The 57,550-nt window shown below is 32.3% G+C and overlaps 4 protein-coding genes and 3 pseudogenes across 6 annotated transcripts in view; 4 read left to right on the top strand and 3 right to left on the bottom strand.

The window, feature by feature from the left end:
- Positions 1 to 3,366: 3,366 nt before the first annotated feature.
- On the bottom strand, positions 3,367 to 4,583 carry LOC146942346 (ethylene-responsive transcription factor ERF017 pseudogene; annotated as a pseudogene).
- A 6,340-nt stretch (positions 4,584 to 10,923) lies between these two features.
- Positions 10,924 to 11,912, bottom strand: LOC146942347 (ethylene-responsive transcription factor ERF017 pseudogene; annotated as a pseudogene).
- A 4,359-nt stretch (positions 11,913 to 16,271) lies between these two features.
- LOC146942348 (Ubiquitin carboxyl-terminal hydrolase family protein) lies at positions 16,272 to 20,320 on the top strand. Of its 2 annotated transcripts, none has more exons than XM_085756309.1 (3): positions 16,272 to 16,511; positions 16,869 to 16,933; positions 18,564 to 20,320. In XM_085756309.1, the coding sequence occupies exon 3, from the start codon at positions 18,839 to 18,841 to the stop codon at positions 20,132 to 20,134; it is 1,296 nt and encodes a 431-aa protein (XP_085612435.1). In that variant the 5' UTR covers positions 16,272 to 16,511; positions 16,869 to 16,933; positions 18,564 to 18,838; the 3' UTR covers positions 20,135 to 20,320. The 2 variants fall into 2 exon arrangements, with proteins under 2 accessions (XP_085612435.1, XP_085612436.1); XM_085756310.1 differs by having other exon boundaries at positions 16,272 to 16,408.
- Positions 20,321 to 27,964: 7,644 nt separating this feature from the next.
- On the top strand, positions 27,965 to 31,456 carry KCS10 (3-ketoacyl-CoA synthase 10). Its single transcript, XM_085756319.1, has 3 exons — positions 27,965 to 28,436; positions 29,141 to 29,769; positions 30,659 to 31,456. The coding sequence occupies exons 1-3, from the start codon at positions 28,023 to 28,025 to the stop codon at positions 31,227 to 31,229; spliced, it is 1,614 nt and encodes a 537-aa protein (XP_085612445.1). The 5' UTR covers positions 27,965 to 28,022; the 3' UTR covers positions 31,230 to 31,456.
- Positions 31,457 to 34,800: 3,344 nt separating this feature from the next.
- LOC146942350 (uncharacterized) lies at positions 34,801 to 40,575 on the top strand. Its single transcript, XM_085756320.1, has 2 exons — positions 34,801 to 35,001; positions 39,992 to 40,575. Exons 1-2 carry the CDS (start codon positions 34,881 to 34,883, stop codon positions 40,399 to 40,401), a joined length of 531 nt encoding a protein of 176 aa, XP_085612446.1. The 5' UTR covers positions 34,801 to 34,880; the 3' UTR covers positions 40,402 to 40,575.
- Positions 40,576 to 42,170: 1,595 nt separating this feature from the next.
- LOC146942351 (hydroxyproline-rich glycoprotein family protein) lies at positions 42,171 to 48,372 on the bottom strand. Its single transcript, XM_085756321.1, has 2 exons — positions 43,985 to 48,372; positions 42,171 to 42,491 (listed from the first exon to the last, which is right to left on the bottom strand). Exons 1-2 carry the CDS (start codon positions 45,067 to 45,069, stop codon positions 42,443 to 42,445), a joined length of 1,134 nt encoding a protein of 377 aa, XP_085612447.1. The 5' UTR covers positions 45,070 to 48,372; the 3' UTR covers positions 42,171 to 42,442.
- A 3,997-nt stretch (positions 48,373 to 52,369) lies between these two features.
- The window catches only part of LOC146942352 (uncharacterized), a 5,795-nt pseudogene continuing 614 nt past the window's right edge, over positions 52,370 to 57,550 (top strand). The window contains exons 1-2 of the transcript XR_015032658.1: positions 52,370 to 57,453; positions 57,546 to 57,550. The exon at positions 57,546 to 57,550 is cut by the window's right edge and continues 614 nt beyond it. The product of XR_015032658.1 is annotated as an uncharacterized LOC146942352 (transcript). The remainder of the gene's footprint in view (positions 57,454 to 57,545) is intronic.

A 57,550-nucleotide genomic window follows, 5' to 3' on the forward strand; every position in this document is an offset into this window, starting at 1 on the left:
TTCCTTCCGAACACCAATAATGCACTTATTTGTTGAACGACATATTAATCCAATTTCGAGTTGATAATTAATTAGTTCCGAGTTTATATGACATACATAATTAATTTGCTTATCTTAATCATCCTCTGCTATACTGTTTTGATCTTTTATGACATGAATGTGTTGGTGTTTTCTCTAATCATAGTGTCAATTTGTAGTTCGGTATAAAGACTTCCATCTCAACGTATACCACTACTACTTAATTTGCAATAACTTATTAGACTTAGATCTTGTTAAATACTACTACTAGTAAGTCATCCTTTCTTGGTCAACGTTAATGGAAACTACTACGTAAACGCAAAGAAATGAACAGCTCTACTCTCCCCCTTCTCATGTTTGACCGTTGAATATATTGAAAACATTAAGGTCAAACTCAAATCAAACAAGGAACAAGTACTCCCTCCGTTTCAAAATGAGCGTCGCTTTAGCCAAAAAAAATTGTTTCAAAATGAGTGTCGCTTTCAGTTTCCAATGCAATAATAACTTTTTCTTTTCAATTGTACCCTCCAATTAATACTCTGCACACTACTTCCAAAGTATTACTTTTAAAACTAACCAATAGTTAATAAGGATAATTTGGTAAAATAACCATTCTCTTTCTCTTAATCATTGCATTTCTTAATATGTGTGTAAACACCTAAAACGACACTCATTTTGAAACGGAGGGAGTAAAACACAAAGCAGATGACGACCCTTAGAATTGATTCTAAGTGTTTTCTGTTTTTTATCGTTTACTCAATTACTCCATCGTTTCACACGTGTCCCCAGGGCTGTCCCTATGAAAGTAGAGTCTCGGCTCTCATAGTAAAAATAGACCCCTGATAGAAAAAACGCACAACTTTTTTAAAAGATTAATCTTCTATTTAAATTGAAAGTAACAATTGTATAATGATTATTAGCCACCGAAATCAAAATTAGCAATTATTTTTACTAAAGACATGTTTTTTAACTTAGAAATAGAAACATGAAACGTGATTTTTTACTTAGAAATTCAAACATGAAACATGTTTATTTTTATTTTTTGAGTGAGGATGGGGATATTGAGCAATAATTTTTTTTCTTGAGGCCCATCACTTTGGGAGGCTCAGCTCGGTTGAGCTCTTTGCACTCCCCAAAGAACGGCCCTGCGTGTCCCTCATATTCTTTTTCTTAAGGAATGTGTCCCCGTTAATTTTTTTAAAGGCGACTCCATTATTTTTAAAATAAAAGTTAAATAAGAGTATGATTTTTATCCTTTAGTCATCAATTTATCTAGGAAAATGTTAACTTGTGCCCTTAAGACATAAGTTAATGAGTCAAATGTAGAAACTTTTTATTGGAATTCGTGCATTAAATTTAATTTTTTAACTTTTAATTAATTGAATGCACAAATCTTGAAGGAATATTTCTTTTTTGAAGAAGCTAAATTAGCTCACTTAAATTGACACCGGAGATAATCAAACTTAAGACCTCGAGGAGGAGCACACTCCCAGGTCCCAAGCCAATACCAGCAGGACAACCCAAGTGGATTCTTGAAGGAATATTTCTAATTTTGGGTTGTTTAACATGTGCTCTTAGAGCACAAATTAACATGACCCATTTATCTATTATTTGTAAGAAGTGTGATACTATTTCTTCAACATTTGAGACAAGGTGGCATTTCACATGGGAAGCATGATTCCTTTCCCACCATGGGAAAGGTGAATTGTGACATTTGATATATTAATAAAAATACTCAATGGTTAAGATTCTTCACTTGCAACCTATTATTTACTTTTTGTTTTTAACAATTGCACAAAAATTGTGACCCCACATAACAAAGGTTTAACAATATTTTATTTTATGGTTAGGGTTTTAGGATTTTTTTTTTTAGTTTGATATTTTTTGGCAAAATTTGATTTTAATTTCATTAATTTTAAAAGATACATCCAAGGGTCAATATCATGCCAAGTGGCACTACAATTAATCTGACTTAACTCTCTACACTTCATTCACCAACGATTCCACCTTCTTCCTTCAAGAAAAGAAACGATTCGACCTTCTTCTCCAATAACACACCACCGTGACCACCATCCTCCTTTCGTGCAAGCATTAATGCAACCACCATATTCTCTTCCAAAATTTTGATTGCTTTCCAAACTCCTTCCTCATCTACTTTCAAATGCCTTCCGCATCCTCCTCTCCCGCAACGCTAAACGCCGCCACCACCATCTCACCGTAAATTATATCTTCTCTCTCCACCTCTCCGCCGGCGACAGATTCAGATTGTGTTGTCTCAGTTACGGATCTGATTTAACTTTGGTTATCAGGATCTGATTTTACAATAAATCCAATCAATTCAAGATTAATTACGAGAAAGAAAACGAAGACTGGTTTTCAAGATTAATTGCTGTAAAAATTAATTGAATTGAAACTCTCTGATGTTCAATCTGACATGTAAAAACACCATATTTTTAACAGATTGGACATATTCAATCCTCATGAATTTAAAGATTTGCGCAGAACATGTGACTAATTAATTGAAGCTCTCTGATGTTCGCTCATGTGGTTGAAGACGAAAAAGAAATGATTGATTTTTGTTTTGCTGTACTAAATTAGACAATTTTGGTGGTGTGGATAGTACTGTTTTTTAAATAGAGGTGTAGTTCACAGTTTAATATAATAAGTCAGTAATGTTTTTTGTCTGAACTACAAAACCAAACAAAGCCAAATGCAACCTGTTAAACTGGCGGTTGTAGGTAAAAAAACTATCTTTCCCATGGTGGGAAAGGATTAGCCTTTCCCATGTGAAATGGCACCTGGAGACAACCTTCGAGATTCTTTTTAGAATAAAAATAATAAAGGACAAGATAAAAAGTAAGAGTTCAATGAGGGTACAAGAGAAAGTTGTTCTAACGGTTGTTTCATAACAGTGGTATTGATATTATTTCTCTTTTCGACTTACGAGACAAACAAATTTTTGATTAAACTATGTTGGCTTAACCACGTGGTCTCCATGTGGTAAATAAGTCAGCAACTATATTATTCTTTAAAAATAAATATGTCAGCAACTATATTACTTTTTTTATAGATATTTTTTATATTACTTAAAATAATGTATTTAATCTCAATAAAATTATTTATTAGATCATTAAATCAACATATATTTTTTCATGTTTTTCTCCAAACATGTTTAAGTTCAACCATAAAAAATATTCCAAAATTTAATTTTTAGTTTTAGATTTTTGTTACTTTTATCTTGAGTTTTATCATTTAACTAATTTATATTTAGTACATCTCATAGTAAAAAAAAATTACAAATTTCATAGAGAGGAAATTTTATAATGTTTTAAAAACGCATACAAAAAATCAATCAAGAATGTAGGTTTACTTAACAACAAAAACTAAAAGGACCATGCTATATATAGCGAAGTAAAGAATCGCAAACACATAAAGAATGAAATACAACCATTAAATTATTCTCCATTTGACTAAATGCTCACACCAAAGAAAACTGAATAGATTTTCACTTGCTCACACCAAAGAAAACTGAATAGATTTTCACACTAGAGGAAATCCATTATTCCCGCTAGTTGGCAAGTCCTGTTTAATCAACATAACATAAAGAGATCGCATAATAAAATACCCGGTCATTTGCTATATATTTATGAGAAATATGTGATTGTGGTTTGAGATTGAGCAAACCAGCCATTCTTATTAATGTTATTAATTTAGAAATTACAAACAACCAGCCTAGAGGCATAATAATCCATGCATGTTTGGTATTTTTTTGCAAAACACGTGTAATTTTGACAAACTCATTGTCACGCTTAAAAGTTCCAGTTCCAAAGGAATGGTTGATGGGAAAAAGGGTCGACATTATCATCATCATCATCATCATCATGTTCTTCAATAAGTGGTGGTGCAATGGAATACATTAACTCACCCGAATACAGCTTTTCTAAGTCAGAATAGAAACCACCAACATTTTCAGACCCAACAAAGTTAGCATCATGAGTATTTGAACCATCCAACATGTTCAAAAATGTCCAATCAATCGTGCTACCATTATCATGCATAGTAGTAGAAGATGAAGAGCCACTAATTTCCGTCACGTTTTTGGATTGAACATTACCATTATTATTGTTATTATTATCAATAATTGGTGGGTTTTTGTTAGCAAAATTTGCAGCAACCTCTCGAATTTGTTGAGGTGTAAGTGAATTGTTAGAAAGTGCATTGATATCCAAATTGAAAGGTGTATCAGGAAAATTGAAACTTGCATGACGACCACGAAGACAATAAAGTGCAGCATCAAATGCTTTAGCTGCTTTCTCAGCTGAATCATATGATCCTAACCATATTCTTTCACGACTATTTGGTAGCCTTATTTCAGATACCCATTTTCCCCACTTTCTCAATCTCACTCCTTTGTACTTCTTCTTCTTCTTATCATTTCCACCACTTGAATTAGTAGCAGATGATGATAAGGTTTTTATTTGATCAGTAGTAATTTGATTATCCATGTGTAGTATAGTAGTTACATTCATATATATAATAAGTTTATTTTGGCTAGCTAATTTCAATTAATGTTGGAGATGCCTTATATTGTATGTATTGTGCTTGCTTATATATATACATAGATACCTATCGATGATGGCTCTTGTATGTGAATAAATTGTATTTTGATTTTGAATGAAGGTCTTGGCTCTAAACGTGTTGATCAAATAGAGCGTAAAAAGAGCGTGGAGTAGCAAATGGACTTGTGCTCCTAGTTAGAGTTAGAATAGGCACACTATATAAAAAAAAAAAAAAAAAGTGAGAATAGGCACCATATTTTGAAAGCTATCTTTATCTTTTGAACATCTTTTTATTGGTTTAAGTCAATCGATTTGAAAATAGAACATTAAACTTTAATGGATAATCAAATAAAAGAGTCACTTCCGTAGAGTGTTCAAAAGTGAATGTTGCTTACATTTCTCTTTATACTTTTTTTGAAGTAAATTTTAATGGTTTTTTCTACCTTATATCTTCTTTGAATTGGAGGTAATTTACCCTTATAAAAAATGTCATTTTTATTATTTTATTTTTATTCTTACAATCAATTACCATTTTTATCTTAAGAACATCAAATTTTTCATCTTCTTCATTCAGCATATGGTCTCCATCTTATTCGTTTCATAATTGAATCTTACTTGTCATTGAGGGCAAATTACCTCTGGTTTTCACGTAGGCCTCACCAATATGATTTTTTCTTATAATTAGTTATCATTTTCATGTTAATAACATCAAACTTATTCATCTTCTTCATTAATTCAACATATGATATCAATTTCCTTGATTTTAGAATAGAATCATACATATCATCAGGGGTAAATTACCCAATTCATCAAGGTAATGTAGATCACACCAATTTAAATAGTCAATCTACAAGTTATAAAAAGATTTTTTTTTTCATATATGATCAGCATAATTAAATAAATATTCATAATGTTATTATTCATAAAATTAAAAATTTGCTAACATTTTTTCCTTCATTTTATTTTTTTTTGCTAACATTTTAAGTTTATATGTCTACATTCTATTTTTATATACTTAAATGTATTATTATAAATTAGAACAGAAGTATGTTTTTATATGATTTTTTTAAAGGTTTTTATATACATATATGATCTTCTTTTTTAGAAGGATCATATATAATCTTATTTTCTAAAATGTTATTTTAAATATAAAAAATGAAGTTTTATTTCATTGGTCTATTAACTCGTTAGCCTAATTAAACATATGTTATATTACCTATTTAAATACATTCATATAAGATATGGATCTAATTAATAGACTAACATGTCATAAAGAATTTTAAAAAAGTCAGATTTATGTTTAAAAATACGTCTATATTCGGCTTTATGTTGGACTGAGGACGTGAATTTTTCGACCAAGTCAAACTTAGACTTGTAAAGTAATTAGTTCGGTCTAACTTATTCCCACACATACTTGTAAAGTCTCAGACACAGATGTGTATTTAATAAGACGACGTGAGAGGACCAACTCTGGTACTCCTTTGACAATATCAATCACATTTGATCATTTAGTTATTGTGGTTAGAATGAATGAGTAAATTTTTTACAAATAGATATTTTTTTTTTGTCTTTGTGCTTATTTAAAATAAGTGAAATGATATTTATATAACAACCATTTAGTGGCAATCTTTTGACAACTTTCTCTCACATATTCACGTTACTATTATATTATTCTCTCTCTATTTCTTCTGACCAATAAAAAAAGAGAAAAAGAAAATTGTCATACAAGATGTCACAAATGGTTTTACAAATATCACTAATATAGAGCACGTGGGGAAATGTTTTTGATGGACGATGTTGACAACAAATTGATAATACAAGTCAGGTGCGTCCCGTCCCACTCTTTGCGTGCATATCCATTTTTGTTCTTTTCCACTTGCTAGGGTAATTGACAAAAAATACTTTATTTGAATCAAATCAATCCAACCAGTTATATAGGTCGTAGGATAATCAGATTTTTTTTTTTTTTGAAGAAAGGTCGTAGGATAATCAGATGTTATGAATTTAATTCAATCATAAAACTTAATTTGAGATCATGAGTTGAGCTCATCTTCCCACTCAAATATTGGTTGCAATTTTTTTAATTTTAATTTTAATTTTTATGGATCTTGCAGAATACATGTTACAAAATATCCATTTCCTAAAAAAGAAATGTTGTAAAATATCCCTAAAAATATAGCGTTTTTAGTCTAACGTGGTTTATTTTTTGTCAAACAAATCTTCTTATATATAAAAGTTAACCCGGGTGATTATTTTAGCCCTAATTTTAACCTAAAACCTAAGCTAACTTTTACTGTATTACCCCTGACCTATTTTGAGACCTCATACAATCTTCTTATATATAAAAGTTAATCCGGGTGATTATTTTAGCTCTAATTTTAACCTAAAACCTAAGCTAACTTTTACTGTATTACCCCTGACCTATTTTGAGACCCCATACATCTTATATATAAAAGTTAACCCGAATGATTATTTTAGCCCTAATTTTAACCTAAAACCTAAGCTAACTTTTACTGTATTACCGCTGACCTATTTTGAGACCCCATACAATCTTCTTATATATAAAAGTTAACCCGGTGATTATTTTAGCTCTAATTTTAACCTAAAACCTAAGCTAACTTTTACTGTATTACCCCTGACCTATTTTGAGACCCCATACAATCTTCTTATATATAAAAGTTAACCCGGGTGATTATTTTAGCCCTAATTTTAACCTAAAACCTAAGCTAACTTTTACTGTATTACCCCTGACCTACTTTGAGACCCCATACATCTTCTTATATAAGAGAACGTGGTGAAAGAGAAGGAGAAGGATAGGAAGGTCAAAGAAGCTAAAATTGAGGAATCTGTTGATGCTGATCAAGAACACCGTTCATCCAAGCAAGAGGTTGAAAATAATGGTATAAATTTGATAACTTGGATTCATTCATTTGTGGTATTTCTCTGCTTCATTGTTCTTGAATTTATTGTATCATAATTTGATTGTTTTGAACTGAAATTCAGCATATTTTGCATTCTTATTAAAAATGATTAGAATCACCATAGAATTGGTACCAAGTTGAATAGGAATAAACACCAAGTTTTTAAGAGTTCTGCAATTGTATGTGGCCGATTTGCTGGTACCAAGTTGAATAGCAATAAACACCAAGTTTTTAAGAGTTCTGCAATTATTTGTGGCTGATTTGCGTTGCCGCTACTTTCAATATCAAATACCAATTTTTGATGATGACTTGAGTAACAGACCTTTTGATATACATGTTGTATAAGCTGATTGAATTTCCCAACCACGTTTTTCAATCTATTACTCCTTACTCCTCTGCTTCTTCCCTAACTGCCGTAACTGCACTCTTTTTTTTTGGGATCTATATCGTACCATCACAGGAAAATTGCCGGCAAGTGGAAACGAAAGATAGTTGTGCGCAAAATTTGTGAAGCTGCACAGATCAAGTTGGGTGCTCTGATGGTTTGGCCGAAAAACAAAGTGACAACAACTAATCCACACACCCACAAAAACACAAAATCAGCCGATCCTAACAAAAGCACGACTCTGCTACACAGAAACAGCAGCAAAAATGCTGTCAAAACAGAAAAAATGCAGACAGAAAAATCCCAGCCAGCAAAACGGTTGCAAAACTTGCATTGATATAACTTGCTTCTATTACGACATATAAGATAAAGTGTAATCATTGTTCACCTGTGGTATAACAGAACTCTCTTTTGAAGGAATTGGTCTCAACTTGCTCCAATCAAAGAGGATATGACGTGTTCAAACATCTTAGTTAGGAGCGTTTTTGTCTCTCTATTTTTACTCAAATGCGGAAATGATCCCCCATTCAAAGATACGCACTTTTAGTCGTTCTTAAAGATTTTTAAACTTAAAAAATGGTACGACTTATATGTGAACTATCTTTTATTTTGGAATAATATGTTTTTTTTTACAAGTATTAAAAACAGACGAATTGGTGTCTTTTTAGTCGGTAAGACCCGTGCGGAGCACGGGTCGATGGTCTAGTAAACTTAATTTTTGAGATATTTGATAAATTCACAACTTTATTTTCTGAATTTATTTAAGATAATGATATCTTAAAAATAGAAACTATAGGAAATCAAAACTATAAAAAAATCCTTATTCACAACAACATTAATTGAGATGATCCTTAAAAAAAACATTAATTGAGATGATATATGCATTTATATAATTTATTTTTTGAACTCAATTTTTTAATAGTTTTAAGAAAAATGCTAACAAGTGTCATTAGACATTGTTTAAGGATACAAACGTGTAGTTATGACTTTTACCCGTGTTTGTCTTGTATTTTTAAGACAAATTTTTTCATATGAGTTCTTTAAACAATAGACACCTTTTTTTAAGAAATACACTTAAGACACTTGTTAGCAACTTTAATATAGGTTTACATCATTACATAATGTTTTGACAAATTTTACATCATCTTAAATTCAAAAAACCAAACAATTCTCACGAAATCTAAGCTCAGATTTTCAGAAAGTCAGAGGAGGTAATAGTAGATTGGTCTTTTGTTGACTCATCTTATTTATGATCACAGCAACCTTCCACACGTACTCCAATCGAATAATATACTCCCTCCGTTTCAAAATGAGTGTCGCTTTAGCCAATTGCACACATATTAAGGAATTGAATAAAGTAGTCAAATGTCATAGCAATTTTACCAAATTATCCTAATCAACTATTAGTTTGTTTTTTATTAAAGAAAGAATAATACATTGGAAGTAGTGTAACATAATATTAATTGAAGGGTACAATTGAAAAGAAAAAGTTATTATTGCATTGGAAACTGAAAGCGACATTCATTTTGAAACAAATTTTTTTAGCTAAAGCTACACTCATTTTGAAACGGAGGGAGTAACAATTAGTAGTAGCATATAATAGTATTTGCATTTGATATGTGGTTGATCATTGCATTTTTTTTAAGGGGATTGAGATCATTGCTATTATAAAATGATTAGTGGATGTGAATATCTTATTTTAGGGCACTCAGTTGACTTTGTATGAAAGAGTGTTTATATTTATTATAGAGAAATGCCAATTTTATCTCTTACTCTCTCCGTTTCAAAATGAGTGTTGCTTTAGCCAAAAAAATTTGTTTCAAAATGAATGTCACTTTCAGTTTCCAATGCAATAATAACTTTTTCTTTTCAATTGTACCCTCCAATTAATACTCAGCACACTACTTTCAAAGTATTACTTTTAAAACTAACCAATAGTTAATGATGATAATTTGGTAAAATAATCATTCTCTTTCTTTTAATCATTGCATTTCTTAATATGCATGTAAACACCTAAAACGACACTCATTTTGAAACGGAGGGAATAATTTTTTTAAAGAATCTCTTAATTTAATTTATTTTAAAAATTTAGTTTGATCTCTTAACTTTAAATTCAGTTAATTTGGTCTCATAACTTATCTTAAACGTTCAGTTTGATCCTTTAATTTAAACCCGATCAATTTGATCCCTTACTTAGTGTAAGTTAAACAACTTGTTTCCTCAATTTGTTTCTTAAAAAAAAAAAAAACTTGATCCCTTAACTTATGAAAATATAAGTGTAAACTAACAAACTCGACCCCACTATATATGCAGATACTCTCAAATATATAGCTAGGATCTTAATATTATGAATATTTAAAAAATATTCCTGATTCTATGAACCGACCTATTAGAAGGGTATGTTTAATATGGACTTCTAAAAAATAAACAAAAGGTGGACCTTTGTATTTTTGATAAAAAAATAAATTGTATAATAATAAAAAATTGAGAACCAAAATAATAATTTATTAAAATTTACTAAAAATATAAGGGTATCCCGATTCTAATTTCATGTATACTATTTGTTTTTTTGGATAGTCTTTATATTGATTTGCAGAGCGACTTTTACGGTGAAGAAATGTCTTATTTGATATAATTTCTCTTTATTAGAAAGTTCATAATATTATTATTAATTCTTTACGACTGAGATGGTGGCTCAATTGGTATCGGTCTAGCAAAAATATACATGAAAAACGAATATCAATGCTTCAAAACTCAATTTGTCTATTTCTTTTTTGTTAAATCAACACAAATTAGGATTTGTCTCGTCTATAATAAAGAACGTGGGGAAGACGGTAAACTTGTTAAAGTTGAGAGTGTTATAGTTTGTTTTTAGTGATTTTGAGATATACTTGAAGTAGCTAGCTATAGTAAACTCAACTAAACATATGGTTCAAAATGATCATCAACAATAATAATACAAACATTTATTACAAAATGGAAAAGCATAGGTGCATATTCTAGTTGGTAGGTTGTGCTTATGAATGGAAAGAGATAGATGTAGCAAAGAAAGAAACTGGGTCACTTGCAATATTTATGGTGTGTATACATGTATATATATTATTTGACCAACCAGTCCTTGATATTGTTATTGATAACAACCATATACAATACGGTAGCAAAAAACAAATACCAATCAAAGAGAGGCTGTACGTAATAAATATAGTTAAAAGTAAAATTTAGCAAAAGTATGAGCTAGCTTAGTATATATGATCAAGAAAGAATATTCAGAAGTTCCAGTTCCAAAGGAATGATTGATGAGAAAAAGGATCGTCATTATCATCATCATATTCTTCAACTGGTGGTGGAATGGAATACATTAACTCACCCGAATGCATCTTCTCTAGGTCAGAGTACAATAGACCATAATCAGACCCAGCAGCAAAATTAGCATCATGTGTACTTGAAGTTGAACCATCCAACATGTTCAAAAATGTCCAATCAATTGTGCTCCCATTATCGTACATAGTAGTAGAAGAAGATGAAGAGCCACTAATTTCCGTCACCATATTGATATTGGATTGAACATTACCATTAATATTGTTATTATTATTATTATCAATAATTGGTGGATTTTTGTTAGCAAAATTTGCAGCAACCTCTCGAATTTGTTGTGGTGTAAGTGAATTGTTAGAAAATGCATTGATATCCAAATTGAAAGGTGTATCAGGGAAATTAAAAGTTGCATGAGGACCACGAAGACAATAAAGTGCAGCATCAAATGCTTTAGCTGCTTTCTCAGCTGAATCATAGGATCCTAACCATATTCTTTCACGACTATTTGGTAGCCTTATTTCAGACACCCATTTTCCCCACTTTCTAAATCTCACTCCTTTGTACTTCTTCTCGTTCTTATTATCATTATTTCCACTTGAGGTAGAAGTTGATGATGGGGTTTTAATTTGACCAGTGGCGACATGATGATCCATATTGTGTAGTATAGTAGCTAGTTACATTCATATAATAATAAAGTGGTTGAATTAATATTGGAGAATTCATTGTGTTGTGCTTGCTTATAAATGATGATGGCTCGTGTGTGTGAATAATAACTTGGATTTTGAATTGAATGAAGGTCTTAGCTCTAAACGTGTTGATCGAAATGAGCGTAAAAAGAGTGTGCAGTAGCAAATGGACTTATCCTTCTAAAGTCGCAGGGCAGGGTGGTGCATTTAGTAAGAGGACGCGGTAGGTCCTACTTTTTTTACTCCTCCACCAATGTTTCACATTTATTATTCCTTTCACATACTCCATCCGTCCCGGAATATCTGAGTCAGTTTGGTTTTTCACACAGATTAAGAAAAATGTATAATAAAGGGAAAAGTGGAATATATTGAATTGAGAATGATAAAAGTAGTATTAATTAGAGTTATATTGTATTGGGAATGATGAAAGTTGTATTGAAAATTGAACTGACTCAGTTATTTTGGGACACTTTTTTTTAGTAAATGGGTCAGATATTTCAATATTTTATCATTTTTATTATTTCAATTATTAATTAATAAATTCATAAATCTTATTAAAGTAGGAGTAAGGCACAACAATATGAACAATATTATACAATATAAAAAAATTACTATAATATTATTTTCTAAAAACATTTTGATGCATACACAATAATACTTAATACACTTATAAACATATCGTAAATTGTACTACAATTTAAGTGATAAAAGATATTATTTCACAGCTAGGCTCTTTGAAACCAAAAAAAAAAATAAAGAACTAAAAACTAATACTACTAATAATTTTATTAAATTATACTTATGAAATATTAATGTATTTAATATTGTTATAAATATAAAGTATGATTTTATGTCCAAAAAATTGAAAATTAATAATTTTTTTGTTAGAAAGATGATATTTTGGCAGAAGTGGAATATAATGATTTAAAACTAATAGATATAGTATAGATTAATATAGTTGGAAAAATAATTAATATTAAATTAAAAACTGAAAAAGATTTTTATTTTGTGACAATATTTTTACATGTATATATAATATGATATTTGTCGTGGAACAGAATGAGTAATGTTTTTTTACAAAAGTCTTCTCTTTGTTTGTCTCTCTATGATGGTTTAACATAAAATATAGAGCACGTGGGGAAAATTGGTTGTAGGATGATGTTGACAACCAATACATAACATCGTGGGTGACTCTCATGGGTGGACCACAAAGCTAAGGTACGTCAATGACCCAAACTGTCCTTGTCTCTAAGAGAGTTCACTAAAATAACAACTCTTTCTGGGCACACCCATTATCTCTACAATAGCAATCTCAATGTCAATGGGGGCTACATCCATTTTTGTTCTTTTCCATAGGTTATGATCATTACCAAAACTGAAAATTCTTTATTTGAATCAATTCAACGAGTTATATAGGATAGTTTATGAGTTGAGCCCAGTCTTACAACTCAAATGTTCCTTATAGAATGTTTGCAAAAATGGTTTTGAACTTATTTCTCTTACCAATATGAAGTCTCTCTCTCGCTAGTTTATAGCGTATAAGCTCATATTATTAAAGAATTTTCGCTAGATTAACCCTAGTAAGAAAAAGGAAACCAAATGTCTCATTGCCGATTCAAAGATTGATCTCATAGCTGATTAAAATGGTCTATGTTGTGGAGATACCTTGGTGCGTTCATTGAAGGTCAAAGATCCTAATTATGGTGAGTTAGAAAAAAAAAGACTAATATGTCCTAATTGGTCTCCCTTAGAGATTGTTTTGAATGTTACACAATTATCAGGAAATAAATTAAGTTTTTACTTTTAAAACCATTTTTTAAGAAAAGTATAAACATAGGATCCATTCACTATGTGAAAATATTTTTTATTTTTGTTTTCTAAAATTTCTGTTAGTTTTGTTGGTTCACATTTTATAAGAGATTTATAAAGTGATTCGTTGTGATGAAAAGAAGATAAAATATTAGCTAAAGATGGTGCAATTCAGAATATAATGAAAATAATTCTTTTAAAGTTTTCAATAATGCAAAAAGTTTCCCTCAAAAAAAAAAATAATGCAAATCAATATATATATTTTTTAACTAAAAAAATGCAAAATAATTGTTTATTTAAGGTGTTTTTTGTTATCAATTAAAACTAGCTCAACAAGCACAAAATACCGAAATTGATAGGTCGACACCGTGATCGGGGTTCAAACCCCTATTTCACCACTTGTGTGTAAGCTTCCAATGATAATTGTCATTTTGTCTATCTACGAAAAGAAAACTAAGACAAAATTATGGGGAAAATTATTTTCAAAAAGTAAACAAACTCTTCAGGATTTGTTTGAGTTTGGAGAGGAGGGGAGAACTTTGAAGGTTATGAAGTATAGGGAAAAACTGAGAAATCTTTCACATATTCTGAAAGAGTGTTTTATTAGAGAATGATAAATTAATGTTTATTATTAATATATATTTAATTTTAAGATTATTATAACAACATATATTAAATTTGTAGAATTCATATAAACAATCTTAAACCCTAAAAAAATCTTCCTCCAATACAATTTTTGAGATACTAAGTCTTCTGTATCATGAAGAAAAATGAACCACCAAGACCATTCTCTCTAAAAGTTTTCTACTTCTTCCACTTTTTTCTTCCTTTTTTCCAAAGCCATCCGCTTCATTCACATCCAAACTCGCAAACAAAGTCTTACAGACCAACCTATGAACGAAAACCCGGTCAAAGATGTGGCTCACATGTCATCTAGATGTACTTTCGATTTTCAAATCAATTTCATACATGTTTTGCAACTTTGACTAGAATACAACAACAACAACAACATTGACGACAATACGTTCTTTCATAAAATGAATCTCACTAAATGTGGTCGATTACATGAATCAAATTACATCAATAAGTATAATCATAAACTATATTTCGATTCAACTCATTAATATATTGATTCTTCTTAATAGTTTTTCTTATATATATTTTTTTAGATTTCCTTTACCTTTAATGATCTCATTATCCTCATCTAATATATTCTTTGTATTATTATAGAATAATAAGAATATACAGGTCCTTTCTTTATTATCCTCCATCTAACGACACTCACATTAACATTATCTTTTCAACACTATATATTTTGAAAGACTTTCAAATTACGTTTTGAAAATATATCTGACATAAAATGAAGAGTTATATATGAATTTCAACATATTTTAATTTATCTTTACTACTTACATCACTATTTATTTTTTCTTTTGACAAACTTTACATGATTGTCTTAAAAAGCTTTGTCTAAAGTCAGAAGTAAAATAGCTTTGCAATATACACAAATGTGTTTTTATCATTGTACTAATAAATCTTCTCATATCTCATTTGATATAAATATGAGATTTATTGATTTAATTGCAAAAATAAACTTATGCATAATACAAAATTTATCCCCCATAAAATTAGTTTATCATAAAACAAATATCATTGCAAAACAAAACAATTCTTATACTAGTTTTTCAACAAGTCAGAGGAGCTATATAGTATAGATTGGCCTTTTGTTGACTCACTTTATATATGGTCACAACAATTTTCCACACGTACTCAGCTAGAGTAATAAAAATATCAATTGTACTCCTTCAATTTCACAAGAGTGATCGGTTTAATAAAAAAAAAATGTTTTATAATGAATGACATTTTTAATATAACAATATTTTTTCTTTCAATTTTTCACTCTAATTAATATTACGGGCTCTCTCCAATCTTATTTATAAAAATAAAATGAATTAAATTTGGTGGCATGTAATATATAAGCAAAAGTCATCAAATTCAGCTCTAGCATCATTGATTCTAATTATACTGATTCATTTCTCACATGTTTCAATTCTTAAATTTTGGAAGCATGGATTGTATGATGTAATTCCTGAACTTCTTAGTTTTTTTTAGTATATCTTGCATTAGACAGACTTATTTTGTTTCTAATATATTTTTCTTAGTTTTTTCAGTGAGTGCATGCAAAATTTTTCTTAGTTTTTTCAGTGAGTGCATGCAAATTTAGTAAGATGTTTATTGTAGTACAAATGATTAAAAAAATTATATGAAGTTTTATAAAAACTAAGAGCATTTACAATGGAACTCATTGTTTGAATGCTCACTACAACAATTATAATATAATACACCACTTTTATATGCCTTCAAAAAATCCGTTCCTAACATGACAATGACAACGCAATTTTAATTGGTAGTGTTAGTTTTTTTTTTTTTTTGACACAATTAGTAGTCTTATTGTTTTCAATATTATAACAATAACATTTAAACAATATAGTTTTATTTCACCGAAAAAAGAAAAAGTTTTTTTAATACTATTTAATTAATTTAACTTTTATAGCTTTATAGAACTATTTTTCACTTCAGATATCTCTCTCTCTTCGAATCAATTTTCTCAGAAGCGCTTTGTCCCAAAATCGCTTCATGACATAGCTTCATCATCTTCATCTCAATCACTCTCACATCTTCATCTCAATCGCTCTTCTTCACAATCCCTTCATCGTAATTGTTCTGATCAAATTCTTCATCGCAATCTCATTCCGTTCCAATCGCTGAGTTAGAATTTGGATTTTTTTTTTTGGGTTAATTCTTCTGATTTGATGAGGTATTTTAATGTTTAAGTTAAGCTGATGTGATAATAAATCTGATTCATACATTGATATTTCTAGGTTTATTTGATTTGATTTTAAGTTGATTATTAATTTTGCTCAAGAAATTGACATTTTCTAGGTTAAGTTGATTCTGATTTGATGTAATTGCCATTTTCTAGGTTAAGTTGATTCTGATTTGATTTTAAGTTGATTTTAAATTGATGTGATTTGATGCAATTAAAATTTTCTTTCTTTCTCTGCTTTTTTTGTTGATTAGTAGAACATGATATGAAATGAGAATAAGAATTGTGATATTTAAGTTTGGCTGAATGAAAATGAAAGTTCTGAACTGACTTTGATTTTTCGTGTAGAATCTCTTGCGCTTCAGATTTCTCTGTCGAACATTTGGATCGACTCCGCATCTCTCGGGAATCAGGTTTGTTCACTCTCTTGTGTTTATTAAGTTTCCCATGTTAGTGCATTTGATTAGTTTGGTTACTCTAGAAAAGTTATATTCAATAGCTAGATATATATAACTGATACTTAAGTGATACTTGATCAGCTCCAATTTCTCCAACTCAACACATTAAGAAAGAAAATGATTAAATGAGATCCAACAATAATTTTATTCTAAAAAAAAAAAAAAAAAAAAAATTTCCCCATCACAAAAGTCAAAACACCTTTTGTCAAAAAAAAGTCAAAACACCTACCCTCCAACAAGGAAATCATCGAAAAATTGACTTCGTACCCCGTTCATACATATACCCGCAAAGTATATTAACTACCAAAAAACACCATTTATTTATTTTTAAAAAGTAAAAAAAAATTCTTCCACAAAATACCTACCAAGGAAAGATCTGAAAAACAACATTTAAGCTTGTGTAAATTTCTGAGAAAATTTTCAAATTTAAAACAGTTTGTTTGAATATTCAAACTGAAAGTAAACTTCAATTTTCTCCGATCCACATGAACTGCATTCAATTCACAAGTGCAAGGTAAACCATGTATTGTTCTAATTGAGCAACAATACTTTATTTTTTACTCTCTTCCAAACCAACTCTCGTCTTCTTCTTCTTCTTCAACAATGTGGCGTAGAGATTTCTTAGATACAAACTCATATAAATTCCCATAAAATGGAGTGTTGCTATAATGCTATATCCATTATGCGCTTTTCTTAAATGATGCTTGAATCTTCTTGATTTGCAACCTTGAATCTTCTTGTGAGTTTCACTATGCTATGGCCTATTTGGTATATAATGGAAGACGGACCTTCACGTGACCACCTTTTTCACTACTGCCTTTGTATTTCACGTCTCTCATAATGTATTAGCAGTGGGCATGGTTCTGTTCAGGATGAAAACTGAACCGTTTGTAAAATTTAAAATAACTGAACTGAACCGAACAATTTACATTTCGAACTGAATCGAATTGTTTCAAATTAAACCGAACTGTTCTAAAACGAACCAAACTGTTGTTATTGGTACCGTTGAAAAAAATATAAAAAAAAAACAAACGAAATTAAATTTTAATTACTGAACTGAACCAAATTATTACCGAACTGTTTCGAATCAAACCGAACTGTTTCAGAATTGTTATTAATGGTTCAATTTTTTTTTTTTTGGTTTAGTTGGGTTCAATTTATGAGTTTGGTTCAGTTTTTTGGTTTTTTTTCACCCTATTATACATCATGTATGTGTGCGCATGCTCACAAACAACACAACATCACGATGTCTCCTTTAATTTATTCACACACTCTTGCTCTAAAATATCTAAGTTAAATTTAATTGGATCAAAACGAGGATTTCACATCTCATATTGTTGTCACGTTACTCACATTGTATAAAGTGAAATTAAGGTCTAAACTTTCTAAATCAAATATTCACGTGGAAATGTTTGGAAAATGTTGAATATAGAGGACATATCACTTAATGATTTTTATACTTAATGATATATATGTGTGGGGATTGCTAACTTAGACCAACAAGCAAAAGTGCACATTTTCGTTTGGACAAAAATATCCAATTATCATTATTATATACAACTAATATATATCTATATATATGCAGGAATATGTTTGAAAAATGTTTCAAATTGCAATTAACTGCCGCCGGATGTATTTTAGTATTTTGGGACGTTAAAGAGTAATTTTAGAGGAGTGGAAGAACCCAGCCCGATCATGTTATATCTGGGCTCACTTTAGAAGTATTTGGGCTTAGCAAACAGATTCAAACTCTTTTATTGACGAAAATACCCTCAACCTCATAAACCCTGAACCAGGTCAACAACGTCACTGTTCAACAACAACAACACAAATGTATAAACCAAAACCTTCACAAATTCAATGCGGTTTGGATTCATAGCAATCGATTCATGGCGAAAAAATTGCTGTTATTCGCATTGGGAACGATGGATGACAACAAGTAAACGAGTACAAGATCGAAGCAAGAAGAAAAGGGTTCACGAACTCGAAGCAGCAACAGAGAAATGGAAGATAACATCAAAAATCGTTTTTTTAATTGAACTTCTCGAACAAGAACCAGAAATGGTTATTCCAGTTCGATCTCTTTCACATTATCGTAAACAAATCAACCTTCCAAAACCTCACAGAATCTCTGATTTTCTTCGCAAAACCCCTAAACTTTTTGAGCTCTATAAGGATCGTAACGGGGTGTTATGGTGTGGTTTGACGCAAAAAGCTGAAGTTTTGATGGAAGAACACAAAAGGGTCATTGAAGAAAATGAAGATAAAGCTGCTGAATATGTTACTAGGTTGCTTATGATGTCGGTTGATAAACGTGTTCAGTTGGATAAAATTGCGCATTTTCGAAGAGATTTTGGTTTGCCAATGGATTTTAGAACTCATTGGGTGCATAAGTATCCTCAACTTTTTCGTGTGGTGAAGCCTTCTCTTGACGATGTTGAGTTTTTGGAGCTTGTTTCTTGGAATTCTGAATGGGCCATCACAGAGATTGAGAAGAAGAATAAGACGATTGTGGAAGGGGTAACTGAAACCGAACACACCCCGGGTTTGCTTTCGCTACCATTTCCTTTGAAATTTCCTGTAAATTTTAAAAGGGTGCATAGTTATTATGGTGAAAAGATAAAAATGTTTCAGGAGAGGACTTATTTGTCTCCTTATGCTGATGCAAAGGGTTTGAAACCTGGTTCTTTAGAATTCGATAAGAGGGCTGTTGCTGTTATGCATGAATTGCTTAGTTTTACAGTTGAGAAGAGGTTGGTGACAGATCACCTAACTCACTTCCGTTGGGAGTTAGTTATGCCTCAGAAGTTGATGAGGCTTTTGCTTAAACATTGTGGTATTTTTTATGTTTCTGAGAGGGGGAAGAGGTTTAGTGTGTTTTTAACAGAAGCTTATGATGGTTCGGAGCTTATTGAGAAATCTCCTTTGTTTTTATGGAGGGAGAAGCTTCTTAGTCTTGTTGGCTATAGAGGAAGGAAGAAGAAGTTTGAGGCGGATAGTGATAGTGATGAGGAAGGCGGTGATGGTTTGCGTTTGCTTCAGAGTGATTCTGATGTGGAGGACTTGGATGTGGAGCTTGAGCAACAGGATACCTTGGAGTACAAGGATCCTTTACTCGAGGACGATTCTGAGATGGATGTTAGAGGGATTTCATGAGTGTGTCAAAATTTTATAACTTATTGAGGAGGAGGTTTGTCATATTTCAATTCAAACTTCAGTTACCTCAAGAACATGCAATTTAATACTTCATTGTAAGTCAATTTTGTATTGCTTTGTATCAAACTTGATCTCTTTTATGCACGAAAAAATGTATACTAAATAAAGGTTGTTTTTGTACCTGCATGCATTGTTGTTAATTAATGGCTATGGTAGGAGGGAAAAAAATATTTTCAGACATTTGGGCATAGGAAAACCAAGACAACATGGTTTTTTCATGTTCAGCTGAAGAGTAAATATGCAGTGAAACATTTGGGAGAACAATTAAATGCATCTTTTATAACAAAACATGATTAATTCTAGGCTCTAATATTACTAAAGAGGATCGATAAACTTGGTAGTCGTACCTGGTTCTATCTTTACCCAGTTAAGATGACTGTATTATCAACATAAACCAGTGTGATATGCAGGACATCTTTGGACCTCGATCCACAGCTCTAAAAAAACCTCATGGTTACACGCTCTATTCGATCTCTGCCATCGATTTGAGATTGGTCGGTTCACATTACACCTTCACTAAATTATTAATAAACAATCTCAACCATTGATTCAAGATCGGATGGCTGAAATCAACAACAGCGGCACGCGGTAACTGCGGAGGGTGTATTGGATTAGGATTTTAATGGACAATTTTTGTTTAAAAAAATCTTGAGGATTTTAAAAGACTTTGTAGGATTTTGATGACTTTGATGATTTTAAAAGACTATTAAGGATTTCAATGGATTTAATCCATAAGATTTTAAAGGATTTGAAATGATTTTATGGATTTCAAGAGATTTCAACAGATTTTATGAATTTTAAGAAATAATTGAAAAAAATAGGCTTAAATAGGTCTTTTGTCCCTGCAAATATAGACAATTTGAATCTTCGTCCCTGAATTAATTCTTCCAACCTGCCACTGCAAAATTTAACCATTTGATTTTTGGTCCTAATTAGGTTTTTTTGCTGAGGTGGGTTGTCATTAGTGACATGGTGCCCATGTGGCAAGTGATGATTGGGTGAGGTGGTTGGCTTAAATAGGTCTTTCGTCCTTGCAAATACATGTCATTTGAATTTTCGTCCTTGAAGTTACTAATCAGATGTAATTAGGACCATTTTTCAAATGATTAATATTTGCAATGGCAAAATGGATGGGTTAGTAACTTCATGGACGAAAATTCAAATGACCTATATTTGCAGGGATGAAAGACCTATTTAGGCAAAAAAAAAAAAAATATCATAACACACTCTCTTTCACAAAATCTCAATAAAGACTCTTTTATTTATTTTACTTTATTTTTTTACGGGAGAGTTAGAGAGAGAGAGAGAGAGAGGGAGAGGGAGAGAGAGAAGGAAGGAGAGAGAGAGAGAGAGAGAGAGAGAGAGAGAGAGAGAGAGAGAGAGAGAGAGAGAGAGAGAGAGAGAGAGAGAGAGAGAGAGAGAGAGAGAGAAGGGAGGAGAGAGGGAGAGATAGTAAAATCTTAAAAGAAAAAAACAATCCTAAGAAATCTCAGGTTTTCATGAAAGACTTTTTCATCCTAAAATTTCATTAGAAAATCCCACAAAATCCATCAAAATCTGATTTATTAAACAATCCTTCAAAATTAGAATGATTTTGAATACCACTAGACTTTTTTTCAGTGGTTAAGAGTCTTGATTGAATACCACAAGACTTTTTTTAAATGACAAAGAATCTTGATTGAATAACACAAGACTTTTTTTAAATTGGAAAGAGTCTTAATTGAATACCATAAGACTTTTTCATGATAAAAAAGTCTTTTAAAATCCTTTAGAATCATGATCCAATACACCCTCCGCGTGTAATCTGAATCTGATATCTTTCATCTTTTCCCGTGAAGGAATTGGTTGAAAGTGCATTAATCATTAGTTTAGTTTACTGCACTGGTTGATTTCATATAATTTTTTTTTTGAGTCGTGATGTTCAGAAGATTTGATGTACGCAGCCCCTGTGAGGTGTTTTATGCATCATGTGATTTTTGTGATTTAATGTGATTGTTTTGAATTCAGTTATACAACTTGTCTCTTATTTTTTTTAGCTCATGTGTTTAGTTTAGGTTTCTGCGGTACTCAACACAATTTGTATTTTGTTGGTTGTTTATAATGAAACTGCATCATAGATCCTGTCCTAATTAAGGATCCTTAATCCTTAGCCCTTCATCTTAAAGCTCTCAATGTTTTTAACCTTCAATTGCCTTTAGGTATTCTTAGGAGACAATCATAGATTTAAGGGGAAACTGCACTCACCTTGAGGTTTCATTGAATATCACACACACCCCTTCTAGTTTGAAATTCAAAACTCACATCCGCTGGGTTAACACTGTTAGTCAAATAACTTTATAAAACAAATTCTTCCTTGTTCCACGATTTCCCTTCTGCCAATTTCAACCATGTCCTTCATTCTTCCTCACCAAATCAACAAGTGCTCTCCCTTGTTTCTGGCTTGGCTATTCCAGCCCATTTGTAACCTGCATCTTTCCTTCTTTATTGTTGTTATGCCTATCCATTCGCAACAACAAACTACGCTTAATTACTGTCCAATTTGTTCCTGTGATGTTACCCATTTCTGGTAAGGCCACATCCCAATGAAATCACCTTTCTCTAAATACACAGTAGGGAAACCAAACTGGGATTCTCCAAAATCAAAGTAAGTTACGACGCTGCTTCATTCGGCGTTGTTTCACCGGACGACAAATGTTTCCTGTCACAAGTCCTAGTCGAAGATGCTTCACCGAACGAATCGGAGAAAAGCACTTTCGCCGCTTTATTGTTGCGGATCTGATTGCTCGTCGCTGTTGTCGCAAGAAGATAACGAACACAGGGATCTCGCGATTCGTTATATTTGGGGAAGAAACTTAAGCAGGCCAATCTGTTCCAGATTTGGGGATTCAAAAGAATTGAATTTGAATTTGTTTGGTCAAAAAAAAGAAAAGAATTGATTGAATATGAACATAGTCAAGGTGGGGTTACTAACTTACTGTGATGAGGCAATGTTTCATTTGAGAAGATTCTTAAACCTGGAAATTGGTGTTCGTCTGTTCGATTTGCATGACAAAGGGAATAAAAGAAAAATTATGGAAGGAAGAAAAGATAATTAGTGGGGAATTTTGAATGTTTATTATTGTCTTCAATATGGAGAGTCCCAGGTGAACGGTAATGTGTGAGTGTTTTTTAACAGAGGACAAGCAGGGGTTTATGTCAATTGGAAAAATTAAGGGAGGTGGGTGTTGAGTTTAAAACTAGAGAGGGGTGTATGTGATATTTAATGAAACCTCAAGGGATGTGAATGTAATTTCCTTATATTTGAAGTATATGCAAATCAGCTACTTGAGGGGATCATTTAATCAATCACATTTGAGGCCAGTATCTGGATTTTTTAGTCTCAGTCAAACATTATTATTAGCCTAAAAGTCTAGGGTGATGTTAATTGCTCAATGGGATTTAAATTTGCTTCAACAAAGATGATTAGCGTGACTCTCACAAAGGGAAATATATTTAGTGAAGGGAATGATTTGATTACTTGTGACATGGAAACAATTGAGAAAGGATTGACCATCTCTTGTTCAGAAGTTACAGACCTTTTTAACAGAAATCTAAAAGTACATGCTAGTCAGCATCAATAAGTTATGGTCATATTATTTGGATATTTTCAGTGTTTTAAAAACTAGGTCAGTTCGACAATTGGATTAATTCTAGTTATACCTTAGTCTAGTTGAACCGGAAGGAGCTAGTTGAACCGCAGCGGGTTCAACTATTTTTGCAACTTTTTATTTTATTTACTTTTAAATATCTATTTATTTGTCATGTTGAACCATGACCCAAATATCTCACCGGTTTGATTTCCGATCCAATTTTTTAAACAGTGTATATTGAATTGGTCAATGGTTTCTTTGATGTTCCATTTTATTCAATTTGAGAAGTTAGAATGTCAATCGTCCTAACATGGCCAAAAGTCAAGCAGAGCAAATCTTTGTCCTGTTATTGTCAAATCATTAATTTAATGTGACAAGTAAGTGATGCTTATCTATGTTATTGTTGTACTTTTCTTTGTTATACGTTACTATTATATACTTGTATTCAACTTTGGCAAGTTGGTTGGAATCAACTTTCATCTTTTCATGCATTGGTCTTCATTATTGATCATATTTACTTTGCTTCCTATCTTGCTGTAAGTCTCTGTCAAAATTTAATGGAAGAGGCTTCACTGCTTCATCTAGATAGATGGTGAGTCGCCAAATCATTACTACCCTATCTGCTTTGCCAACTATTTTAAAAGGCAGTGTCTGTTGCAGGAACTTGAATATGTTTGTACTGGATTCACGTGACATTAGGAAGTTCTTGGCTAAATCGTTTTTTTTTTTTTTGGAAAATCTGAATCTGATTACTTAGTTATACGATTAGTGTTGATAAATAATGGCTATAGCGGCGCTATATTGCTATAGTATATCAGAATTTGAACAAAACTCTATTATTATATGATAGAACCTCTAGTTATATCATTATACAATATACAATTTAGTACAAAATATTGTCAAATAACAGTTATATCGCATCGATATAACCATTATGATGAAATGGCAGTACTTAAATAGTTTGGTAGGGGTTGCATCATGATAAAAAAATTAAATCTTCTGTTAAGATGATCGTGTCTTGGGTCTAAGACTCCAAGGTGGAGTTTTTTAAGCTGGGAAATGTTTAAATTGGATGCTACCTTGAAGTCTCACGTAACTGCAACAATAAGCTATTATGCAAACTCTGTCTAAGATTTTGAATGGCTCATAAAACCTCAAACTATGTTTTTCATTGACCCCTTGGAATTCAACTTCCATGTTTAAATGATGCTTTTAAAAATATATGTTTAAATAATCCAAGTGGCTGGGCTCAATTTCTTTAGCAGCGTTGATCTTGTGAGGGAGGAATAAAGTTAATCCCCATAGAGCAAACTTTTTTTGGAGAGGGACGAAAGACTTTAAACTGTGTCTTGATTAAGCATCTAATCGGAGATTAATCTCATAGACGGTCTAAAGGACTGAAGTCTTTACGAATACTATGTGGAGTCACTGGGATGTCAAAGACTCTACTTACGGTGGTTTTCAACTACGTTTAAAACATCCACTTAATCATATACTCCCTCCTTTCTATATTGAGAGTTACCCTTGCTTATTATACACATTAAAAAAAAGATTATAATGAAATAAAGAGAATATAAGTTTATCAAATTAGCTTTATAAGTATTAATATATTCATTATTATTATGAAGGGAGAGCCTTGATACACCGGGTAAAGTTGTTGTGATATGATGGAAAGGTCACAAGTTCAAATGCAAAGTAAAACAATTTTGAGTTGAGACTTGAGAGTACTTATATACACTTAGAGAGTATACATAGAAAACAAATACTCCCTCCGTTTCAAAATGAGTGTCGTTTTAGCCAAAAAAAATTGTTTCAAAATGAATGTCGCTTTCAGTTTCCAATGCAATAATAACTTTTTCTTTTCAATTGTACCCTTCAATTAATACTATGTTACACTACTTCCAAAGTATTATTTTTTCTTTAATGAAAAACAAACCAATAGTTGATTAGGATAATTTGGTAAAATTGTTATGACATTTGACTACTTTATTCCATTCCTTAATATGTGTGCAATTGGCTAAAACGACACTCATTTTGAAACGGATGGAGTATTTAATATTACATTAATAAGCGACATTAATTCATCACGTGTCGCAAAGAATAACATACTTTGCTTACCTTCTATTACAAGTTTTTTATCTCTTTCATTTTCACATTTATTAAAAAAAGCACTTCATCCGTCCCAAATTATAAGCAAAAAAAAAAAAAAATCACACTTATTAAGAAAACTAAAACATAAGAATTTGGAGCATAGTTTTTTGTGTTTTCTTTGGAAAAAGTTTTATATAAAGATGTAAAAACAATTTTCATTGGCTATTGGTTATGGAAAAAATGAAAGAGAGAGAAAATTGAATGTAATTTGCATTTAATTTTATGAGAATAAAAAGTTTTTCTTGGAAAAGAGATTTTTTTAAAAAAACAAGATTAAATAGGATAAAAGTTTGTCTTTTTTGCTTATATTTTGGGACAAAGAAAATGAATTTTTTTTGCTTATATTATGGGACGGAGGGAGTAGTTGATATACTCAATGTGTTGATTGTATATGAATATTCATAAAAATACAATTGTGTATAGACGTGTCTAAATTTAGCTTCTTTTTCGGTGTACCAGAATATCGAACCTAGGTCACCAAAGTTGAAGAACAAATTTTTCAACAAAGTGATTCTAGGGTAACCTGTAAACTTTAGCTTCTTATCTTTCAAGATAAACTAATAATAATGACAAAAGTTATATTTGAATAAATAATAATAAGAATATGTAGTAATTTGAAATGTGACTTTTATTTAAGGATTTCTTTTAAGATGGACTTATATTAGTCTCTTTCCCCAGCAGCCCGAAATAATTGAAGTTCTTTGGCCTAGGCAGTTGTATGTATCTGTGCTTGCTTACTCCTTTAAGCAACTTGTCATGATGGATTATGAAGTATAACCATGAAATTAAAGTTTGTTCAAAACTGGGCAACTTGCCAATACACTGAAACAACTATTGAGTAATCAATTCTGTTCTTGCTCTAGGAACATAACCGTCGTTCGATATATGTATAGGGCCCATGCAGAGTCAGTTAAACATACAATAATTTTTATGGAAAAATAACTCCCAGCTTTTGGAAGTTGCAATGTTTTACACAGCTCACTATGTATTCTGTAAAATCTGTTTGGTTGTAGTTCTTGTACGTGCTACCCTTTATTTGTTGTTACTAATATTGTCGATAAAAAAAGTTGTTAAATTTCACTAGATTCTTTGTCTTTCAAATTTTATGTGTATATTTTGTTGTTGTACTTATTAACACCAAATTTTAACATGAATTAAGTCTAATTGAAATCCAAGTGTGTGAGTTTCCCACGGCCACATAACTATATTTCCCTTGCTCCTCCACCGTGTTGAACTTGACTCTGATATCACTCGTTGAAGAGTCTTCGATGAGAGAAGACAGTCCCCCTGCAAGGAAAAGTGCTGCTCTTATAGCAGACTGTGTTTAGTCTTTTTTATGGATGTGATATATCTTATGTTGAATTCTGTCATATGGGCTGCTGCAAACCAATATAAAAAAAATTATTACGTTATCCGAGTAGCTAATGATCGTGATGGCAACATGATTTTGATATCGCGTCTTCATACAAAATCTTAAGACAATGGGAGACTAACCATTAACACTTTAGCTGCAACACTTTGGGAGCGGAAAATGGAGAAGTTGGGATATATATAACAAAAACAAATTAAAAAAATGAAAGAAAAAGAAGGTAGCTAAAGTGTAACAATTGAAAGCCAGCTGGTAGCTGATTAGATATGACATATATTCATTGTTCACACAAGATAGTAGAAGACACAACATGGATCGATATAAATGTCCAAATATCTTTACTAATTTTTTCAATTAAGAATACAATAGAGAAAGAGTAAGGAAAGATGGAAAAACAGATAATATAGTAATAAAAAGATAGCAGTTCCCCCTCCTCTATGAACTTTAATCCCATGCACCCACTTACATTAAATGAAGAAATTAATTCCATTGAAAATTCCCAACTACACAAACACCAATTAGGTATTAGCATTAACTCTTTTCCACCCACCTCATGTAAAATCAATTTCATGAATTTCATAAACAAATATATATAAATAAACATACTAACACAAACTAGCCAATATTCCTAAACACAACAAAAACAACATAGTAAACACAATATTCTGCTGTTCCAACCATGGCTACTAACGAAGGTGACATGTTCTCAGCAGAGATTGTGAATCGTGGGATTGAATCATCGGGTCCGAATGCCGGTTCATTGACGTTCTCCGTTCGTGTTCGGAGACGGTTACCGGATTTTCTTCAATCTGTGAACCTTAAGTATGTGAAATTGGGTTACCATTATCTGATAAACCATGGTGTTTATTTGTTCACTATACCAATTCTACTTGTTGTGTTTAGTGCTGAGGTTGGTAGTCTTAGCAAAGAAGATCTTTGGAAGAAGATTTGGGAAGATGCAACTTATGATCTTGCATCTGTTCTCTCTTCTCTTGCTGTCTTTGTTTTCACTTTCACTCTTTACTTCATGTCAAGGCCACGTCCTATTTATCTCATTGATTTTGCATGCTATCAACCTGATGATGAACTCAAGGTATGTACTGTACACAAAAACTTTATAAATATGCAAATGCATCTATTTACTTACTATTTAATTAAATTAATTAACCAACATGTGGTTGATCCGAGTGGTAATTAAAAAAAAAAACTCAAGACACCTTTAAGCAAGTTAAGTGATATAAAATATTGTAGGAAAAAAATACACACGAGTGTTTTCTAGTAGCTTTAGAGTTTTTTATCTAGGACTAAAACGCCAAGGAAGGATTAGTATTCTGTTTGATTTTATTCTTACTTGAAATTAAAATGAAGTATCATTTTCTATGACATCAGATCACAACTTTAGGGAATCTTGATTTTATGTTCAGAGTTTATTTGATTAGAAAAAAATGTTTTCCATTTTCTATGTTTAGTTTTAATTGTAATTGTGGCTCATTTTTTCTCTCTTTCAAAACAGTAAAAAATAATCCTTTATATTATATATCGATGATTAATTTCTTCTCTTTTTTGAATTGCTTATTTAAAAAATATTATTTTCAATAAACATATTTTAAAAAATGTATCTTTTTATGATGGTAAAAAAATAAATTAACCTTTTTTAAAAAAGAAATCTCTAAATAATTAAATATTTAATTTTAATATAAAACAAACTGTCCCATAATTTTTATTTTTATTTTTAAAAAATTTATATCTAGAAAACCTTGTGTTGGTGGAAAATAACAATGAATTTGTTGCATGAAGGTATCTAGGGAGCAATTGATAGAGCTAGCAAGAAAATCAGGAAAATTTGATGAAGTCAGTCTAGAATTCCAGAAGAGGATAGTAATGTCATCAGGAATAGGTGATGAAACATACATTCCAAGATCAGTGATAGCATCAAGTGAAAACACAGCAACAATGAAAGAAGGTAGAGCTGAGGCATCAATGGTTATGTTTGGAGCACTTGATGAACTCTTTGAAAAAACAGGAATTAGACCAAAAGATGTTGGTGTTCTTGTAGTAAATTGTAGCATATTCAACCCAACACCATCATTGTCAGCCATGATTATAAATCATTATAAGATGAGGGGAAATATTTTGAGTTATAATCTTGGTGGTATGGGTTGTAGTGCTGGAATTATTTCTGTTGATTTGGCTAGGGATATACTTCAATCTAATCCTGGTAACTATGCTGTTGTTGTGAGTACTGAAATGGTTGGATTTAATTGGTATCAAGGAAAAGAAAGATCAATGCTTATTCCAAATTGTTTCTTTCGTATGGGTTGTTCTGCTGTTTTGCTCTCTAACCGTCGTCGTGATTTTAGCCGCGCGAAATATCGTCTTGAACACATTGTTCGCACACATAAAGGTGCTGATGATCGCAGTTTCAGGTACTTCAAACATCCAATCATATCTTACTATTTTGATATTTGCGTTGATATTTTAAAAAACAATGTTGTAACACATCTAATTGATAATATTTGATCAAATGTATGTATAAATATTTTTTTAAACCGTTGACGAATAGAGATCAAACATATCATAATTTCGGTTTAATGGAATACTTGTTACTATTTTTTTTTTTTTTTTATACTTGTTACTAATTTCTTCACTTATCAATTAAGCATGAAAGTAATTTTGAGTATCAATAATAATAAATTTATGGTTTCCCTTTTATGAGGGCATGGATAGTTTTTTTTTTTTTTTTTTAAGGGATGAGGATATCGATAGTTATTATTATAGATAGATTGGTCCATCATGGACTAAATTTTGTGTTGTACCATGCTATGTTTCATTTCCCCATATTTTGATTACTATTCTGTATTTTATGCCAAAAGAATAAAAACAGTCTCAATCAATCATCCCTAATGGAAAAGTGAGATGGAAAAATAATCAAAATAACTACTAATGGATTGTTTTCACATAACTACTAATAGATATGACATGTAATGTGTGTTATGAAAAAGAAAAAAAAAAGAGATTAAAAGAGGAATGACTGCATAAGAACGTAAAAGATAATGTGAAAGAAAAGTGTGAAAATATATCTAAATTCTTAAAAAACAAAATTCCTTTAAAGTTTAAAAAAATAAAAAGATAATGACAAATAAATGACCTAACTTTCATGTGGGCCTTGTGAATAAACACCAACAAAAGGAATGCTTTTGGATATGTGGTTACCAATATTTTTTGGCTTAACCTTTTGATAATATGAAGTTCGACAAATAAGTAAATAAAGTCTGACTTCTGATCGATTTAATCTTAACTGTAACACAAATGCAGGTGTGTGTACCAAGAGGAAGACGATCAGAAATTCAAGGGAATAAAGATAAGCAAAGACTTAATTGAAATTGGTGGTGAAGCTCTCAAAACAAACATCACAACACTAGGACCATTGGTCCTACCCTTTTCAGAACAGCTTATTTTCTTTGCTACATTAGTGTGGAGGAACTTCTTTGGTGGTGGAAAATCTGATAAAAATTCACCATCATCAAACAAGCCATACATTCCTAACTACAAACTAGCTTTTGAGCATTTTTGTGTGCATGCTGCTAGCAAAACCATTCTTGATGAGCTTCAAAAGAATCTTGAATTGAGTGACAAGAACATGGAAGCCTCTAGAATGACGCTGCACCGATTCGGCAACACTTCTAGTAGCAGCATTTGGTATGAACTTGCTTATATGGAAGCTAAGGAAAAAGTTAAAAGAGGAGACCGTGTTTGGCAACTCGCTTTTGGTTCTGGTTTTAAGTGTAACAGTGCTGTTTGGCGTTCTATGCGTCGTGTCACAAAACCTTCTTCTAGGAACCCTTGGCTTGACTGCATTGATGCATATCCTGCTTCTCTCAATTAACAAGCACTTTTATTATTATGATCAATCTATGAAATTGATCAGTGATGATGATTATGAAATTAAGACTTCTTTAGGATATGAAATAATGGTAGTTTTAGTTAAGTTGGTGTTTTAAATTTTAATTCCTGGCTTGTGATATTTATACTGTTACACTGAGGCATATATAACATCATGTGCCTTTGTTTTCTCAGTACTCTTTAAATTTTTAAGCTACTTTTTCTTTCTCATTGATTACTTGGCTTTAAATTGTAATCTGTTACTGATGCCTAACGTTTCTATGTCTCTTTAAAAATAATAAGACCATGTTTGGATCAAGAAAAATAGCAGGACCATATCAAATTATGAATAAGTTAATGGATGACTACATAAATCTAAGGGTGCGTTTGGATTGAGGGTTTAGGAGGGGAAGAGAGGGGAGGGTTTGTTTGTTTTTTTTTTAAGTTACAGACTATATAACATGTTTCTCTAAAATAAATTAAGTGTGATTAAAGTATTATATGATCATTTATCATGTTAATATGTTAACTCTTCAAAAAATATTTTATAGTGTCCGTAATTTAAAAATGAAATCTAAACCCTCCCCTCCCTTCCCCTCATAAACCCTCCATCCAAACACACCCTAAGTCTATATAATGGTACCCCCCATATATATTGCATGTTTTAATTTGCATTCCCATTTTTCTTTCTAGTTGCCCTGCCTCAACTGCTAAAATCGATTTGAAAGCATATTTGATGTAATTTGGATTGGGTTTAACTTGGATTTTTTAACTAATTCAATTTTATAAAATTCACCTGTAAGGTAGTCATTGTCTAAATTTTACATTTTCTTTTTATTCTCACAAAATTTGTTTAAAATTCATTTTATAAGCTTGGGCCTTATTTGTAGCTAATGTTAAATTTAATTTTTTTTCTCACGTCTCACACATGTTTATGTATATAATAAGGATGACCTATTAACATAAATATTATCTTAGGATTGATACTCAACTCTACAAAATTGACTTAAGATTGTCTAGAATTAATAAGTTCGGGCTAACATTGTATCTAGGTTATGGATGAATGTTTTCGCAAACATTTAAAATTAAGGACGTCTCTTTAATAATAGGTCCATATCAAATTATGAATAGTTAATGGATGGCTCATAAAGTCAATAAAGCCAATGATGCTAGAGATTTACTTTTCCCACCCTACTGCCTTCTCGTACGCCCTGCAAAAATTTCAAAAATACCCCTGGTCCGGATTTTGTTTTCCGAACCAGATTGTTAGTTACTTCCAGAAAATAAAATCCGGACCAGATGTTGTGCGCTTTTTTGTATCTTTCTTTGATGTCAAGGGTATCTGTTGACCGTTATATGAACCCCACACAAGCTGAAATGCTATTGCAGGGTTCATATGAACGGTCAACAATGACCATGACACCACCGACACCCCTAAAAAACTAAAAACATTTGAAGAAAATTGAAGAAAAGAGGTGAAGAGATTTCCGGAAAATTAAATCCGAGCAAAAACGATATGAATATTTTGTGTCTTTCTTTGATGTTAAGGGTCTCTGTTAACCGTTATATGAACCCCACACAAGCTGAAATGCTATTGTAGGGTTCATAGGAACGGTCAACAATGACCATGACACCACCGACACCCCTAAAAAACTAAAAACGTTTGAAGAAAATTGAAGAAAAGAGGTGAAGTGAAGAATGGAGGTATTTGTTGAAGATGAAAGCCTATTTATGCCTTAAGCAAGTCCTAGGTCATTAATACAGTCAATGAAAACGTGTTAGTGGTTGTAACAGTCCAAACCCAAATTAATGGCTCTCTTTCAAAAGAATCCAATCCGGATTTTACATTCCAAAATGTCCTTAGCCCTACAGGAAGTGCCAACTTTCCCCTCGTTCACCATTATCGCATTAATCCGGAAAGTATATTCCGGAAACCAAAGGTGCATTCCGGATTGTATATTCCGGAACGCATCAGTGCCATGGTCGGTGCTCTGCACCACACGTTTTTGTCAGTGGTCAAGTCAAAAAAACGTGTTTTACCACGTTTTTTGACTGCATTTATGGCTTCCCAACCATTTTTCACCCACCCCTCCCTATAAATACCCTTCCAAACCCCACCATTTCTCACACCATCCCTCTCCTCCTCTTCTTCCTTCTACAACCATGGTTTTCCATCGTTGGCCTTTCATAGATAAGGGCCTCGTTGAAAACTTTCAGGGTTTGTATGAACGGTCAATGAGCATGGAACCGCGCTGCAACGAAGGGCGGTTCATCTGAGGGTCATGTGGGTCAGTGTGGTTTTTAGCTTCGCCTGTCTGGGCGTAAGTCTGAGCACCCCCCACTCCCTCAGGGGCATTTGTTTCTTCTTCCCGCCCTCCTCTTCCCTCATCCTTTGGTTTTCCTCCAATAGCCAAGCTACTGCTATGTCCTATCACATAGCAGTGGTTAGGCTCTTAGGAGATTAGAATTAGGCTCTTAGGAGATTAGAAATAGATTTAGGATCTTATGTAATAAGCTTAAAAAGCTTGAAAATTATTGTAATGTATTGTTCATATATTATTAATAAAATGAGTTGTTTTTATGTTTGTGTCTTTTTATTTCTGTTTTTTATTTTATTCGCATTTTATTTTACGAATTGTAGAGCTTAAAATTGCAAAAGTTCTGCTAAAATACTATTCCGGATTTTAAAATCCGGAAACATCTGAAGAATACTAACAATACGTTCAGGAATACGAAATCCAGACTGGGGGTAAAATTGGAAAAAAAAATAAGGCGAGCGAGGAAAGGCATAGTGTGGGAAAAGTAATACTCATGATGCTATTACCATAATGCATGTTTTAGTTTGTTTTCCTATTTTTCCTCTACTTGCCTTGCCTCAACTACTTCCATAAATTTTTGAAATCACATTTGATGTGACTTGGGTTTTGGAACTAATTCAACACCCATAAAATCAAGTTATAAGATGATATTGATGAATGTCTATAATTTAGAAGTTTTTTTTTTTTTTTATAAGCTTGGGTCGTCAATGTGAAATTTGATTTTTTTTTTTTTCCAATACACTTATCACGTGGTTTTAAATAGCAGCCGCAAACGATATGAACTTTTATGTTAAGGTAGAATGAAAAAAAAAAGTGAGAAATGCGTTTAAAATTGCAGATATGATGTCATTGCAGAGACTTTAAAACCCGTAATATTGAGTCCGCAATTGCAATCGTAGATCATAATTTAAAACTATGATTATCATCACACACATAAAATATCATCTTAAATTATGAGTCACATTCAATCCTACAAAATTGATTATTCATATTTCAAGATTTATAAATTATGGATTAGATTTGTATCCAAATTATGGATGGATATTATCTCAACCATTGATTAAATATAATACAAAATATGAATTATATAGAATATTCAACTTGCTATCATAAATATATTGGCTAATTGTGTGGGGAAGTATTATCAATTAACCTGTCCTATACTCAAAAAATTATATCGTGCATGCAGAAAGCACCTCTTAACCGTTCAAACAAAGATTTTATTAGTGTTATAAATAAATGAATCTTAAGGTCATCATTCACCAATTCAACCCATCTCCTATCACTATCTCATTGCAATTTCCCAAATTACTTTGACCAAAATCAATTCCATATCAATGGCATTTCAAAATCCCTTAGTAGCATTTATTTTGTTAACATCAATATTATGTGTAATTAGTACTCGCCAAGCAAATGAGCCTGCCCCAAAATCTTCCAAAATGGAAGACAATATTAGAGGCAAGCAAGAAAGAACAAAGCATGGCAATACAAAAGAGTGAAGAAAGAGCCATTACTTGCGCGCCAAGTAAACTCTAGTTGATTTGTAATTTGAATTACATTTACATTTCATTTGTATTGCATGTAGTTAGTTACAGTTTTAGAGCTTATAAATAAGCAATCATTGTAACCGTTTTACACATTGAATCAATAAGAGATTTTTCATTTCACTTTCTTCTTCCTCAAGCTTCAAGCTTCATCCATGGCGTTTTCCATGGCAGTTACATTCTTAGATGGTATCAGAGCAAGTGAATCTTGCTCTGCTTCCGCATGATATAGATTGAACGTTATTCGGTTCATCTTTTCTCCTTCTTCGCATTTCATTGCGTTTTGATTACTCTGTTTCTTCGAATCTTTTTGCTTCTTTGAGATTCTTCGTTTGTGATTGAATCTTTGGTTCAACAATGGTGAGAAATAACAATAACAATAATCAGGATCAAGCTCTTGATCCTTACTACGTTCATCCTTCAGAAAACTCTTCAACGGTTACGGTTACGCCTCAACTAACCGGTGAAAACTATCACTCTTGGTCTATGAAGATGCGAAGAGCTCTCGCGATGAAGAACAAATTCAAATTTGTTGATGGATCTATACCTATACCAGAAGAGGATGATTTGTTATATGCAGCTTGGGAAAGGTGCAACAATCTTGTTCATACTTGGATAATCAATTCAATTTCGCCTTCAATTGCTCAAAGTGTAGTGTTTATTGAGAATGTTGTTGATATGTGGAATGATCTAAAGGATAGATTCATGAGAGGTGATAGGATTAGGGTTGCACAATTGCAAGAAGAGATTGCTAATATGAAACAAGGAACTAAGAAGGTCACTGAATATTTCACTGATTTGAGAGGTCTATGGGAAGAGTTAGATCAGTTCAGGCCTATGCCTCAATGTACCTGTCCAATTCAGTGCACTTGTTTTGCTATGAGGAATAACAAAGCTTTTCGAGCTAAAGATAGAATCATTAAGTTCTTAATGGGATTGAGTGATGATTATCAAGGTGTAACATCACAAGTATTACTGATGGATCCTTTACCTCAAATAAATAGGGTTTTCTCTATGGTACTGCAGCAAGAAAGGAAGATGCAGTACAATGTGGTAGCAACTCCTATAGATGATACATCATCTGGTCTTGTTAATGCAATGGATGGACAAAGACAATTTGGAAGAGGTAGAGGATATTCTTCTCAAGGAAGAGGAAGAGGAAATCCCAGAGTTTGCAGTTTTTGCAATAGAACTAACCATACAGTTGAAACTTGTTACAAGAAGCATGGATATCCTCCAAATTGGGGAAGAGGAGGAGGAAATACTTTTGCTAATGCTAATTTTGTTGAAGGTGAAGAAACTGAGTTCAAAGGAAATACTTCCACTGGGAAAAATGATGAAGGTGGAATGATGCTGACCAAAGATCAGTATCAAAGTTTGATTGCATTGTTAGAGAAAAGCAATGTTGAAGCAAAAGGTTCTACAAATATGATGAAGGCTAGCAGTTCAACTATGAATGCAGGAGGTAAATTCTTTACCAGTAATGCTAGATGCAAATTTGATGATAATAGCTGGATAGTTGACACAGGTGCTACACATCACACTTGCCATGATTTAAGTTGGTTTATTAGCTACTATGAAATTAAACCAATTAGTGTAACTTTACCTAATAAGACTATAGTGGAGGCATGTTATAAAGGAAATGTGAAGTTGACAGAATCCTTGCACATTCATGATGTGTTATACTTGCCACAATTTGCTGTGAATCTGATATCTGTTTCAAAATTATGCAAAGAGCAAGACTGTATACTGAGTTTTGAAGCTAATCAGTGTATCATACAGGACAAGAAGGATATGAGGAAGATTGGTTTGGCTGAAGAAGTGGATGGCCTTTACCATTTGAAGACTATAAAAGAGTCACAAAATATTGCAAAGATTTCTAGTATTTCTGCTTTACAAAATAAAGATAGTAGTTTAGTGCCTTCAGGAATCCTATGGCACCTTAGACTTGGGCATCTATCTCATGATAGAATGCAATGCATGAATAAACTGTACAGTTATATTTCTGTAAGTTCACATGTAGCTTGTGATGTTTGTCAGTTGTCTAGACAAAAGAAGTTGCCTTTTTCCATCAGTTTAAATAATGCACATAACATGTTTGATCTTATACATGTTGATATTTGGGGACCCTTCTCCACTGAGTGCATACATGGTTTTAGATATTTCTTAACTATTTTGGATGATCATAGTAGGCATGTTTGGGTTGCTATGTTGAAATCCAAGTCAGAAGCCTCATCAAAAGTTAAAGGTTTTGTTTGTATGATAGAAAATCAGTTTGAAAAGAAAATCAAATCCATTAGAAGTGATAATGGTCCTGAGTTCTTATTACAAGAATTTTATGCTGAGAGAGGGATTTTACACCAGAGAAGTTGTGTTTATACTCCTCAGCAGAATGGAAGAGTTGAAAGGAGGCATCAGCACATTTTGAATATCAGCAGGGCTTTAATGTTTCAGTCCAAGTTACCTAAGAAGTTTTGGTCCTATGCAGTTTTGCATGCAGTGTATCTCTTGAATAGAATACCAACCAAGTTACTTCAAAATAGGTCTTCTTATGAGCTCTTATATGGACATGCACCTGACTTAAGTCATCTTAGAGTTTTTGGCTGTCTCAGTTATGCATCTACTTTGCCAGTTAACAGGCACAAGTTTGACCCCAGAGCAAAGAAGTGTGCATTTCTGGGTTATAAATCAGGCATGAAGGGATACATCCTGGTTGATACTTGTAATAATGAGATTTTGATCTCCAGAAATGTGAAATTCTTTGATTTAGAGTTCCCTTTTCACTCAAAATCCTTGAATCCTCTTCCACATAATCACATTTATCTAGATAGTAGTCATGACTTGTCTGACAAGGCACCTGCTGTCACAACTGAATTTGTTGAAGATATTTCACACATTGAAGATGTGTGTAATGATGATGACCCAGAAGAGATTGTACATCAACACAATAATGTTGAGGATGTTCAATCAGCAACTGTTAGAAGGTCACAAAGGGTTAGCAGGCCCCCTTCTCATCTGCAAGATTATGTTTGTCAGTCCAAAGATTACTCTATGGCAAACTATGTGTGCTATTCACAGCTTGCATCCCATCATCAACACTATGCTCTCTCCATTTCACATGATATAGAGCCTACTACTTATCATCAAGCTTGTCAAGATTCCAAGTGGTTAGTTGCTATGCAGAATGAAATTGAGGCACTCAATGCCAATCATACTTGGAAGTTTGTGGATTTACCCCCTAATGCTGTTGCCATTGGAAGCAAATGGGTCTATAAAATTAAAAGACATGCTGATGGAAGTGTAGAGAGATACAAAGCTAGATTGGTGGCACAGGGATACACTCAAACTGAAGGGTTGGATTATTTTGAGACCTTTTCTCCTGTTGCCAAGTTGTCAACTATCAGAGTTCTCCTGGCACTTGCATCCATACATGGTTGGCATCTTCACCAATTGGATGTAAATAATGCTTTTCTTCATGGAGACTTGAATGAAGCTGTGTATATGAGAGTACCACAAGGAGTTTATGCTCCTAAGTCAGGCCAGGTCTGCAAACTCCTCAAATCCTTGTATGGTTTGAAACAAGCAAGCAGGCAATGGTTTGAAAAACTCACACAGTTTCTTTATGCACAAGGTTTTGTTCAGGCTGCTTCTGATCACACTTTGTTTATCAAATCCACTACCTCATCCTTTACTGCACTCTTGGTATATGTGGATGATATTATTCTTGCTGGTACATCTCTTACAATGTTTGATGAATTGAAGCTTGCTCTTCATCAAACTTTCAAGATCAAAAACCTTGGGCAGCTCAAGTTTTTCCTTGGTCTTGAGGTGGCTAGATCTTCCAAAGGTATTACTCTATGCCAGAGAAAATACTGCTTGGAACTCTTGGAGGATGCAAAGCTCACCAACTGTAAACCTGCAAGTACTCCTCTGGATCCTGCAACACGTTTGCATCAAGATGGAGGTTCTCTTCATCATGATGTTTCTGGTTATAGGAGATTGGTGGGTAGGTTGCTTTATCTCACTACTACCAGGCCAGACATAGCATATGCCACGCAGCAATTAAGTCAATTCATGGCTTCCCCAACTGTAATACATCATCAGGCAGCTCTTAGGGTTTTGAGGTATCTTAAGAGATCTCCTGGGCGTGGTTTATTCTTCCCTCAAACCTCTGATTTGCAGTTGTTGGGTTTTAGTGATGCTGACTGGGGAGGATGTATAGATACCAGAAAATCCATTTCTGGGTATTGCTTCTTCATTGGTCACTCTCTAGTATCATGGAAGTCAAAGAAACAAAGCACAGTTTCTTGTTCATCTGCAGAGGCAGAATATAGGGCTTTGGCTTCAGCAACACGTGAATTGCAATGGATATGCTTTCTTCTTCATGACTTACAACAGTCACCCTCTCGTTTGCCTGTGTTGTATTGTGACAATCAAAGTGCACTTCATATATCAGCTAATCCTGTTTTTCATGAGCGCACTAAACATTTAGATATTGATTGTCATCTTGTGCGCGAGAAGCTACAGATGTGTTTACCAAAGCTTCAGGACCACGCCAGTTTTATGAGTGTATCAACAAGCTTGGGATGCTGGATATTTACCAACCTCCATCTTGTGGGGGGTATTAGAGGCAAGCAAGAAAGAACAAAGCATGGCAATACAAAAGAGTGAAGAAAGAGCCATTACTTGCGCGCCAAGTAAACTCTAGTTGATTTGTAATTTGAATTACATTTACATTTCATTTGTATTGCATGTAGTTAGTTACAGTTTTAGAGCTTATAAATAAGCAATCATTGTAACCGTTTTACACATTGAATCAATAAGAGATTTTTCATTTCACTTTCTTCTTCCTCAAGCTTCAAGCTTCATCCATGGCGTTTTCCATGGCAGTTACATTCTTAGAGACAATATTGGAGAACTAGAGCAACAAGCTCAAGATGCAATAATCACAACCGTTTCTGAACTTAAATATGCTAAAGAATTCATGGAATTTATTCCAAGGTTAAAAACCTTAGCTAATTTAAACGGTGAACAAGGTACCCAAGTTGATCAATGTGTTGGAGGGTTAACTACTGCAATGAACAATGTTCTTATGGAAGTAGAAAAAATGAAAAATTCATGGCCATCTATGTCTTGGGGAACCGAGACATTGCAAAATGTGATGGATGTTATGTTAACTTATAATGCTATATGTGATCATGCACTTGAAGGTGTTGATGGAACTATTAAACTTATGGTTCAACGTAAGATTGAAGATGTTGCTTTGCTTACCAATGATGTTATACTTCGTGTTGCTAAGGTTGTATGGCATTAAGGTAATTGTTACAAGGAAATCTTGGCATTTCCAACTAAGAAACGAATTATATATTATATGTAATAATAATGTAATAAAGCTTATGATATATGCGTATCATGAATAAATAAATGATTCCAAATCATGTAAATACTTGCTGAATTAAATAAATGAAAGTCTGGTTTTCTTTTATAATTCTGGGTTTATTTAAGGATATAGTTTAATTAATTACAAGGATTTGGACATTGCATGCACAATTTAGTAAATTATAATGATTTTTTTTAAGAGACAGCGCATTTAAACCGCAACCCTATGGAATTAGTTTAGGACATTGGGTAGTAGGTGCACTTAACTTGGCTTACTTGTGGCCTAGCCCACAAGTATAGCTTACACTAGAATACGAGCATCCCTTACAAGCATGAGAAGAATAAGGTTAGAATATTCCCTAAAAAAATAAAAGAAAAAATAAGGTTAGAATAGTCAAATAGTTACAAATAAGAGACCTTATTTTTCCACTCTCCATATATCTTAAAAAAAAAAATACATGAAGTATATCTTTAAATTGTGCTGTCTATTAAAAAATGGTTAAAATTCAGAAGTATATTTCCATATGACAAATCATATGGTTCTCTTCAAATAATGTTGTTTATTTCCATACAAAAGAAATAGACAGCTCATTTCTCTTCAAATTTAGTAAATTGTATTTTTTTGGGAAGTAAATTGTGTTTTTTCTATCGAATGTATATGTTTCCCTAAGACAATGTTGATATAGTGTCCAAAATAAAAGTATTTGATATTGTCCAATGCTGTGAATGAAGGAATCAATTTCAATAAGGTAGTTTTCTTATTAGGAATGACTCAAGGTCACTTTTCAAAATAATATAACATGTACATTATATTTAAATGTAATATTTGGGTGTGTGTGAAAATTACATTTAATTAATAATTTTATAATAATAATCTAAAATGTCGTTTTTGCTTTGAACTATTGCATTTGTCTAAAGCACTCCACTAAAAAAATCCGTACACCGGAAGAACTATTGAATATTGCGAGCTTGTTTCCACTTTCTATAGAGCCATTGTTTCTTGCTTTTGCCTTACTTTCCCTTTCCCTTTTAAAACTTTTCCTCCTCTTTCTAATTTTCATTTTTTTTTTTTGTAATAATTTCTGATTTTCTTTTAGTCTGCCTTTGAAGATATTCTAGGAAAATAATAGGCGTGCTTGTTTCAGATTCTTTAAAAATTAATTTTGATGTCTTGGTTATAATTGCAAGTGTTTTTCATAAACAATTTTGCTGTAAAAAAGATTTTTATGCTGAAAATGAATAGTTGTTTTAACTAGCTTTTGAAGAAAAAAATGTTTATTACAAGAAAGAAAATAATTACAAAATCTTATTTTATAATTGTAAACAAACTCAAAATAACATTCTTTTCTCAAGAATCACTAAAAAATACTCTAAATTATTTATATCAAAATTTATATCAAAACGATTGTTTTTAAAAATATATAGAAATTAACTAAAACATAAATGATTTTTTTAAGAATCTTAAACAAGCGGTTTCAAAAGTTAGGCCTGCATTAAGAAAACTACCACATAGCGAGTTTTCTTTTCTCCTTTTTCAATCACTCTACATTGTTTCATTCATTTTACTCTCTCTTTTACCTCCTACTCAAACTTCAAATTATCAGAGTTTTTTTCCTTTGAGAACCGAAAGGTTAAAAAAAAAAAGAATTGAAAAAACAAAACAAGAAGCTAAACATTTGGGAAGAAAACACTGATGGCATCTGATTGAAAAAGAATTACAAGAATATATTGATATTGTTCAATATTGCAACTTAAATGAAATTGTGGAAAAAGGAGTAATGGGAGCAAAAATATTCATCACTCATACTGATGATGCCTGCCTCTACTGATATTTGCAAGCCTTATTTATTATACAAAATGAAGTAGAAAAGTGGGGTAAGGGAATTATAATGTGTGTCCAGTACCCCCACAAATGTAAAAATAAAAATGAGTAGCAAAAGCTTGACTGTAACGAAAATAATCGATCTTTGCCGTTGTCACGCTAACCAATCGTCATCCATACCATCAATATCTCCAATGTCCATGCTGTGGTTGTCATGAAAAACAAATTATCAAAAAGAAAATTGTCATTATAAATACATTTTCTTTAAAAAATGTAAAAGAGAATGATGATTAGTATTAAGCATAAAAGTCCACAGTTATAGGCAAATAAGGACTGGAGGTAGTAAAAGGTTTGTGAAAAAAGATCATATACAAAATTTCTCATCATTTTCTCTCTTCTTAAATATTTAATCAAATATTAAATATATTAAAGTGATTCAAAATTTTCACAAATTATGCAAAAAAAATTATATAAAATTCATTACTGAAGCAAAAAAGATATGTACTGTATTTTTTTTATGAGGAAGTCGTGCACTATATGAATGTACAAACAAATAAATGGATAAGAATTTCATATTTAAAAGGAAAAACCAGAAACAGACTACCTATTCTGGGCTAGTCACACTAATGCAACGACGGAGCAACTTTAACCAACCTACATTTCTAAAAAATTATATAATTTTGAAAATAAAGACAGAAACTCTTGATTTATCTGAAAGTATACATCGCAAAAGAACTGCTTTTTTCTTTTTTAAACGCGTACATTTATTAATGATATTGTTTAATTGTAATTTTGATCCTTTTGTATTTACCGTTTTATAAAATTGATCTCCTATTTTAACAGTTTTAGTCTCTCCATCAAATATTTTTTGGTCAAAAATAAGGTGATATAACATACCTAAAGTTTTAAAGGAAATTTTCTTACAATTTCATCAATGTTGATCTTTTTCCATCATCAAATAATAGACCACATCATTTTAATACATATCGTCTTACCAATTATTTTAGTTTAAAATATGATGGAGGACCAAAACCGCCGCATTTTTTTTAAAATACAGGAACCAAATCTGCCAAATGGTGAAAATAGGGGACCAAAGTTACAATTAAACATAACACTAAAATCAATAATTGACATAGAACCAAAAAGAAAAAGAATTTTTAACATTTGTGATCTCGCAGATAACATGCATAAGAAATCAACCGCTGCCTCAAAAATTGAATATTCCACTAAGCCCAGCACTAGGAAACCCACTTGTAAAGGAAACGTATAAAATAAGCTTTTTATCACATGACCTGATGACCAAAACAAACTATGCATCATAAACAAAACATTGCCTTAATACAAATCATTAGCCGTTAGAATGTTTGTTTCACATCAAGCTGTAACAAAGGTCTCAAAGCTACTCGAGTTTGACTGAAGATAGAAAGAAAGAAAACGAAAAAAACTAGTATATCAAAACATCAGACTTATGCTACATAACCAAATTTAACAGAGTCAAATTCAAACAGGCAAGAAAATTACTATTCAATTGTATATAAAGAAGTTCACAATGAATTACATGTAGAATTGACCTCCTTTTTGTGTGTAAAACAAAGGTAAAACGTAACTGAATTTTACTCCCTATGTTACCAGAAGATTACAAACAAAAAGCAGTGCATATTAAAAATTATGAAATATATGAGGAACTTAGACTTACCAAGGTAAAGTAGAATCTTGGAAATTATCCTCCGAGCAGAGCTCCAGGCTGCTTTCATTTGCATTCAACCAAGCCGGAAACTCCAGAGGTGGTTGGTTAAAATCACGGTATGGATCATTTTCAGCTTTGGCTTCAGGTGCTCCACGTTCCATATGCTTTAAGTACTTGACCCAACAAGCTGATTTCACCAAATTCATAGTGTCATTCCATTCCATTTGATATTGATTACCTAAAGATCTGATCTCTGCCATAGCCTCATCGTCCATGACAGTATGTAAGCCTCCAGTAACATGAGTTGCAGCATGTGAATCAATAGAAAACCCCTCTGCCTGTAATGTTCCAACAGAAGGAACATCCTGTGAAGCAGAAGACGAGGTTCCAGATGAGTAAGAGGATGTAGAGGAGGAGTTATTAAGGTGAACGGTAAATTCTAAGTTATTGAAATCATGAAAATTGAGGTTCAGTCCCAAAGTCTGATTTGGAAGAATGAAATTGGGGTTTTCAGCCAAAAGGGGTGGTGGGGTAATTGGTGAAGCAGCAGGCCAAGTGTAAGAATTTGGAACTGAAGGAGGAATATGAGATAAATATGGGGAGGAAAAATCATTCAAGTAACTTGAAGAATTGGTTTTGGTTGTGCATGATGGATAGATTCTAGGATTTCTCCTAGACTTATATCTTCCATCTTGCTCAAAACTTTGGTGTTGTGAAGGCTGAGGGGATAGTGACTGTCTTTGCTGCTGTTCTTGAGCTTCTTGTTGCTGCTGCTTCCGCTGCTCACTTGCTTCTTTCATAGACGCCCTGTGAAATTTCAAGGCGGTGACAATCTCTCTCCTTGCCTCTGCCATATTCAGTAGCCTTTCTTGATAAGGCTTAATAGTGTGGAGTCTCCTTCTAACCTGTTTTTTATATTGTTGGGGTTGTGTGGCTCGTTTCTGTGCATGTTGAGCATCAACAACTTTGCCATTTTTTGATAAATTTTGACCAACAGAGACACCATCATTCACAACACACTGTTGGTTTTTTGGGTTCATCAAGTCTTTTGCTCTAGAGGTGTTTAGTTGTTTCACTAGGCTATCTAATTCCATTCCTTTTGTTATAATTCTTACTTTAAAGAGGGTTGACCTCTCATCTATATGTTGTTTGGCATCAACTTTAGTTTTGTAAATAGAATTCAGAAGGTAGGTGAATCATATGGGTTTTCTCCTACAATTAGAGGGGCAAATCACACAATATTGAGGCAGATATGGTGATCAGAAGAAAGTTCTGGTCCTCCTGAAAGGCCTCAAGAGCGTTATAAATAGTTGGGGACAGCCTAGGGTCTTTAAAATCTTTTGGACTTTAGTCTACAAATAAAATATTGGATTTTTCCTTGTAGCAAACTATGTCTGTAACCAATTTATTATTTGGTCACTTGGTTTCACCATGCCATATCTCACTTCAATATAGTCCGCTTCATTTTGGTGAATAAGTAGTACTCTACATGGCTCATTTCTTGTGTCTTTTTGGTTTTATGGTGATAAAAATATATTCCACCTAAAAGTGAGCTGAATTTAAACTTTAAAGTAATTTAGATTTGAATGCATTCATGTAAAAATGAGTTGAGCAATATCTTTAAGATTAATAATCAAATGTACATGCAAAAATTCCAAACTCTAGTTTCAAGTTAGAATCTATTCTAAAAACAGTCTATCTTACTCAAGAACACTCAAATATGTCAAAAATTAGAATTAATTCTACACCTCGAGAATTAACTTAGCCTCCTGCAACGTGGAACCAAACATACTTCTTAAACTGCTTATAGTTGCTTTCTAAGACATAGTAGCATAACAATTTGAATTCTCACATTAGAAAAGCTGAACGGAACGTAGAAAATCACTGGAAGAAAAAGATACCTACTAAATGGAGAGATAACAAACAGAACCATACAACATAACTTGTATAAAGAAGGCTAAAGGTGCAAACGTTGTATGATTTAAAAGATCAATATAAAATTAAAAAAACATAAAGGACTAATATGATGCAAAAGCTAAATTTAAAAGACCGTGGGATGCATTCTAACAAGATGCACCAAAGAATAACAAAAACATACTATTACCACAGTTTTTAGTTTTTACTTTGTTATTCTTTCGGAATTAATCAATAGACTTAATGAAGATGTTATGTTGGTGTAAATTAGTTTTAAACCAACTTTCAATAAAAACTTGTGATATAGTCTCGAAAACTCATTTTATAACTGCAATTTCAAAATAACCGCAAACTGCTGTTATCAATGAACGTCAGTGTAAAACTAGTTTACACTAACGGTGGATGTCCCGTTTTCTTAGAATTCATTGCTATTTAAAAATGGAAAGAGGCTGGCATTATTTAAAATTCTGAATACATTACAAAACAAGGCAAAAGTAGACATTCCTTTTCGACTTTCCTACCGTTTGTATTTGAAAGGGTACTGATGCCCTTAACTAGTGGCTAATAATTTCCTACTTACTTGATATGTAAATTTTTTGCACCCCCTAAATATTATTAAAAAGAGATCAGCAAAACTCATAATTGGAAAGACTATTTTTATTTCGAAAAAAGTCTTCACTAATTCAAAATTCAAATGATACACATCATTATCATTATAGATTAGTCTTAATTACTTAAAGGTAGCAACACCTTTCAGAAAAACACATGTAAAACAAGGAATTAATTTAAATTGACTGAACCTCTTAAAAGTTTGGATCTTCTCTAGTACTGAAAGAGATGTTTATCCGAAGAGAGAGCAAGACATTTAAGACCGTCTTGCTCTCTCTCTCCAGATGAATATCTCCAATAATGAAGAGAACCCAAGTTAGATAAGCAAAGACAGAGGGTACTTATGGTATTTAACGATTATTGATGTTTTGGTATCTTGTCTGTAAGTATTATGGGACCAAGCTTCTAAAACGTCAGCAACAGGCTATGTAAAATGACTGAAGAACACCCACTAATATTATTACCTTGTCTTATATTTTCCAAATATTGCATGATAGGATAGAAACTTCAAATTTTCTGTTTAAACAAGTTGAAGATCATTTGAGTCTGTTCAAGAAAACAGAGAACTTGGACCTCTTGAAACGCATAGTTTATTAAGGACAAAAACACCCCATCCCAATTTCCTTTACCCTACTCCCTACTTCGCCACCTTCCTTTTAATTGTATCTATGTGTCCTCTCTTAGCTGACGTCTGCTCTTTCTGGTAAGATGTTTCAATTTCATTATTTTACCTAGAAATGACAGAGAACTTGCTTTTACATTTTCTATCATGTTAGTGTCATATTTAGATTATTTATCTTCTTTTTGTTTAATATATCATTGAAGCATTACAGCTTTGTTTAGAAGTTTAGAGGAAAAAAGAGCAGATGATTTTGAGGATAAAGGAATGAGTAAACGGAAAGGGAAGGGTGTTCCTATCACTCCTTCCATTTTTCTTTCTTTTTCTCAAAACCCTCTCCTTCTCTCCCGCCTTAAGCTTTGTTTGGGAGTTTGGAGGGGAAGGGAAGGGAAGGCTTTGAGGGGGTGGAAAATATGAGGGAAAATGGAGAAATCTTTTAAATTTTTTAAAAGAGTAGTTTTTTAGAGAATAATAAATTAATGCATATGATTACTATATTTTTAACTTTAAAAATATTATAACAACATAGATTAAATTTGAAAAATTCATATAAACCCTCCAAAAACCCCAAAACTCTTCTCCAATACAATTTTTTAGTTCCCCAAATGAGGAGGGTTTTGTATTATGAAGAAACTTTAACCCCCCAAAGCCATCCCCTCCCATTTTCCTCTATTTCTCTCACTTGTTCATTCCTTTTTTCCTAAGCCTTCCCCACCCTTCCTCTCCAAACTCGCAAACAAGGCCTTAAACTTCAAACAAACCCTACTTTATGATGAGGTTTTTTGAAGAGTTTTAGAGGGGAATATTTTAGAGGACTTAGTCTATATCTTAAAACATATTTGATATTTTAAAAAAATTCAAAGAACAACATAATAAATAATCATATGATACTTCAATTGCACATAATTTGACTTTAAAAAATATTTTATAGTGATTGTGATTTAAAAGATAAAAAGTGAGCCATCCCTTCTAAAACCCACCATCTAAGGGTGCGTTAGAGAGTTTAGGAGGGGAGGGCTTTGAATAAAAGGAAGGATGTAGTGGAAAGAATGGAGGACTTTGAGAGGGAGGACTTTGGGGAGTTTATTTTTCTTCATAATACAAAATACCCCTAATTCACAGGAGTTCAAAATTTGCATTGGATGAGAATTTTGGAGGGCTGGTATAAATTATCCAAATTTAATTTATGTTGTTATAATACTCTTAATACTAAAAATATACTTTTTTTTTTGTGGTGGCCGGGGTACGAACCCCGGACCTTGCATATATTATGCATTGTCCATACTAAAAATATACTAATCATAAGCATTTATTTATCATTCTCTACAAAAACACTATAAAAACTGTGAAAGATTTCTCTAATATTTTCTCTACTCCCCTCCTCTCAAAGCCTTTCTCCGCCCCTACCCTACAAACTTCCGAAGAAAGTGTAAGTGTATGTATGCTTGAGAGTTGGGTTTTGAAGTGCTAAGTGTATATTTTTATATATAGTTGATATTATAAAAAAAATGAACTAACATGATAATCGATCATGTAATACTTCAATTCGTTCACACTTGGTTCATATTCAAAAACATTTTAGTGTCCTAATTTTAAAAAAGAAAAAAAAATAAGTGATTCCCTTGTCTCCAAAACTTTTCATCCAAACATACCCCAAGAGTTAATGACGCTTTTAATCTATACAATTTTTTTTCTTTGTATTGTAAGAGCATCCACAATGGTAATTCCCTAACAAGGACTCTTTAAATGGACCTCACGTGACACATCAGTTATTTATTATTTTTAAATAAAAGTACCTATTAAGGACTCAATGACTCCAATGGTAATACACTAATAAGGACTCCAATGAAAAGTACTTAAATATGTCCCACTATCTTTATATCATTAAACAAAAATAATTTATCTATTACTCCTTTTTACAAGTGGGACCAAGTAGTACACATTTTATTATTCCTTTATGCAAGTGGGACCAAGTAGTACACATTTTATTACTTTTTTAAACGTGGGACCCGTTAGTTACCCAGGAGAGAGAGGGTCCTTATATAGTTGCATGTTCCTTAACGGGGACTCATTTTTTCTTCCTACAATGGAGGGTCCTTAACGGGGAGTGGTCCTTGTTAAGTAAGGACCCCCCATTGGAGATGCTCTAAGAGATTATATCTTACAATTTCATATTTCACCACTTTTAATAATGACATTTATCCCTCTAAAAATCATGATGGTCAACATTTTTGGATAAATGTAAAAAACTTAGAAATTCATTTCCATTACCCCTCATCTTCCTTTTTCTCTCACCACCCATTTACATTTGTCAAAACAACAACCCATATGCAGTCAAGTCCTGTGAACTTGAGCACACAATAATCCCATGTACCCTGAACCTCACTGGTCTAAATTTATCAACAATATAGTATACACGGATTACATCATTAGAGAATTTGGTTGACCAACGTGAGTAAAGTGTTCCCTTCAAACCAAATATTTTTTATCGACAAAATTTAACTTTCAATCCAGTTTCACTTTGATCAACATGTTGATAGCCTCAAACTTACAAAATTAATTAGTTGAGGTTGAAACACTTGAAGACAATACCAAACTGGGATTGGGATACCAAATTTTAAAATAGTATTAGTACAATTTATGTGAAAATAAATAAGGATGGTAAACCACTCCTCCAAGCTAGCTTAAAATGATTATAACAGTAATAGTAGTATAGAAAGAGTAATATGGGTCGATTCAGACACCTGAATGGCAGAAAGACTAGTTGAAAATGTTGTTGTCCTAACAATAATTCAACCTGTGAATGAATTTCTAGCACAAATAGATAGAAGCCGTGACATTTGACATAAAAGACAAACATACAACTTGCAGGAAATTCATTCGATCCTCCGCCATACATCTCACACATGACTAACTTTTTTATATATAATAAAATAAATAAATAATAATCACTTGCTGACAATTGTTATTTAGTCAAAAAAATAATGCCGGATCAAAATTCACATTTAGGAAATATAGTCAACTTCGTCTAATTTCAACAAAAGCATACACGTTAATCTTCAAAAGTGAAAGTGAATAATTCCTAGTCTAACAGAAAATTGAATTTCCAACATCAGGATCAAAAAAATTCCTAATCCATTTAAAATAATTGTGATCAAGCTATGAAAATGACAAATAAATAACTAATCTCGACACCTAATTGTTAAAGCAATAAATATGGGTTAAAAAAACAAAATAATAATAATAAAAATAAAATAAAATGCGTATGAGAGAGAGAGAAGGAAGAGAAACAGGCCTGTTAGTTGTTGTGTAGTGGAAATGAGTTATGATAGAGCGTAGCAGGCAGAGCAGTGGATAACGCTCTGCCTCCAAGTTGGATTCTTCTTTTTTCAGTTGTTGTGGTGATTGTGATGAATGAATGAATGAGAGATAAAATCAAAGACAAGTAGTAACCAATTCTGGCCAATCCCGGCGCACACATCACAGGCGCAGTGCAGATTAAAGACGAACGAATCACACACGCATCCTTAGTCCTTACCTTTCCTTTCCCCTCTTTTTACTTTCTGCTTTTCCATCCCACACTCCCACAACAATATAAGTATAACCTTGTGTCTTTATCTTTATTTAAAATTGAAGTATTTGATTTTTTTTAAAATAATTTTTTAAATTAGAATTTTTAAAGAGTGCCTTTGAAAAAACTTAGCTACAGTTCCTTAGATGTCTTTCGTACGGTTGTTAACTAAATTCACCGTATTTCCTTAAACCCATGATTTACTCAAAGTTTGTTATATAAAAAAAAAAGTGTATTTTTAGTTAAGAACCATACGAAAAACATTTAAGGAATTGTACATAAGTTTTGTCCGTAAGACACTTTATTTATTTGCTAATATTTGTATGTTATTCTTATTGTATTTTTTTTTTTGTTATTATATAAAAAATTGTTGAAATAATAAATTTGTCTAAAATATTTGTATTTATTACTAAATTACCATTTGTTATAGATATATTTAATGTTAATTTTCATATTATTAGATAAATTGGTAGTATTAATTAATGAATATATTTGAAAAAAATAATAATTAATGCATATAAAAATTTGTGGATAGTCTTATATTCAAGGACAATTTTTGTGTGTGTAAATGATTTTACAACTATGGACAGAGGTGTAGACTGTAGAGGGAGTAATAGCAGCGGGAGTAATAGTAGCAACGCTTCATGTCTCATTACATTGAGTGGATATGAACTCATACTCGACTTAAAGATTTAGGTGGGAAATGGTGACATTAGTGTAATTTTGTACGATTTACGGAGAGAAAAATAAAAAAGAAATAATGTGAGAGAGAGTCATCTTAACTTTTATGTCTTAAAGTATTTGAAGTGAAATTTAGGTGGAAATAAGTCCGACTTAAATGATATACAACTAATTTATGTCAAGCCTAAGTTTGATAACTTTTTAATAGATAAAACTAAGTGTTTTAACGTCATAAGCTTAGCTTAATTGGTAGAGACGCTACATAATATATGCAGGGGCCGAAGTTTGAACTCAAACACCTCACTTATTCACTTTAAAAATGTGAATTTTTGACACTAGGCTACTCGATCGGGAAAAAAAACTAAGCGTTTTTTTTTTTAGAATTATGATTTGTATTTAGCTAAAAGCATTTGGGCTACAAGCAATCAAATTTAGAGTCAGCCGAGTTCCCCTCGGACGATTGAATGTTAGGCGAAAGCAAGTACAACTAAATTTGAGTAAGATAAATCTTTCTGAAGTTTGTTGAGGTTCACAAAGGTCGTGGAAATGTTAGTATCAGAAAAAACTTAGTGGAATTTGATGATCTGACATTTTATTTGTGTTTACAACGCCACTAACTAAAGTAGTTATGGGCAAGGAAGCACGTTCTGAAGAGGCAGCACATGTGTAGATGAAAGAAACGAGAAATATCGAGAACGAGGAAAGATCAAGCCAAACATGAGGCGCCAAACACCCTAAAAACTGGAGAATTCACACATTACCAGCATAAGTTAGTCTAACAAAGCTAAATTTTGTAGGTCGCGTTGTTTTGGTTTGTTGGTCTAGTATTTGTCTATAAATATCACACTTAATGAATAAATATGGATGTTATTGAGATAATTGTGCCAATTAAATACTCCCTCCGTCCCAAATTATAAGCAAAAAAAACTCATTTTCTTTATCCTAAATTATAAGCAAAAAAGACCAACTTTCATCATATTTAATTATATTGTTTCAAAAAATTATCTTTTCCAAAGGAAAATTAAATGCAAAGTGCATTCAATTTGCTCTCTCTTTCATTTTCTCAATAACCAATAACCAATGAAAATTGTTTTTACATCTTCCTATAAAACTTATTTCAAGGATAACACAAAAAACTATGTTGCAAACTACTATGTTTTGGTTTTCTTAATAAGTGTGATTTTTTTCTTCTTATAATATGGGACGGAGGGAGTATATGTGTATGTAAATTAAATATGGATGTTCATATAGGTCATGTTTTTTACTTACTCCCTTACAATTGACGAGAAAAATATTTGCAATTCAAACCTGGTGTTTAAAATGGAGAAAAAAAAGAAGTGAGAGAAGGTAAATGAAGAGAGAGAGATAGAGAGAAAGGTAGATGACTGAAAGTTAGAGAATCCAAATCTGATGTCTTGGGAGGCTTTTTTTTTCCTGTCTGCCCCATTTGTGAAATTTTAATACTAATATGCCCCACTTGAAGAAAAAAAACCACCAAAATGCCCTAGTAATGATCAAGTAGTACGAGTATGCCATTTCATTTGGCAGACTTGTGGCCATGAGTATGCCATATCAAATGCCGGACTCGTGAAGCATTTTTTATTCTTTTTTTTTTTTGTTTTTTTTTGGTTATTTTATATTATTTATTTATTTTATCAATTTTAATTAACATAAAAACATAAATTAAAAATATGGAAAAAAAAGTCAAATAAAATACTTAGTAAAATATTAGAACAATAATATTATATTAATTAACATTAAAACATAACATAAAATGCATAAAAATATAAAAATAAAAAATTATTATGACAAATAAAAAACTACAAATGTCCGTCAGTGCCACATACCCTACGTCTAATGTCACGAACAGGATAGCGTGGTTCTTCCAGTTGTATGTTGTCGATAGATGATTGCACAGAAGAACTGCCTCCTTGAAGAATTCCATTAAATGACTGAAAAAATCCTCTTTAAACTTCAGTACCGTCTTGACACCATACTTCGCGTAGAAAATCGTGATCGACTGTGCCCCATGTAGCGTTTAATGATGGACTGGAAAAATTAAAATTATGCGTCGGTGTGAAGTTATTATGTGGTTGGGTTTGTTGTGTAAACCGAAGTTCGAAATGTTCTTGGGGTGTTCGGTTTGCATAGAAGGTTTGCGGGGTTTGGTTTGGGTAGAAGCTTTGGGGTGTTTGGTTTGTGATGAATTGGTTTTGTGGAGTTTGGTATGTGTAGAAACTTTGAGGGATTTAATTTGCATTGAATTGATTTTGGGAGGTTTGACCTGTGTAGATGTTTTGGGGAGTATCGTTTGGATAGAATTAATTATGTGAGTTTTGGCTTGTGTAGAGGTTTTGAGTGTAACACCCCGTTTTCCCAACGTAAAAATTTCATAATTAAAAATCAGAGTAATTCCACTTTAAACGGGATGCTACACTTCTTAAAAATTCATAAACTGAATAAATAACAATTTATTCTTCAAAATCATTTAACATAAGTAATTCAAAACTCCGCAGCGGAATTAGTTCATTCAACATAAAAAGCCTTTGCCACGCAGGCCTCATCAGAAAATCTCATAAGTCTTAGTTCAATATTTATTCATAAAAGTTCATAAGCAATACGTAAGGAATAGAAGTAAAGTCAAGTCTCATCCCATTACGTATCAGAGCACCTAGACACACATGTGAGGAGTCCACTCACGACGCCTCTAATCTTGATTACCTGCAAGTTACCCATACGAAGAGCAACATTTCCAAGCAGAGGGGTGAGATTTCTCAAACAATAATATAAAGCATATAAATCATGTAAAGTACATTCAACAACTTAAACATCCTATAATTCATTAATCATATCTAGCAACTTAAACTTCCTTAACTAGTATCATTATTCTTCCTACAATAGTCATATACTTCATATTATATCATCATATAAATATCATCACATATCTACAAATATTAGTCATAAGCATTATCATATATTCCTTTTAATCATAACATCTTAATCATAGACATACTAATCATAACCATAATCATCAAATCATAATCATCAACTCATAAACAAACATCATCATCAAAACAATCATGAACATCAAAAACAATAATCATTTAGCATCTTATAATCATCATAACAGCTTCTTAATCAAACTCATAATCGACTTCATAATCATAGTCATAAACAACTTCATGATCGACTCGACTCTTGACTTGACAATGCGACTCAACTCGACTATGCAACTCTTATCATCTTAAATCATCTTGAGTCATCATGAAAATGCAAATGCATGTGGTACCAATCTAGGGCATAAGCCCTCGTCGCTTGTGAGCATAAATATACTCCTAGGGCATAAGCCCTCGTCGCTATTTGAGCAAAAGCTCCTAGGGCATGAGCCCTCGTCTCTGGTTGAGCATAAGCTCCATCGTCGTGGTTGAGCAAAAGCTCCAGGGCATGAGCCCTCATCTTTAAATGAGTATGCATGGACTCAACATCTTACGTCTTAGAAACTTCATGAACATCTATGACATCTTAACAACTTGACGACTTCATAACGACTCGACGACTTAACAACTTCATATCATCTTAACGTCTTAACGTCTTAACATCTTAACATCTTAGCATCATGACAACATATGGATCACATAAATAATTCATGTCATATCATAATATAACAATATCAAATGATATTAAACAACATCTTAAAACATCATATTCATCAATCATAAACAACATCATATAACATCATATTTAAACATCAACAATAATTCACTATGTATCTTTGTAAAAACATAATAAATTATCCACAACATATTTTCATGTCAAACCAAAGCTACTGGAAAGGTATCACAAATATCAACAACTTTCATGTTTACAACAAAGATCAATTCAAAACAGAAACATATGAACAAAACGCAAAAACATGAAACAGAGAATGCTGTCACCGTACAGTTTCGCTAAGACCTCCCTGTAGTATTTTCATCATAACTCAAATACCAAACATCATTTTCACGTCAAACCAAAGCCACTAGAAAGCTAACAAAATTATCTAAAACTTTCATGTTTACGCCTAAGACCAATTATGTACAGATCAATACCAGTTTTCATTTTAAATTCAGAAAAGTTGTGCTGAAAGTCCATAAAAATTCACTGTGACCTACGTGCAGTAATTTGACCATAACTCAAGTTCTATATATCGTTTTGACGTGAGACCAACGGCATTAGAAAGCTAACATCCATACCTACAACTTTCGTGTTTACACCTAAGACCAATTCCGCACCGATCAATACAGGTTTTAATATCAAAATTCGAGCAGAATGCAGATTTTCTCCAAGTTTCACCTAATCTCATGGTTCTAACCTCAAAACTACTTCCAATAATCATCCTATGGATTATCTAAGGTCTGTACATAATTTCTACATCATTTCAACAAGTTTTCATCATCTAATCATCAAAACTCTCTTAAAACCCTAATTCTCAAATTCTCACAAACTCTCCCCAACTTGTTAGATGTAATCTAATGATTTAACAACTTAATATTAATGCAAGATAGTCTCACCCTCACCTTAGATTAATTCCTGAATCAGCAGCAGCGTTCTTCTTTCCTAAGGTCCTCTCCTCTTCTCTTGACTTTTCTCCTCTTCTCTTCTTGTTCTCCTCTTTTCCAAAAAGCGGTTTAACGTAAAACTCTTTCTAAAAACCTAACTTCTCTATTTATAACACCTTCTTATTTCTCTTACACCTCAAAACTACTCTTTTCCTCATAATCTTATTTATTTCTAAATTAAATATATCTCTCCCCCACTTAATAATAATAATACACCAATAACAAATATATCTCTAACAAATAACAAATATATTTCTACACCAAATAACAAATATATCTATAACAAATAACAAATATATTTCTACACCAAATAAAAATTATATTATGCTAGTAAATACCAACATATAACATAACAAAATATCACATAAATCATGTAAATCATACCAATCATATAAATATATTCTAAAACTAATTAAAATAATTAAACAAAAAGGAGGGCGTTACATTGAGGGGTTTGATTTGGGTAGAATTGGTTTTGGGGGTTTTGGTTTGGGTGGGTTGGTTTGTGCACGTGCCATAGTTTGGTTGGGTATATGGAGGGTTATCATAAAATGTTACTATGTCCATATTTGAAAGTTGTTGTGTTGTGGCGGACATATTTAGGACTTCAAAATTTTATGGTGTATCATCTAGTGATTCAGGTTGTTGTGAATGTGGGTCCCTTAAATGTTTGTTGCTGGAAAGATATCTTGTATACGATTTAAACCAAATCATATACTCCCTCGTTGGTTTAACTTCATCTGCATAACGCTCGCCATGCAACACATAGTCATGACGATTTTCCCACATTTGGATTTCTTCAGGATATTTGTGTTTCCAAGAAATCGTGTATTGCTGCCTCAGGTCAATTTCATGGTACTTCTTCATGCATGTTGGTTCATCTGGTGGTATATTTTGTGTGAGTCCAACAACCCATGTGTATGGGAATAGAAGATGTGTATGGGAATTGGGAGAAGTCATATAATGAACTTCCACAATGGTTGTCAGCCATGAAACAATATCTTCCAAAAACCGTCATTGTTTTGGAACCTAAACCTTACAAATTCAATGGTCAAGTGTTGGAAACGCACAAGATCTTCCATCGTCTCTTCTGGGCTTTTCATCCATGCATAGTTGGTTTAAATTTTTGCAAACCAATTGTCCAAGTTGACGGTACATGATTATATGGTAAGTACAAAGGTACTTTGTTGTTGGCTATTGCACAAGATGGTGAAAACCATATCTTTCCCATCGCCTTTGCACTTATGGAAGGTGAGACAAAGGATGCCTGGAGTTTCTTTCTGAAAAATTTAAGAAGGCAAGTCACACCACAGAGATATTTGCTTGATTTCAGATAGGCATGAATCAATAAAAAGCGCATACAATGATCCGCAAAATGGTTGGCACGATACTCTAACAACCCATGTGTACTGTATCCGGCACATTGCACAGAATTTTATGCGGGCGATCAGAGATGGAGAGCTTCGAAAGCAAGTTGTCAATATGGGTAATAATCACACTCTTATTATCATGAATTCCACATTTTTTTATAACTTATCTAATTATTATTATTATTTTTATGATAATTTTGCAATGTAGGTTAT

This window comes from Medicago sativa, chromosome 3 (genome assembly GCF_051527215.1).
Source record: "Medicago sativa cultivar Bolivia chromosome 3, Bolivia_mono, whole genome shotgun sequence".
NCBI classification, from domain to species: domain Eukaryota; kingdom Viridiplantae; phylum Streptophyta; class Magnoliopsida; order Fabales; family Fabaceae; genus Medicago; species Medicago sativa.

Coding starts and splice junctions, on each gene's coding strand:
- LOC146942348 (XM_085756309.1), top strand. CDS start 18,839: ATGCGGTTTGGATTCATAGCAATCGATTCATGGCGAAAAAATTGCTGT.
- LOC146942350 (XM_085756320.1), top strand. CDS start 34,881: ATGGCATTTCAAAATCCCTTAGTAGCATTTATTTTGTTAACATCAATA. Junction 35,002..39,991: donor AATGGAAGACAATATTAGAG/GCAAGCAAGAAA, acceptor ACATTCTTAGAG/ACAATATTGGAGAACTAGAG.
- KCS10 (XM_085756319.1), top strand. CDS start 28,023: ATGGCTACTAACGAAGGTGACATGTTCTCAGCAGAGATTGTGAATCGT. Junction 28,437..29,140: donor AACCTGATGATGAACTCAAG/GTATGTACTGTA, acceptor TGTTGCATGAAG/GTATCTAGGGAGCAATTGAT. Junction 29,770..30,658: donor GCTGATGATCGCAGTTTCAG/GTACTTCAAACA, acceptor ACACAAATGCAG/GTGTGTGTACCAAGAGGAAG.
- LOC146942351 (XM_085756321.1), bottom strand. CDS start 45,069: ATGGAATTAGATAGCCTAGTGAAACAACTAAACACCTCTAGAGCAAAA. Junction 42,492..43,984: donor CAAGATTCTACTTTACCTTG/GTAAGTCTAAGT, acceptor TGACAACCACAG/CATGGACATTGGAGATATTG.